Source organism: Panthera uncia (assembly GCF_023721935.1).
Source record: "Panthera uncia isolate 11264 chromosome C1 unlocalized genomic scaffold, Puncia_PCG_1.0 HiC_scaffold_3, whole genome shotgun sequence".
In the NCBI taxonomy this organism is placed as follows: Eukaryota; Metazoa; Chordata; class Mammalia; order Carnivora; family Felidae; genus Panthera; species Panthera uncia.
The window spans coordinates 35,638,899-35,710,987 of NW_026057584.1; the positions used below are offsets into that span (position 1 = coordinate 35,638,899).

General features: G+C 37.4%; 3 protein-coding genes across 6 annotated transcripts; 1 reads left to right on the top strand and 2 right to left on the bottom strand.

The window, feature by feature from the left end:
• Positions 1-5,312: 5,312 nt before the first annotated feature.
• Positions 5,313-15,346, bottom strand: MAIP1 (matrix AAA peptidase interacting protein 1). Of its 4 annotated transcripts, none has more exons than XR_007454311.1 (5): positions 14,704-15,333; positions 9,729-9,800; positions 8,984-9,110; positions 7,722-7,823; positions 5,313-5,617 (listed from the first exon to the last, which is right to left on the bottom strand). XR_007454311.1 is itself a non-coding variant. In XM_049615199.1 (5 exons), the coding sequence occupies exons 1-5, from the start codon at positions 15,142-15,144 to the stop codon at positions 5,539-5,541; spliced, it is 867 nt and encodes a 288-aa protein (XP_049471156.1). In that variant the 5' UTR covers positions 15,145-15,284; the 3' UTR covers positions 5,313-5,538. The 4 variants fall into 4 exon arrangements, 2 of the variants coding, with proteins under 2 accessions (XP_049471156.1, XP_049471157.1); XM_049615199.1 differs by having other exon boundaries at positions 7,722-7,869; positions 14,704-15,284; XR_007454312.1 differs by lacking the exon at positions 7,722-7,823 and adding an exon at positions 7,531-7,684 and having other exon boundaries at positions 5,454-5,617; positions 14,704-15,346.
• A 19-nt stretch (positions 15,347-15,365) lies between these two features.
• Positions 15,366-36,920, top strand: TYW5 (tRNA-yW synthesizing protein 5). The gene is made up of 8 exons (XM_049615198.1): positions 15,366-15,549; positions 20,246-20,400; positions 25,133-25,202; positions 28,065-28,109; positions 29,171-29,308; positions 31,500-31,587; positions 31,968-32,084; positions 34,401-36,920. The coding sequence occupies exons 1-8, from the start codon at positions 15,472-15,474 to the stop codon at positions 34,655-34,657; spliced, it is 948 nt and encodes a 315-aa protein (XP_049471155.1). The 5' UTR covers positions 15,366-15,471; the 3' UTR covers positions 34,658-36,920.
• Positions 36,921-38,860: 1,940 nt separating this feature from the next.
• Positions 38,861-52,813, bottom strand: CC1H2orf69 (chromosome C1 C2orf69 homolog). The gene is made up of 3 exons (XM_049615197.1): positions 52,222-52,813; positions 40,910-41,804; positions 38,861-39,912 (listed from the first exon to the last, which is right to left on the bottom strand). The coding sequence occupies exons 1-2, from the start codon at positions 52,558-52,560 to the stop codon at positions 40,977-40,979; spliced, it is 1,167 nt and encodes a 388-aa protein (XP_049471154.1). The 5' UTR covers positions 52,561-52,813; the 3' UTR covers positions 38,861-39,912; positions 40,910-40,976.
• Positions 52,814-72,089: the final 19,276 nt, after the last annotated feature.

Consider the following 72,089-nt stretch of genomic DNA (forward strand, 5'->3'; position numbering starts at 1 on the left):
ACGATAATAAGAATACTAGTTGGAGTAGAAAATAGATTAGAATCCCTTTCTTCAGAATTAAAAGAAGTAAAAAATAGAATGAAATTAAAAATGCTATAACTGAGCTCTAATCACGGATGGATGCAGCAGAGGCAAGGATGGATGAGGCAGAACAGAAAATCAGCGATATAGAGGACAAACTTATAGAGAATAATGAAGCAGAAAAAAAGAGGGAGATTAAGGCAAAAAAGCACGATTTAAGAATTAGAGAAATCAGTGACTTATTACAAAGGAACAACATCAGAATCATAGGGGTCCTAGAAGAGGAAGAGAGAGAAATAGGGTAGAAGGTTATGTGAGCAAATCATAGCAGAAAACTTTCCTAACCTGGGGAAAGACACAGATGTCAAAATCCAGGAAGCACAGAGGACTCCCATTAGATTCAGCAAAAACTGAGCATCAACAAGGTATATCATAGTCAAATTCACAAAATACTCAGGCAAGGAGAGAATCATGAAAGCAGCAAGGGAAAAAAGTCCTCAACCTACAAGGGAAGACAGACCAGGTTTGCAGCAGACCTATCCACAGAAACCTGGCAGGCCAGAAAGGAGTGGCAGGATATATTCAGTGTGCTGAATCAGAAAAATATGCAGCCAAGAATTCTTTATCCAGCAAGGCTGTCATTCAAAATAGAAGGGGAGATAAAAAGTTTCCCAGACAAACAAAAATTAAAGGAGTTTGTGACCACTAAACCAGCCCTGCAAAAATTTTAAGGGGGACTCTCTAAGGGGATAAAAGATGAAAAAAAAAAAAATATATGTATATACACACACACACACACATACATACCAAAAGCAACAAAGATTAGAAAGGACCAGAGAACACCACCAGAAACTCAAACTCTACAAGCATCATAATAGCAATAAATTCATATCTTCCAGTACTCACTCTAAACGTCAATGGACTCAATGCTCCAATCAAAAGATATAGGGTAACAGAATGGATAAGAAAACAAGATTCATCTATATGCTGTTTACAACTTTAGACCTAAAGACACCTTCAGATTGACAATAAGGGTATGGAGAACCATCTTTCATGCTAATGGTCAACAAAAGAAAACCGGAGTAGTCATACTTATATCAGACAATCTAGACTTTAAAATAAAGACTGTATCAAGAGATGCAGAAGGGCATTATATCATAATCAAGGGGTCTGTCCACCAAGAAGACCTAACAATTGTAAACATTTATGCGCCAAATGTGGCAGCACCCAAATATATAAATCAATTAATCACAAATATAAAGAAACTCATCGATTGTAATACCATAATAGTAGGGGACTTCAACACCCCACTCACAGCAATGGACAGATCATCTAATCAAAAAATCAACAAGGAAACAATGGCTTTGAATGACACACTGGACCAGATGGACTTAACAGATATATTCAGAACATTTCATCCTAAAGCAGCAGAATATACAGTCTTCTCCAGTGCACATGTAACCTTCTCCAGAATAGACCATATACTGGGACACAAATCAGCCCTAAGTAAGTACAAAAAGATTGAGATCATACCGTGCATATTTTCAGACCACAATGCTATGAAACTCAAAATCAACCAAAGGAAAAAATTTGGAAAGGTAACAAGTACTTGGAGACTGAAGAACATCCTACTAAAGAATGAATGGGCTAACCAAGCAGTTAAAGAGAAAATTAAAAAGTATATGGAAGTCAATGAAAATGATAACACCACAATTCAAAACCTCTGGTACGCAGCAAAGGCAGTCATAAGAGGAAAGTATATAGTAATCCAGGCCTTCCTAAAGAAGGAAGAAAGATCTCAGATACACAACCTAACCTTATACCTTAAGGAGCTGGAAAAAGAACAGCAAATAAAACCCAAAGCCAGCAGAAAACAGGAAATAATAAAGATTAGGCAGAAATTAATGCTATCAAAACCAAAACAAAAAACAAAAAACAGTAGAACAGATCAACGAAACCAGAAGCTGGTTCTTTGAAAGAATTAACAAAATTGAGAAACCACTAGCCAGTTTGATCAAGAAGAAAAAGGAAAGGACCCAAATAAATAAAATCAAGAATGAAAGAGGAGAGATCACAACCAACACAGCAGAAATAAAAACCATAATAAGAGAATATTATGAGCAATTATATACCAATAAAATGGGCAATCTGGAAGAAATGGACAAATTCCTAGAAACATATATACTACCAAAACTGAAACGGGAAGAAACAGAAAATTTGAACAGACCTATAACCAGTAAGGAAATCGAATTAGTAATAAAAAATCTGCCAAAAAACAAGAGTCCAGGGCCAGATGGCTTACCAGGGGAATTCTACCAAACATTTAAGGAAGAGTTAACACCTATTCTCTTGAAGCTGTTCCAAAAAATAGAAATGGAAGGAAAACTTCCAAACTCTTTCTATGAAGCCAGTATTACCTTGATTCCAAAACCAGACAGAGACCCCACTAAAAAGGAGAACTATAGACCAATTTCCCTGATGAACATGGATGCAAAAATCCTCAACAAGATATTAGCCAACTGGCCCCAACAATACATTAAAAAAATTATTCACCACGACCAAGTGGGATTTATACCTGGGATGCAAGTCTGGTTCAATATCCACAAAACAATTAACATGATCCATCACATCAATAAAAGAAAGGACAAGAACCATCTGATCCTCTCAATAGATGTAGAGAAAGCATTTGACAAAATACAGCATCCTTTCTTGATAAAAACCCTCAAGAAAGTAGGGATAGAACGAGCATACCTCAAGATCATAAAAGCCATATACAAGTGACCCAATGCTAATATCATCCTCAATGGGGAAAAACTGACAGCTTTCCCCCTAAGGTCAGGAACAAGATAGGGATGTCCACTCTCACCACTGTTATTCAACACAGTATTGGAAGTCTTAGACTCTGCAATCAGACAACACAAAGAAATAAAAGGCATCCACATCGGCCAGGAGGAGGTCAAACTTTCACTCTTCACAGATGACATGATACTCTATATGGAAAACCCAAAAGACTCCACCAAAAGCTGCTAGAACTGATTCACAAATTCAGCAAAGTTGCAGGATATAAAATCAATGCACAGAAATCGGTTGCATTCCTATTCACCAACAGTGTAGCAACAGAAAGAGAAATCAAGGAATAGATCCCATTTACAGTTGCACCAAAACACATAAAATACCTAGGAATAAATCTAACCAAAGAGGTGAAAAATCTATACACTGAAAACTATAGAAAGCTTATGAAAGAAATTGAAGAAGACACAAAAAAATGGAAAAAGATTCCATGCTCCTGGATAGGAAGAATAAATACTGTAAAATGTCAATACTACCCAAAGCAATCTTCATATTCAATGCAATCCTTACCAAAATAACATCAGCATTCTTCACAGAGCTAGAACAAATAATCCTAAAATTTGTATGGAACAAGAAAAGACCCCGACTAGCCAAAGCAATCTTGAAAAAGAAAACCAAAGCAGGAGGCATCACAACCCCGGACTTCAAGCTATACTCTACAAAGCTATAATCATCAAGACAGTATGGTACTGGCACAAGAACAGTCACTCAAATCAATGGAACAGAATAGAGAACCCAGAAATGGACCCACAAACATATGACCAACTAATCTTTGACAAAGCAGGAAAGAATATCCAATGGAATAAAACATTCCCTTCAGCAAGTGGTGTTGGGAAAACTGGACAGCGACATGCAGAAGAATGAACCTGGATCACTTTCTTACACCATACACCAAAATAAACTCAAAGTGGATGAAAGACCTCAATGTAAGACAGGAAGCCATCAAAATCCTCGAGAAGAAAGCAGGCAAAAACCTCTTTGATCTTGCCCACAGCAACTTCTTACTCAACACGTCTCTGGAAGCAAGAGAAACAAAAGCAAAAATGTGCACTACAGCGACCTCATCAAAATAAAAAGCTTCTGCACAGCGAAGGAAACAATCAGCAAAACTAAAAGGCAACCGACAGAATGGGAGAAGATATTTGCAAACAACATATCATATGAAGGGTTAGTATCCAAAATCTACAAAGACCTTATCAAACTCCACACCCCAAAAGCAAATAATCCCGTGAATAAATGGGTAAAAGACATGAATAGACACTTCTCCAAAGAAGACATCCAGATGGCCGACACATGAAAAAATGCTCAACATCACTTCTCATCAGGGAGATACAAATCAAAACCACAATGAGATTCCACCTCATACCTGTCAGAACCTGTCAGAATGGCTAACATGAACATCTCAGGCAACAACAGATGTTGGCGAGGATGCAGAGAAAGAGGATCTCTTGTACTGCTGGTGGGAATGAAAGCTGGTGCACCCACTCTGGAAAACAGTATGGAGCTTCCTCAAAGAACTAAAAATAGAACTACCCTACGACCCAGCAATTGCGCTACTAGGCATTTATTCAAGGGATACAGGTGTGCTGTTTCGAGGGGACACATACACCCCCATGTTTATAAAAGCACTATCAACAATAGCCATAGTATGGAAAGAGCCCAAATGTCCATCGATGGATAAATGGATAAAGAAGATGTGTTATAGATATACAATGGAGTATTACTTGTCAATCAAAAAGAATGAAATCTTGTCATTTAAAACTATGTGGAAGGAACTGGAGGGTATTATCCTTAAGTGAAATTCAGAGAAAGACAAAAATCATATGACCTCACTCATATGAAGACTTTAATAGACAAAACAGATGAACATAAAGGAAGGGAAACAAAAATAACATAAAAACATGGAGGGGGACAAAACAGAAGAGACTCATAAATATGGAGAACAAACTGAGGGTTGCTGGAAGGGTTGTAGCAGGGCAGGATGAGCTAAATGGGTAAGGGGCACTAAGGAATCTACTCCTGAAATCATTGTTGCACTATATGCTAATTTGGATGTAAATTTAAAAAAAAAGTAAATACAAAATAAAAATAAAAGACACACAAATATAACAAAGAAAAGAAAAGAAAAGAAAAGAAAAGAAAAGAAAAGAAAAGAAAAGAAAAAAGGAAAGAATAGAAAAGATACTAAAGGGGTGCCTGGGTGGCTCAGTCGGTTGGGCATCTGACTTCGGCTCAACTCATGATCTCGCGGCATGTGAATTCGAGCCCCAGGTCGGGCTCTGTGCTGACGGCTCCGAGCATGGAGCCTGCTTCAGATTCTCTGTCTCCCTCCATCAATCACACTCTGTCTCCCTCTGTCTCTCAAAAATGAATAAACATAAAAATTTTTTTTTTTTAATTTAAAACAAAAAAAGAAATGATACTGAATATGACACCAACAATGAGCTGTTGTAGTTTTTTTACTTTGATCTCTTTTATAGAAGGTGATAATAATCTGTGGAAAAGGCTTTACTGTACCATGCCAATATACTACAAGGAATATTTCAAAATAATACAAAAGTGATCCACAGACTTGACTATGTGAAGATCAACTGATCCAAAATGGTTTTTTCCTTAATTTTTCATAGTAATTGCCAAAAGTCCAACAAGCTGATTTTTCAAGAAAGATCATTCTAATAACTTTGAGTGTTCAATCCGTGCGATGGTCCAGTCAGGCTTTACTCCTTGTGTAAACTCCCTCTGAAATCTAGGGGAAAAATTACAAATAATATGAATCTTACATTAGTCCAAATACTTCTTGGATAACTATATCATTCCAAATGTACATTAGAGGCAATTTTTAGCAACAAGCTAATGGTTAATCATAAATAAAAATCAGGGCGCCTGGGTGGCGCAGTCGGTTAAGCGTCCGACTTCAGCCAGGTCACGATCTCGCGGTCCGTGAGTTCGAGCCCACGTCAGGCTCTGGGCTGACGGCTCGGAGCCTGGAGCCTGTTTCCGATTCTGTGTCTCCCTCTCTCTGCCCCTCCCCCGTTCATGCTCTGTCTCTCTCTGTACCAAAAATAAATTTTTAAAAAGTTGAAAAAAAAAAAATTAAAAAAAAAAAATAAATAAAAATCAAAACAAAAAAGTTTAATTTACCAATTCAATCAGGAAAAGTATCGTCACAAAATTAGAACATTTTCCACTAAAATGAGAGCATGCACAGAGGAGGGGCAGAGGGAGAAGGAGAGAGTATCTCAAGCAGGCTGCACGCCCAGTAGAGCCCAATGTGGGGTTCAGACTCATGATGGTGAGATCATAACCCGAGCTGAAATCAAGAGTCAGACGTTTAACCACCCGATCTATCTAGGTGCCCCTAAAATGAGTATTTTTAATGAACTGATATATACTCCAACATCTACCAGTCCTTGAGAGAAACTTGGGTATCATTCTGTTGTTAAATACTAGCTAGAACATATGCCTAATATGAGGAAAAATAAATTGGGCAATGGTGATGAAAAGGGTATTTTAGTGGAATTTGGTTTATATACATTAGATCAATCTTGAAAATAACAGTGTTTATGAGCTGCCCATGGCCTTAGTAGGGAATATCAGAGGAATCAAAGATGAGTATTGATTATATTGTTCTTTAATTACAAGTGATATCTTTAAAAGGAGATGATTCTGTAGATTGAAGTATTTAAATATATATTTTATATAATTACAAATAAAGCAAAATTTAAAAAAGAAAAAAAGCACATTTCTTTCAAATAAAGTGAAAAAATAAGGATACAATTCCCTTTTACCTTACTGAAACAGAATAGATTTTCTTAGGTCATTTTTGGGATTTGTTATTTTAAATTAGGTTTATATACTTTCGGCAACATAATAGTATTCTCTTTTAAATATTAAATTATGTCTCCAGTAACCTGCTTGACTGGTTCACTGTTCCAAATTTTATTAGCAAAAAATACACGATAGTGTCTCTTTTAAATACATTGCTAACTTACTAGATAGTACCTCTTTACAGGCAGGAACTCTTCATTTTTGTATCTGAAACCCTAACAGGCAGGGTACTTGATAAATAAGGAATGATCAGTAAATGTATAGTGAGTGAATCACCCATGTGCCACCTGTGGCATATTTTATTTCCCGAGTAAGGTTATAACCATACGCCCCATCCCACATGCTCTTCTGCAATGGGACCCTGCTATTGCCCGATAAAAGGTGGAATCTCTCCATGTCCTTTCAACTGTGTAGGTCCTATGACTGCTTTGACAGGTAGACTAAGGTGGAAACGATGTTCCAATCCTGGGATAGCCCTTTACCAGCCTAGCTGACCACCTGGTAAAACATGTGAACAGCTGGAGACTGCTACAGGCCCAAGCCATGAAGAGAGGCCCTGGGGAATGAGACATTATGTGCGGAAGCCAAGGAGCACCAAGTGGGGCACGTGTGAGTGAAGAAGCCATCGTGGAAATGATTTCTCCAGCCCTTGCCACCCTGGTTGATGGCAGGTGAAGCAACGAAAACCTCATGGCTGTGCCTTTCCAAAATTCCTGAGCAGTAAAGCAGCAGACAAAATAAATGGCTGCTTAAAGTTACTGAGTTCGGGAGTGGTTTATGACACATCGATAGACAGCTGAAACACCTTTTAATTACATTCAGCAGCATTACCTCTTTCTAATTTCTCAACACTTCTGTTTCATATCCAGTATGCCTTTATGACTTTCTCTCTTCTTAAATAACTTGTCAAATTTCAATGCTTTTCTTCCTAAAGCTCCCTTTAGCTTTCATACCTTCATACTTCCTTCATACTACCTTCCATTTTCTAGAGAAAGGAAACAATGAGATGGGATTAGACTTACTCATAGCTTGCACTAAGAAGTTGTTTAGTTTCCACGTTCTGATCCCCCAATTTAACCTGGAATACACTGGCTCCACTTAAAGTTTCACTGGGGATGTTGGCACTGGTTAGATACCAAAAGCACATCAGGATGTTAACAAACTTCCTTCCTTAGAGAAAAAACACACACACACACACATACAAATACAAATCACAATAATCTATCATCCATATATTCAAAATGAAATTAGAAAGTGGCAGTAGCTACACGAGTTTGTATAGATCCTATTTTGTACGTATTCTAGTCTAACTAGAATAACAAAGTAAGATACTTACATTGATTTCTTCTTATTTTTAGAAAATTCTCGTAGGGTTTATGACATATTTACCTTCTCTGTATCTCAGAAATAATAGTTATGATTTATTGAACATGTACTGTTTACCTTCATTCACTCTGCTATGTGCCTAGTGATTCTAACAAGGTCCTGGGTTAAAATCAAGTAGTGACCATGGTGCTGAGATTTAATTTGAAATGTTAGGGAGAAGAAAATATTTATCACTAAAAGTACCTATAGAAATGTTTCAAGTTAACATGCGTATGAAAAATGTTTAACTATTAAAGAGTCCTATATCAGAACTGCCTTGGAAAGTATGTAAGCAAAGGCTAGATTTCCTGTGTGCCTGGCACATAATACATTTGCAAATATTTGTAAAAGGAACAAATGAGTCAATAAATTTTGGGGAATATTATAGGGAAAAATGTTTGCATTGGATAAGGAGAAAAATGAGATAACCAGTAAAGTTCCTTTCAATCTTTTTCATTATCTCCAAATAAATCCAATTTGAGAGTTCCACAGTTAATCTTACTTTCAAAACAGTCTTTAACTGATATTTTTTACTTTTTACTCCTCACTCTTATTTAATCTACAGCTAGACATTTAAAATGTTCAATTGTTTCCTTCAAATTAGGAAATTTGAAACATATATTTTCTATTTGAGACATGATAGCAGCCTTAGACAATCGTCATCAACTTAAGTGACAATATCTTCTCTTGTGAATGAAATAATAGTAGAGGAAGGTGCTTAGATAGAAGGGCTTAAATAACTATTACCATATCTTAACTCTTTCGTAGGTAGGTCCTTAAAGAATGAACGTATTATTTTTCTTGAATTTCTAAACATATCCACTGTACCAACAAAACCCCACTATTTCATGATTATCCACTAGTTTAGCCTATCTGGGCAATTATTTATCATTTAAAGTTGACTATGTTCCAGCAGTACCTTTCTCATCATAGTAAATGGAGATGTCTCCTGTTGATGTGTATACAATTTCATCTATGTCAGCAGCAAGGGCATTTTTATGGTTATCAGGTAATGAAGTAACCTTTTCCTTCAATACATGTAGCACCTAAGTATGGAAAAAAGCAAACCATAGTTCACCTACTGAATTTTCAAAAGCCTTTCAGTAAGCAGATGAATTCTTTATGGAATGAATTTTTCTAAACCTACTTTTTTTAATGTTTATTTATTTTAGAGAGAGAGCATGAGGAGGAGAGGAGCAAAGAGAGAGGGAGACACAGAATCCAAAGCAAGCTCCAGGCTCTGAGCTGTCAGCACAGAGCCCGACGTGAGGCTCAAACCCACGAACCGCAAGATCATGACCTGAGCTGATGTCGGATGCTTTAACTGAGCCACCCCAGCACCCCTAAACCTATTTTTAAATTTACTACATTTACTCATATTCAAAAGCAATCCTGAAAGGCATCTAATTGTTCAACAGGTAATTCCTACAGAACATTCAGTACAAAAACAAATGTAAGACATCGTATTTACTTAGCTATACCTTAAGTAGCAAGCATTCTATGCTTTTATATGACCCAAAGTACCCAAAAGTAAAGATACAAGGACTCTACTTTGGCTGATGGCACACATACTACTTTTAAGCATAAATAAGGGTAATGCATATCATTCTATTGCAAGAGAGTAATACACTTATTTTTAAAGGAAAATTAAAAGTATACTTTACCTCTTTGGCCACAAGTTCTTCCAATAGATCAAATTTACATTGTGACAGCAACTTGGACACATGAGCAAAAGCCTTTTAAAAAAAAAAAGGTGAGGAGTGGTAATCATTATTTCAAAACATCATGCAAAATACCATACAACATACAATGCTCATACTTAATTAGCTTGATATCACAAAGACTATTTTATGATAAAGGATAAGCAATGTCAAATACTATGATATGCTTCAATGTTGCTTGGCTTGTCTCTTCTCATATGGCCTTCCCACATATACAGTAGTGAGCTGATTGCCAATTAGGTAACCACTCTTAGGACCCGGGAAAAGATGGTATATGTATAAGCATAACTCTTCACATAAGAATCCTCCTACAGAATTCCTTTTAAAATAATAATGAAGTAATCACTGTTATCATTGTAATGACTATTATATGACCCCTCCCCGTTCCTCAAGAACCCAAAGAATTTTGTAAGTAGTACATTCTAGATTGTAATGGGAGTCTGGAGATCTGGGCTGCAATCTGAACCTCATTAAGATAGGGAAGGCAGGTTTGGGAAAGTGGGAGAAAATATAATGAGTTTACACAGTCTAATACAGTGAGATGTATGAGATCCCATTTAAAAAAATATTTTATTTATTTTTGAGAGAGAGAGAGAGAGAGAGAGAGAGAGATTGATTATGAGCAGAGAAGGGGCAGAGAGAGACGCAGAGAATCCCAAGGAGGCTCCACTCTATCAGTGCAGAGACCAATGCAGGGCTTGAACTCATGAACTGCGAGATCATGACCTGAGCCAAAACCAAGAGTTGGATGTTTAACCAAATGAACTACCCAGGTGCCCCGATATCCCATTTTAAAGTAGGGAGGAACCGACTACAATCCTCCATATTTTTAGCCGTGAGAAATGAAACTGTGTATAAGACCTACCTGTTTTCAAGTAGCTTTCAGTCTACTTGAGAAGGGAGGCAAGTAAACGGACAAGTTCAAGAATTATGACAGGGGCAAGAACAGGATGACTTGAGCAGAAGCACCACTTAAGTCAATCTGGGAGGACCAGAGAGGGCCTCTTAAAGGAAGGAACATCTCAGATGAAATGCAAGGAACTGGCAAGACAAAGCAGATGCAAAGGCATGTCAGACAGACAATAATAGTTTGGGATGGAATGTTATGGGATGAACTGTTTCCCCCGAATTCATATGTTGAAACCCTAACTCCCAGTACCTCAGGACTGAATTTGGAGACAGGGTCTTTAAAGAAGTGATTAAGTAAGATGAGGGGGGGCCTTAGCCCAACCTGACTAGTGTCCTTATAAGAGGAAATACTGACACACAAAGCACCAGGGGCACATGCACAGGGGGGGGGGGGGGGGGGACAAGAGTGAGGACACAGAAGACAGCCATCTGCAAGCAAAGGAGAGAGACTTCAGAAGAAACCAAACCTATCAATACCTGGATCTTGGACTTCTATCCTCTAGAACTGTGAGGAAATAAAGTTCTGTGCCCCAGACTGTGGTATTTTGCTATGGCAGCCCTGGCAAACAGACATAATAAGAGTTGTTGAATTTTCAGAAAATGCATATATCCAAATGGATTCCAGGACCCCTTGCAAACATGTGAGAGGCCCTCAGGGTTCAAAGACACTATCTGTATTAATAAGCCTTCATGTGAGGAAGACGGGTGGTATTTAGGTAAGAAGAAAAAAGACCATAACAATCATGGTGAAACCAACCACTACATTCTAGTTTGTATGGCCAAGGTGTGATGTTTGTGTGGCCTAAGATCACACCTGAGCAAATTATCTTATCAGATAATATCGATCAGGAGGCTGCTCTGAGAAGGCTTAGATGATACATGAGTGTCTAACCTAAAGAGGCTAGGAAATAGCCTATACAACATGCAAGAAGATACAGGAAGATACAGGAAAATAAACACTATATGATTAATGTGGTTTGATGGCAGTAATAGGGAAGATGGATCATATGCACATATCAATAGTGTGACATTGTGATATAAGAAGAAAATATACACTTGTTCTCTGTTCCACCTCCCGGCACAGAGTTCCTAAAACAAGCCCCTTTCAACCATACCGGAGTTCAGGCTAATGAGGTGACTCTTGTCAGAAGAACCAACCACGTGATCGGAGGGTTGAAACTTTCAGCTCCACCCCTAGACTCAGGAAGGGAAGAGGGGCTGGGGATTGAATTAATCACCAATTGCCAATGATTTAATCATTCGTGGCTAAATAATGGAACCTCCATTAAAAACCCTAACGAAGGAATTAGAAGAGCTTCCAGGTTGGTGAACATGTGGAGATGCTGGGAAAGTGGTGCACCCAGAAAGCACGGGAGCTCCATACCCTTCCCACATGCCTTGCCCTATGCTTCTCTTCCATCTGGCTGCTCCTGAATTGTATTCTTTCTAAAAAACTGAAAATAGCAAGTAAAGTGCACTCCTTAGTTCTATGAGCTGTTTTGGCAAATCATGGAACTTGAGGAAGGAGAATGTGGGAACCCTCTATTTATAACTGGCCAGTTAAATGGAGGCCTAGACTTGTAATTAGCATCTGAAGTGGAGTCAGTCATGTGGGACTGAGCCCTTAACCTGTAGGATCTGTATTAACTCCAGGGAGTTAGTGTCAGAACTGTCGTAAGCTGCCCTGATGAGGCATTGATGACAAGGAGTATCTAACCTAGAGAGGCTTCTAAGAGATAGCCCTCTTTTTCATAGAAAAGGACAAAACTTAAGATATATAAGAAAACATACAGTATATGATTACTGCTGTTTGATGGCAGTAAGAGGGAAGATTCCATATTATATGTACATATTAATGGAAAGCAGGGTCTGTGGAGCTAATAAAGCTATAGCACTGGACCACATATTTCTCTGGCTCATGTGATGAATAAAAGCTTATTCAGACCATAATTAACCTTCTCAATTTCTAGTGACTGGAGACCAAGACTGCTTATAGACAGGGTCACAAGACATTGCTTACAATGCATCCTTGAGCCAACTGTTTTATCATCTGTAAAGGAGAATTAGACTAGAATGGTCCTGAAGATGCCTTTTTGTTTTCATGTCCGCTGATATAAAAAAAAAAAATCTGAATGAACGTGCTCTAATGATAACTTGATATTCACAACCCAAGATAACATTTTCTTGCTGAGAGGTTAGATTAAGGAGAAAGGGCAAGTGGAGCCCATGAGAGTAGATGAACTAGCTAATGCTTTTGCACCAGATTATTCCTAAGCCCTAGACTTTTAAACCCATGCAAAGAAGACACAGTTGCATTATTGCATAAAGAGATCTAGTAGGGTGGAGGTTTTTTGGCCATGTCCTCTTAAATCTTAGGTGTGAAATAACTGATTTGCTTGATACAAAAGGTATGTTATAAGTAAGCATTGGTTTAAAGGAATTGATAAATATTTGCCATGGATGACCCAACATTCCTTTTGGAAATCACAATGGTTAAATGCACAAAAACCGACTTAGATGAGGCAAAACGTGTATACAGACTGGCTGATGAAAGGATGGAGATACTACTTAATAGCAAGGATGAGGGCAAAAATAGCTAATAGCTGGAGACCAGAGAGTGGTCTGGATCAGAGAGTGGCTAAAAAGTGTCCCATACTCCTCTGTGTTCAGAGGAAATGGGGTGTAAAACCTGATTCCTGCCCAAGAAGGGGAGAGGGTTTCCATTCCTCACTGACACATAAATGAGCTGGTCCAGTCATTTAATATGTTATGAGGCACACAAGTTCATGCGTCCTCAGTGGGCATTGTGGAGGATAGTAGAATCACACCAATTTACCTCTACATGACAAAAGATTTTGAGAACTGATATGAGCAGAGGTTTACCACTTATAACGCTATTAATTAAAAGCTTTTGCTTTTTAACTTTTTTATAAACACATAAATCAGTCAAGAGTTGACTCAGGGAAGCAGGAGGCAGGAGTTAATATTGACACTGATTATATGAAGTTGGAAACATTTATTTATACAATCAGTACTGCGAAATAATTACAGTTATAGCATAAGTTTAAGGTATATGGCAGTATGAACTGGGAAATAAACTATGACTTCTATTTATCAACAGTTCTGAAATGTTTGGGAATGACAAACTCTCCGAGGGATTCGAAAGACATTTATAGATGGACTTTCATCCCAGAAAAATGCATGTACACAAAAAAATCCGTAAATAATCTCAGGACCCAAAGTGACTGTTATGGGACAAGGGTAAGGCAAGGTATTATCAGCCACTCAGAAAGAAAGAGAAAGAAAAGGGAAGGGGTCAGGGTTATGAATCACCAAAGGCTATTTCTCAGTGTGTAGGATGTTATGCACTTATTAGTGACCAGGTTGCTCAGCAAATTCTTTGAAAGGGTAAAACTCCTTATCTCTAAGTTAGTCTTTAAAGAGTATGATGGGGGAGAATTCGGGGTTAGGGAGATGGGCTGGGGAGTTCTGCCAAATGGCTAGCAGGAAGTTTTGTTTTTCTACCTAAAATTACATTATTGCATTTGAAAATGCTACCTTATTTACTCTTCAAAACGATCGCATCTACTCATTCATTTATTCAACTAACATTTGTGGAGGGTCTGCTATGTGCCAGGCATGGTCTTCTTAATTTTGCAGAAAGTGATGTTCAGAAAGATAAAACCATGTAGCTTTTAGGTGGCAGAAATGGGCTTTGAATCGAATTCATTTCTATCGGATTCAAAACCTGTAGAGCAGAAAAAGGAATTGGAGGACTTCAGCTGGTGGAACTGGTGTCTCAATCGAACCCCTCTTCCTCCTCGGCGACCGTGCAAACGTAAGAAGCAGCTGAATTTTAGTCAAGAAGTAGCGGAGGGCTGTGTCTGGGTCACTACCCACTTTGGATACCTTGGGACCCAGTGAGGAAACCTCATCGCTAAACACTTTTTGCATGGAACCGCTGAATGCAGGAGAGGCGAACAGGTCACCCCCAAGCAAATGAACAAACCTGCTTCGCTCCCTCAGAGAATTCTGCGATGCTGAACTCTTGGTCGAAATAGGCCCAGATCAGGAAGGCGTAAATTCGAGTCCGAACCCAGTTGATGGGGTTGGAGAATCCCAGAATGATCATCTTGGTTTTCTGGCGCGGCTGGGGCTGCTCCTCGGCGCTGTAGCTGCGCCGGGGGTAGGCAGGGAAAGCGGAGAGGGCTGCGGGTAGTCCCGGAGGGCTGAGCAGGGGACGCTGCGGGCCCCGAGCGGGCAGCGCCGAGGCCCAAGTGACTCGAGGAAGCGGGACCGGTCCGGAGCCGAGGCGGCGGCGGCAGAAGCGGCAGAGTTCAGCCAACGGCGGTCTCACCTCGGCTCCACGGGGAGTCCGGGGTCGGCCGGCCCCGCCGGGCAGCGGCGGAGCGAACAGCAAGCGGGGCAAAAGACGAACAGCCAGCGCCATCTTTATGGCTTTTCACCCCAGTCCCTGTCTGTGCCGTGTCGAATGAAAGTCGGTGGGAAACCAGCTTGGCCGCATCCGGAGGAGACTAGAGAGTGAATCTGGCCTGTTGCTGCCACCTCTGGTGAGTCGGCCTCACTCCGGCTCTCCGGCACGCAGCTCACACGGAGGCCCTGCGGCCCCGGGCCCGGATCTCCGACCAGCCGCTCTAGCGAGTCGAGCGGCCCCGCGGACCTTTTCTCTCCGGGTCGCGTTTCCGGGCGGATGGCGCGCTGACGGACGTGTCGGGCCGGGGTTCCTGGGACTTGAGCGGGACGGGCGTGAGCGACCATGGCCTGGCAGAGCATCCCGGTAGCCCGGCTGGAGGGCGTTTCGCAGGAACAGTTCACGCAGCAGCTCTACCCGCAGGTGAGGCCCTCGGGCAGGCCGAACCGCAGGGAGCCAGGGAATACCTGTCCCTGCCACTCGGGCGGCTCCGAACTGGTTTCTGGAGACCCAGGGTATGGGGAGGAGGCGGCAGGCGGCTGAAGATGGCTTGTTGGCTCTGTGGCCAGGGGAGAGAGCACATGGGGGATGTCGAATGGATCATCTGTCAAGTTTTCCAGGGAGAACAGCGCCACGTTTTCGGGGAGCAGGGTGATAGCGGAGCCAGGAGTGCGAGAAATAGCTTGCCTAATAAGCGCTGCTCGCTGCGAAGGGTGGCTCTGGACGGACTCTCTTATTTTGTCTTCCTCCGTTACCATGGCAACGAAGGGAGTTGCGTTGGGTTTCTTAAAGTTTAGAGGTTTCGTCGCCCCACTGGTTGCGTGAAAGGCGCGTGTTAGTCTACTCCACTGACTGGGTTCAAAAGAGCAATTTTTCACTGCATCGAGCCAAAAGGGAAAGCAATGGGAATCCCTCGGGAAACTGACTTCCCCCGGTCTTCGGTTCTAACTAACCTGAATTCCAGTTCAGACGTTGGAACCTCTTATATGTGTAATTCGAACCTCAGTTCCTTAAAAGAATACTCAAGAGGATAATATTAAAGGGAAGTATTTTGACTCGCGGTGCTTTGTAAGGGAATCCAGGCTTCAGAACAGACTAAAGAGTCCAAAAGGTACTTAAAAGAAAAATATAATCCACAAGCTTACAGTTAGTATGCTTATGGTAGAACTCTCCCTCAGCAATTTTACTTGATATTTAGAAGGGTGGTCACAGAGCTACAGTTCTCAGTATGAAAAAAGTCAGGAACGAAGTGTTTTGATTGTTTGTTTGTTTGTTTTTAGGAGTTAGCAATCTAGAGCGAAGATCTAAGCCTTCATTTATTTGTGGGTCTAGTGCTGGATGGGTTGTTGTTGCCCTCCCTACTCCCACCTCAGGGTGTGATCGTATAAGATGCTTGCAGGGCACGATTGTGGAGAAACAATGCATGTGAAAATGCTTCCTAAGATGCATGGCAAAGAGTATTTTGTAACGTAATCTTTACAGACAAGATACATATAATATGTCACAAAGTGGACATACTTAAGTTTCCTAAAGTGGAGTATTGCAAACAACACTCTGGCCACGATGTAATAAATTAGAAACTAATAAAACTTGAAACAAGACCTTTCTACTTGGAAACACTAAAGAAAATCGATGAGGGGGCATAGTCCTCAGATTTTTAACATGTTTTAATAATTAACAGTGTGATATAGGTGCATGAATAGATAGACCAGAGAAACAGAATAGAAAGTCTGGAGGTGTACGTCTAGAAATAAATTTCCATTCTTATGGGCATTTAGTATGTGATGACCATGATGTGTTAAAAATCACTGGGGCAGGGGCGCCTGGGTGGCTCAGTCGGTTAAGTGGCCGACTTCGGCTCAGGTCATGATCTCGCGGTCCGTGAGTTCGAGCCCCGTGTCGGGCTCTGTGCTGACAGCTCAGAGCCTGGAGCCTGTTTCAGATTCTGTGTCTCCCTCTCTCTGACCCTCCCCTGTTCATGCTCTGTCTCTCCCTGTCTCAAAATTAAATAAAACGTTAAAAAAATATTTAAAAAAAATCACTGGGGCAAAGGAACTTTTAAATAAATGATGCGGGGGCAACTAGGTAGTCATTTTAAAAAATGATAAAATTAGATTTATATCTGACATCATACACAAGAATAATCAAATCTCTAAATGGATCAGAGACATAAATGTAGAAAAATTAAACTACATGGGTGTTAGAAGAAAACATGGATAAATTCCTCCATAATCTAGGTCAGTGGACAGTCTTAACTGTGACTGAAAATTCAGGTGTGGTAACAGATTAAAATTTGAATACATAAAATACAAGCTGGGGAAGAAAGTATTTGCAACATGTTTCATAAAAGGGCAGAAAAGGCCATGTATATGAAGAACTTCTAAAAATTAAAGGGGTGGGGTGTGAAAGGCCAAAAATCTGCTAAAATGTGAGCAGTTGACAAAAAAAAAAAAAAAAAAAGATAAAAAATAGCCTCTACACATGAAAAGATGTTCAACTTTACTTATAAGAGAACTTAAAGCTACACTGATATACCATTTCTTATCTATGGCTTTAATAATACTCTTGGTGAGGCTGTGAAGAAACTGGAACTCTCACACTTTATGCCAAGTGGTACAACCCTTGTGGAGAGGAATTTGGCATATCTAACAAAACTATGTGTGTTTACTTTATAACCCAGCAATCCCTCTTTGAGGAGTTTACTTTGGGGATTATTGCAAATAATCTAAAAATACTATGCACAGGAGAGTGATTGGTTAAATTGTTCATTTACATTATGGTGTACAAAGCAGTAAAAAAGAATGAGGGAGATAATCTGAACTGATAGCAGTGATTTCCAGGATATATTTTTAAATTAAAAAAAAAATCAAATTACCAAAAAAACCCCCACAAAATATGCCACTTTTTCTTTTTTTTTGTAAAAAAGAAGGGGAAATAAGGAAGTATATGTGTTTCTGTTCTCTGCCAAACAAACAAACAAAACCAGGAACGATAAGCCAAAAATGAGACTGGTTATCTATAAGGGATGAGTGAGCAGGAAGTGGAAGAATATGGATGGGATGACCTCTTCGCATAGTTTTGACTCTGGGGATCACATTAATGTTTTACATTCTAAAGTAATACTGATAATAAAATTAATGATGAGTAGTGATTAAAAAAACCAAAACTCTAATGTAGAATTTAAAAAAATAACAAGTGAACTTAAGTAAGGGGGAGGGAGATAAGTAACCCAAATCACTTTTGAGCACAGTACTTGGTATGTCTTCAGTCTAAAGACAAAAAGAACTGTAAACAAATACTGAACTCTAGTTAATAGACTTGCTTTTTACAGTGATATGACTTAGCAATCGTGAAAGTATTTATTGTGAATTCTGGGATTATGCAATTGATTAAACATTGAAGATGATAGCAACAAGGTTTCTCACTGTTAACAGAAGAGAGTTACAAATATATAAACAATGAAATTTAAAATGAACCTTGTGGTGTAAGATCGGTATTGGGGTTTCAGTGTTGGTGGTATTTTGGTTCGTTCATACATACATCTATTAAGTGCATATGTGTATATAGTGTATATGTATGCTTGGAGAGAGAGAGAAATAGATATAGGTATATACATATGTGGGCTATGTGTGATTATGTGTGTGTCTTTGGGAAAAGGAGAAATGAATATACACAGACTTTCACACATTTCTTAGCTCTGTCCACTGAGAAGGCCTAGAAGTAATGACAGCCCAATAGCAATGAACACACCTAATACCAAGATCATGGTTTCTAAATATGAAATGACTGTAGGGCTGGGACAGAAAAAAGTATAAAAGGATTCTGGATTGTGGTTTTTTGCTATAAAGAAAGGAAGTGTTCAGGTAAAAATTCACAAGAGCCAGCTTGATTGGATCCTACTGGCCAAATGTGAGATATTTTGAGCATCAAATTAAATCAGTAGATTAAACCAAGTGAGTAAAATAAATAAATGGAGATGTTAGAGCTCATTTTGACATTAGAATGCTACCTAATGTAGAAGATGATGAAATTTTTTTAAAATCATGATTTTTGCATTCATCATAGTCATACTTGATTCAGAGAGGAATTACCAGTTGCTCAAAATTAACATCACAAATAATAGAGCAAAATATGTGCTACCTGATGTGTTGCACTGAGGAGGACACAGCATTGCTTCTGTGGTACATTTCTTCCAAAAATATATGACCTGAATCTAATCACGGAGAAACATGAGATAAACTGAAATAGAAGGGCATCCTACAAAATAATTGGCCTGTACTTTTCAAAAATGTCAAGGTAATGGAAGAAAAAGGCTGAGGAACTGTTCCAGATTAAAAGAGACATGGCAACTAAATGCAATGTGGGATTTCAGAAATAGACAAAAAAAAAAAAAAAAAAAAAAAAAGGCTATAAGAGATAATTGGACAATTAGCAAATTGGATATGGATTGTAAAGTAGTAGTATTTTTATCAGTGTTAAATCTAATTTTGATAATTATTCTGTGGCTATGTAAGAAAACATCTTTGTTCTCAGAAACTATACTCAAGTTTTTGGAGATAAAGAAGTGTGATGTCAGCAACTTACCTTGAAGTTAATTTATTTTTAATAATATGTTCCTCTCTATACACATAGTGAACATGAGAGCAAATGGTGAAATAAATGGGGCAAAATGTTATATTAACAGTTGGTGAATCAGAGTAAAGAGTATATGGGAGTTCTTTGTAATGTTCTTGCAACTTTTTCATAAGTTGGAATAGTATCAAAATAAAAAGTTACAAACAATATTGACTGTAAAGTACACATTTTAATTATTTATATTTTTGTTATAAATAGCACTTGTGAAAATGCTGTAAGTAATGTTCAGATTTGTTGTTCCTAGCTAGTGATGGCACTGCTGTTTTGTTTGGTTTGTTTTCCTAATGTTAAATTTTGTTCTAAGTATATTACATTGTTGCTCTTCCTGTTTCAGTTACAGCATGAATTGTCAAAAGGTCTGAGTCTGAGCATCTTAGGATCAAGAATCATTTCTTACTGTTTTTGTCCCTGTATTGCCAAATATAACTCCTCATATATTATTCATTTTCCCTAATTTTTTGTTGTATGTTTTTGCCACTTACAGAGAAAACCTCTAGTGTTGGAAGGAATCGATTTGGGGGCATGTACAAGCAAATGGACAGTGGATTACCTGAGCCAAGTTGGAGGGAAAAAAGAAGTAAAGATTCATGTTGCTGCAGTTGCCCAGATGGACTTCATTAGTAAGAACTTTGTATATAGGTATTTTCTTCTGAGGCTTACTCTGGGATTACAAATAGCTTTTAAACCTTTATAAAATAGTTTTGTATTATTATATAAAGACCATACTGCATTTCATCTTTTGGCTAGTTTGATACAGTCATGGAATAGCTTACTAATTTTTAAATTCTAAATTTGCATAATTATATAAAGACATTTTCAAAGACCATTTTTTAAATAGGGTATATGCCTGCTACCTTCTGGAACTCTGGAAGGAACCAGATTTCTATAACTTGAGTTAGATTAACCCCCAAATTGGGTCTGCTGTAGTCATTCAGTGCTTCATTAATTAATTGATCCTACCTCATTAGTAATTGTTATCTAGAGTAATGAATTCTAAAGTTTCCCTTCATAACCTAGCTTGATTTTTAATGCCCTTATTTTTAAAAGATTTTCTAATTCTTCATTGTTAGAAAAGCATAAGCCCATGTTTTCTTTTTTCTGCTCCCTCCAGAAATATAGGTCAGGTAGTTGCTATGTTTGCTATAGGTTTTCATCAACTTGGATAACTTAAAAAATCATAATTTTCTTTTTTGACACAATAACCTTAGATACTTTTAATTTCCCTTGTGTTTATCATTTTATGCTTGAGATGTCTTAAAAGTAAGTAAGATAGTTAAAAGCTGCTGAATGTCCAAACTTCAATGTTTTAAATGCTATAATCTTACATATTTAATATGCTATTTATTCCTATAAGTTTCATTAAAAATGTTTAAAAAAAACAAATTTTTATATTCTGTGCATATGCAGTTTCCAGCAAATTCAGTTGAAAAACCATGTAGTTCACAAAAGACTGATTTTTAAAGAAAGGTGGTTCTCACTGTTCCTTCCAGAGTTTAGAGATGAGTTAAACAGAGCTTCTAATGTCCAGAGCCATTCCTTTCTCATTAGAAATATCCAAGCTCATATAGCAGCTTGCCAAAGTATTTCTTAGTTTTTGAGCCTTTGAATATTCACCATTATAGTTTTGGTGTTTAGTAGGCCATGAATTGAATTTAATTGCCATAAGTTTTAATAAGTGCAAGAACTTTTCATTTTTTATTAAACCAGAAAAGTGGAAGAAAGTGCTGGAATGATGAACATTTTTAAGCCAGCAATTAATGATGTTTATTTTCCAGAGCGTCCAAAACCATAACAAATGGGCATTGAAACTTCATCTTGAATTGCTTTGATGTTTTGTCATGTTCCATAAACTTTTCAAAACTTGTTTTGAAGCACATACATTATGTAATAGTTCTTATCCCAGCTTTCTCCAAGCCTTTCACTAGCGCTACTAAAGAGTTGCAAGATTATTTTCTTAGTGCAAGAAAAAAATAGATGCAGTCATTTTTGGCAGTTACCAACCAGGGAGTAGGAAAGAAGGGAGGCATCTAGGTCAAAAGGAGTCTAGAAATCCTACACACATGTATCATTGTTACCACTTCAGTTTAGGGTTGCGTTTCTGCTTACTAAATATTTGAAAAGCAATACATTCCCAAGTCTTAGCTTTTACTTCTTCCTTCTTGGTGCCTCTCATTGTTCCTCTAGAATCAGGGTAGTATGAGGAGAGTCTTGTGTGGTGAAAGAATATTGTTGGTATTTTTCTGGGCGTTTAAAAAAATAAATAAGTCTGACTCTTACATAAGCTTTATTTAACTGCTTCTGTCTATCACGTCATCTAATTCCTGTCATCATCCTGCTCTTACTTATACTTTTATTAATCCTGATCTTGATTTTGCAAAGCAGCCTTTGCAAATGGGGACCAGGACAGTGAAGATTTCTTTTTCTTTTTTAAAACGTTGGTAACTACTTTCATGCTGCTAATGGGTACATTATCATTGTTGTTCACCCTACCATCTGTCCTTTCCTGAGCACTTACTATATATCAGGTGCTGTGCCAAGCATCCTAGATTATGTTAGTCATTTAATTTGGAAACTATCTGTGAGGTAGTTTTTGTTGTTTGTTGTTGTTGTTTATGATTATACAGTTGAGAAAACAGGCTTAAAAACATTAAGTAACTTACCCAAGATCATATACCTTGAAATAATGAACCAAATCTATACCCAAATTTGCCTGACTCCACAGAGCCCATGAGACTAACCCCTCTTTGATACTATCTCCCTTACTGGTCTGTCTACCAGTCCAGACAAATGGAATTTAAATAGCAGGTGTCCTTTTTTTTGAAACATGCATAGGATAGATAAAACCTCTAGACCAAGGAACTTCCTAATTCATACCTCATTTCCACCTCTCTCAGCTTTGCTTACATAGAAGCTCTGACAGGCACCACTACATGAGGGAAAAGATTGCTAATAGCACCCAAGTTCTGCTTTTCTTCATTGCCCTGTTCTCGTGCAGGTCTTAAAACCCTTCTGAGTTTTCCTAGTAAAAAGATAAGCCTGGGCTACTGTGCCAATTACAGGGGTAGCTCTGGACCAGAGAAGCTTCTACATTTTCCCCAAACTCTTCAAAGATGCTTTAGTAGGAAGGAATAAGGGTATGTGATGAGGTCAGAGAGGAAAACATTGCATAGGGGGATTCCAAGTAAATTTGTTGATATAATTAGCCAGAAACTGTAGTAGGAAATTGGTCTGAGCAAATGGCAGACTCCTTTCTTCTCTCTTGGCAGTGCTCACTCTTGTACATAATTATCAGCAATGTCCTCAAGTTCAGACTGACCTTCATAGCCACAGGACTCACTAGTTCGTAATCTGGCATCAGATTCACTTAGCTTTACAAAAGGATACAAGGCGGGAAACCACATTCTAGCAGTATAGGATCAGTGGGAGTCTTTATTCCAATACAGTAGCCATTTTTTGGCTCACCAAGTGACAGCTTAGTTGTAAGGGAACAAGACTATATAGGTGGGTACAGAAACACCTTAGTTTAGTCAAGCCACAGAATCCACAGAAACCAGTGACATGAAATGGCCCCGTGAATTTAGCTTCTAGGTTCCACCAAGGGACAAACTCAGTTACAAGAGTTACACTGCACACAGGGAAGCCAAATCTTTTGCTTCTTAACAAATATTTACAGTCCACTCATCAGCCTTTTAGTTCAGACATAGTTTATCAATCAAGGGTCATTTTTACAATAAACAGTGTTACCTGATATCACAGCTAACATTCCACATTTATCTTAAATCAGTAAGTTTTTATGAAAACATTGCTAGGAGAAGGTAGGCCCAAGGTCATCTTCTTATAGAGAAGGAGAAAGGGTTTTTGCTAACCCTTTCTCCCCACCTCCTTAGTACACATTTAAGTGGGAAGATATTAGGTAGGAAGAATGAAAAGATTACAACTCTTAATTGGACTTTTGGAGGTTGGAGTTCAGTGGAGGGGTGGAGGAGAGGCTTTTGACCCAGATGCTTTTGAAGACTTCATTGTCTTGATGTTACTGTTGTCATCTTCATGTGGGGGTCAGTACTTTTGATTCTAGAATGTTGAATAGATAGGATGGGACCCAGAGAAATGGTAGCCTTCCAGGCTCAAGAGTAAGACAAAAGGAAACAAACTGCTTCTGTGATGTTCATCTCTGTTTATAAGGGTGGAAGGAGATAGCCATTTAAACAGAAATATTGAAGAAGAATAAAATTTGGTCACTTCACTGAATTCTTCTTGAGGTATTCCTCAGGATCTTAAAAAAATTTTTTTAATGTTTATTTATTTTTGAGAGAGACAGACACAGAATGCAAATGGGTTGGGGCAGAGAAAGAGGGAGGCACAGAATCTGAATCAGGCTGCAGGCTCTGAGCTGTCAGCACAGAGCCCGACATGGGGCTCGAACTCACAAGCTGTGAAATCATGACCTAAGCTGAAGTCAGATGCTCAACTGACTGAGCCACCCAGGCGCCCCACCTCAGGATCTTTAAAATGACAGAGTGGTGGTGGGGCGCCTGGGTGGCTCAGTCAGTTGAGCATCTGACTTTGGCTTAGGTCGTGATCTCATGGATCATGGGTTCAAGCCCCGTGTTGGGTTCTGTACTGATAGCTCAGAGCCTGGAGCCTGCTTCAGATTCTGTGTCTCCCTCTCCCTCTCTCTCTCTCTCTCTCTCTCTCTCTGCCCCTCCACCATTCATGCTCTGTCTCTCTCTCCCTTTCAAAAATAAATAAACACTAAAAAAAATGTTTTTTTTTAAATGACATAGTAGTGAAGGAGACTGAGAGCAGTGTTATGGGCCTCTGTTTTCTGTGGTAGTGCCTAAAGGCAGGAAGATCAGTGAGAGAGGGAAGGACTTGATCTTCACTGGACCATTCGCTTACTATCTCTTCCAAAGTAGCACTAGTAGTTTGTTCCATTTGTCAGTCACAAGACTTGTTTTGCCATGACACTTGAAAATAAGTAGCAAGTTTGAAAGTTTGTGTATATGGAGAGATAACCAGATACCACAGAAACATTTTTCTAACAGTAACTTGGAATAGGAGGATACTGACATTAGAATGATTCATTTGCACCATAGATTTAAAAACCTTTAATGTTTGAAATCAAAATTTTAGACAATCTAGGTCAAATAAGCACACTGTTAAATGAATTTTGAAAAATTGCACATAATAGATATAATAAAAATTATGGATACTGTAAAACAGAAGATCATACAACTCCAACAAACCTATATATATACCCATAGAATATTACTGGTTGATTTATTATTAAGTCTAAGGCTACTTTTTGGTTTATTTCAGAACTTTACCTTTTGATTTATTAAGTCTAAGTCTTCTTTTGTGTTTATTTCAGAACTTTACCTTTTGATAAGTTGGTTCAAAGGGCAGCTGAAGAAAAGCATGAAGAATTCTTTATTTCAGAGGTAACTGCTTTGAACATTATTTTCTTTAGAAAGCATTAATATCTGTATACTAGGTGGATTTTCTTGTACAAGAACATTAGATATACCAGAGTTGTAGCCTTCTCTGATAGCTGTTTTTAAGGTTTGGTTATATATGCCATAGATCTAGTTTTGCTATTTATTAGATCTCAAACCTTGGCCATGTTATTTTTCTGTGCCTTGATATACTCATCTATAAAACAGGAACAATAATAGTACCTATTTGATAAAGTTTTTGATACAGTTAACTAAATAAAATCAATGCCTGACATGTAGAAACTACTCACTAAATGTTAGCTATTAATAATACTTTCTTAGAAAATGCTTTGGTGTGTGGGCACCTAGGTGGCTCAGTCAGTTAAGTGTCTAACTTCAGCTCAGGTTATGATCTCACGGTTTGTGAGTTCAAGCCCCACATCAGGCTCCATGCTGACAGTGTGGAGCCTGCTTGGAATCTCTCTCCCCGTCTCTGCCCCTCACCCACTCATGCTCTCTCTCTCAAAATAAACGAACTAAAAAAAAAAAAAAAAAAAAAAAATGCTTTAAGAAAATGCTTTGGTCTGATATGCAAAGTTCAAATGCTAAAAGAGAACTTTATTTTCGTATCTTATTGACTGTTAGACTGTTTCTGTATTTTATTATTGTTAGTTATTATCAATGTGACTGCTGTTGTATTTGCTGTAACATTTGTTCAGGATTAAATGCAGAAGAATTCTACTTATTTACATTATAATCCAGTTTTAAATAATTCAATTTAAATATCTTGAGATAAGACATTGCGGCTTATATAGAAATACATTTTTAACAAATTCACTGTTATCTCAAAAGCACATTTTAAAAATAAACTGCTTGTTAAGTTTTGAATAAAGCTGTTGTCTGCTTTTGAGCCAGCTGGGCTGGTGGCCAGTTTGGTTGTGATGGGTGCTGCCTGTTCACAGTTGTTTCAGCAGGTAGTGGTTACACTAGATTATCACCAGGATCCCTCCACAATCTGCAGGGCTGTGATTCTATGATATGATTAGATTGTCTACTAAAACTGAATCCATTAGCTTTACCTGAACTAACAGTATATATTCATCTTATTTACAACTTTCCATAATTTTTAGACATAAATCCATAATTTTTAGGTGTAAGATGAATATAGACTATCAACTCAGTCCTCCAGGAAGCAGGTGCACAGATGGGCTTAGGAGTGCAAAAAGGTTTATTGGGGAGTAATACCTCTGAAAAGAAAGGGGAGGGTTAGGTGGGGGAAGACAGCATCTCTGCCAGCTCAAGGTGGAACTCCTCAGCAAAGACTGCCTGTTAGAGGAGTCCTGTGTGGGTGGGTGACAGTGTCTAGTCCTTTTCCATCTTTCTCAGTCAGTGGTTGGGGCTACCCCAACAAGAGCGTGACCTTGAAAGGCTGAATTTATTTTTTTCAATCCTGAAGTATTAGAACGGACAGAAAACTTAGAATTCCGAAAACCATACTTTGAAACCTATTTACCCAGTAAGAAATTTATAGAAATTATATGAGGCTAGTTAAAAACATAAAAACACTGGATCTGAGGGGCGCCTGAGTGGCTCAGTCGGTTGGGCGGCCGACTTTGGCTCAGGTTATGATCTCACGGTCCGCGAGTTTGGGCCCCGCGGCGGGCTCCGTACTGACAGCTTGAAGCCTGGAGCCTGCTTTGGATTCTGTGTCTCCCTCTCTCTCTGCTCCTCCCCCATTTGTACCCTGTCTCTCTCTATCTTTCAAAAATTAATAAATGTTAAAAAAAAAAAATTGAAAACACTGGATCTGAGAGCTGAGTTAAATTTTTGGTCCTAGATTTATATGTTGTTAAGATAAATAATGTAGATTTTGAATTTTGTGTTATGATGGTAAGGTGTAGGTATAAAAGAGGCAGAATTCCTGAGTTGGATTGCCCCTGTACTTGACCCAGTATCTCAGTTCTTTAATTTTTAGAGGAAATGCAAGCAACAGTAGTGTTTTATAATTCAAACACTTCTCTACTCTAGCTACTCAGTGAAGGGTAGTTGACAGTTTTTTAAAGTATCAACATAAATTTACTACTCTGATGTGACATATTTCTAATTCATACATGAGCTGACTCTAAAGGATTTGGCTTGAGAATTTATATGATCAGTTATAAGGCTTACCTGGATAAAATGCAGTGTTCCAGATTTTTAAAATATTTATTACTGAAAATATAAATTGTTATATTTATCTCCTATTCTACATTTGCATTACATGAAAAAGTTTGTTGTTAGCTTCCACATTACCTTGAGATCATGTGTGTTATACAAATGAGAATTCTTTTCAGTCTTGTAAACTGTTAAGAGTCTAAGTAATTTAGAGCATAAAATCTAAACTAAGCATTGTAGGGACGCCTGGGTGGCTCAGTCAGTTAAACTTCCAGTTTCGGCTCAGGTCATGATCTTGTGGTCTGTGAGTTTGAGCCCTGTGTGGGTCTCTGCGCTGAGCACTCAGAGCCTGGAGCCTGCTTTGGATTCTGTGTCTCCCTCTCTCTCTGCTCCTTTCCTGCTCGTGCTCTCTCTCTCTCAAAAATAAATAAACATTAAAAAATAAATTAAGCATTGTGTTTTAGACATAGTAGGTATGTGTTGCCTTTCAAATTTATTTCATATAACATTTTGTGGATCTAGTCCTTCTAACAAGCGGCCTATAAAGCTATTTCTTCATATGGCCACCAGAGAGCATTAGTAGAAAGGGTAAGAGAACAGAACTGTTTCGAAAACAACTTAACTGGGTTAGATTTTAAGACTCATTTCCTTCTGTCTTTACTTTCTAATATTTTTAAGTGAATATTTATGTTATTTTTCTTTGCAATATTTAAGGATGAGAAGTACTACTTACGGTCACTTGGGGAAGACCCTAGAAAGGTAAGAATTCTGAATGTAAAACAAATGCTTAAAACCTAAATGGATATATATATTTTAATTGGCACTGTAGTTTTATACTTAGTGCCTGACACATGACTTGTTTCATCTTTTTCCATTATTTTCTCAATGATTTGTGCCCTTGAATAAGATAAAATTATTAAAAGTTGGTTACTTAGTTCTTAAGCAGGACCATAGTATCTTAGTGTTTAAAGTCATCTACTCTAATCTCTATATAATTAAGAAATCCTTTCAACAATATATTTTACAGATGGCCATTCAACTAATAAAATATAATCTAAAATAATTATAAACATTCTGAATAATTCATTATATAAGTTTTGACATGTATTCAGAGTCAAATTAATATGGCTGCCTAAAATGATCAAGTAAGGGGCGCTTGGGTGGCTCAATCGGTTAAGCATCCAACTTAAGCTCAAGTCATGATCTCATAGTTCATGGGTTGGAGCCCCACATCGGGCTCTGTGCTGACAGCTCAGAAGCCTGGAGCCTGCTTCAGATCCTGTGTCTTCCTCTCTCTCTGTCCTTCCCCTGCTTATGCTCACTCTCGCTCACTCTCTCTCAAAAATAAACATTAAAAAAGTTAAAAAATAAAACAATCAAATAAGATTCTGGTTTTTCCTTTTATTTCCCATTTCATTCTTTACTTTCTTTTAGTTTCCTCCCTTAGTAAAACCCACAGGTCTTACATAGTTGATAATGTTCAAATTGTTGACTCATAGATTTTAAATACTTAATATTGGAGTAGATGGCAATTGTATGATTGTTGTTTAAATAGGAAGAACCTCTCTATTAATTAAGCATATAAAGCTTAACAGTACTGATATTGTTGAATCTGCAGTCTTGTTACATAGTCTGTTATTACTTCATTTGAAAGAGCATGTGTTGGCTGTGGTCACCTACTAGTATTTTAAAGCAATGAACAGACTTTTGCCCCATTCCTTCTTGATATCTTGGGCTCTGATGGCAGACTGAAGTAAAACAAGCATTACACCAATATTGCATTTATCATTAAAATTTTTACCATGTTTCTCTCAATGCAGGATGTTGCAGATATCAGAAAGCAGTTTCCTTTACTGGAAGGAGATATTAAGTTTCCAAAATTTTTCAAAGAGGAGCAGTTCTTTTCCAGTGTTTTTCGAATTAGCTCACCAGGATTACAACTTTGGACCCACTATGATGTATGCTACGTAAATGAGAAATCTGAAGCTATAGTCAATCTTTCGCATTTATAGATATAACATTTACAGTTTTAACGTTCTGTAGACTGCCCTAAAGATCTTGGAGATATAATTTGCTGAAACATGAGCTTTGAAAACAGGTGCTCTGCAAGTTGGTGCCTAGTTTCTCATATTTGCATTTCTCTGTGGTCTTGTTATATTGTGTGTATGTAAGGTTTGTGCAGTTTTTTTGTGTGTGTGTGTGAAAAATGGCCACCAGATGAGGGGGGAAAGTTGCACAAATGGCAAAAGTCATAAGGTTATGATATGAGGATGTGAAGATGACACATGTGACTAGGTGGAACTGTTTTTCGAGAGAAAGGCAGAAGTTTGTGGAGAGCCATCTCCAGTTGTAAGAATTTGGGGATATCTGAAGTTCTTAGATTATATATCCCTTGAGAATGTGAAATGTCAACTGTATTGGTTGAGCAGCAAGATGTATAGAATATTGTCCCTGATCATATCATGGTATTATAATTTTACTTGCTTAAATATATGCATATAAATATTTTAAACACATTAATCCTACACATTAAAAGTGTAGGATTGTGTATGGTTTGTTGTTGTGTGGAGAAATTTAGGAAGCTAAAGCAATACCTAATAAGTTTCTAAACATAAAATAATTTTGGGGGTGCCTGGGTGGCTCAGTTGGTTAAGCGTCCGACTCTTGGTTTTGGCTCAGGTCATGATCTCATGGTTCGTGGGCTCTGGCCCCATGTCGGGCTCTGCGCTGGCACTGTGGAGCCTACTTGGAATTCTTTCTCCTCTCTCTCTGTCCCTCCCTCTGCTCTCACTCATGTGTCCACTTTCTCTCTCTCTCTCAGAATAAATAAACTTTAAAAATAAATAAGGATAAAATAATTTTTTTTAAGTTCTAAATCAAGCTATATTGTTTTATAAATGTATTATAATTCAGCTGAGGATCTCTTGGGAGGATTGTAACATAATAACTCTAATTAAATGAGGTAGACAAATTCTTAGCTTAGTTTTTAAATGTTTTACATAAATGATATGGTGAGAAAATGATATGGTAACTGAAATATATATATATATTTTTTAATTTTTTTTTTAACGTTTATTTATTTTTGAGACAGAGAGAGACAGAGCATGAACGGGGGAGGGTCAGAGAGAGGGAGACACAGAATCTGAAACAGGCTCCAGGCTCTGAGCTGTCAGCACAGAGCCCAACACGGGGCTTGAACTCACGGACCGAGAGATCATGACCTGAGCCGAAGTCGGCCGCTTTTACTGACTGAGCCACCCAGGCGCCCCTGAAATATATTTTTAATTGTATTATGTGACTATTTTAAATTTTAACTAGTATCACTTTTATCTGGATTTATAATGAAATTTGATAAATCTTTTCTTAAATTAAAAATAAGTCAAAGGAGTGCTTGTTATATAGTTAAGGTTTACATAAGAAAAGGGTTAGTGAAAGGAGAAATGCTTAGGTAGAAGCAAAATGTAAATAATTATGAATATATCTTGCTTAGTATATATTTTAATTCCTTGGCTAAGAATTATGTATCTCCACCTTTTGACATTTTCCACAATGTGTACCAATAAAGTATATCCTTGCATATGCAGAAATCAAGATTACTCCATTAGTAAGTACATAAAGAACATTTGCCAAGTTATAGTCCGGTAGAAATAATTTGGAAATCAGGATGCCTGTAACTAAATTATGGTTGGCTATATAAGAGTTTAGTAGTGGTTGATTACAGCAATACTTTGTGTTTTTCCAGCACCTAATTTTTCTAAGTGCTTTCAATCTGTTGTCCAATGTTCATTGCATAGCATCCCTTGACAGATAAGTAAAATAAGTACTAACCAAGGGGAGCCTCAAATGGATGTAACTACCTTCTCTGTCAGAATACTGGGGCAAGGGCAAATAGTCCTCAGATTTCCTAATGGCTTGCCAGTCCTTACCATTTTAAGGCAATGCTGCTGGAATACCTCTAATAAAGGCACAGTTGTATTTAGAATACAAATGTTTTCTTTGTTAGATTAGAATATTACTTTAAGAGTTTTAGATAATGTGAGGCAAGTCTTACTAAAGGATAGGGTTTACATTTAACTGTTTGGAATACCACTGGTTCTATTTATTTGAATTTTAGATATTGCTTATCCATAAGTTCTTATTGGCCTTCAGGTAATGGATAACTTCTTGATACAAGTGACAGGAAAAAAACGTGTTGTACTATTCAGTCCTCGAGATGCCCAGTATCTATATTTATCAGGTACTTTTTTTTAAGTTTATATTTCTAAGGTCTGGTCTATTCAGTTTCTCTTTTTAAGAATTCTATTTTCATAGAAAAATATCTTAGGGCTTCTTCCTAATTATGATGTATTTGTGTTCACTGTGCATGTGTATATAGGTAATAGGCTGTGTGAACAATGAAATTTTCAAATTTTCTTAATTATATTACATGGATGTCCATGGTCATAAAGGGTGGGTCACTGAAAACTGGCTTAGGTTTCAGAATAGTAATTGTTCTCACAGTGTGGATAAAATAAATAATTGTACAGAAAAGAATACACTTTCAAGTTTATACTTGCGATTACCTTTTAAGAAATGCTAACTTTGCTAACTTTATTATCCTTTTTTGCAACTTTTCAGGTACTAAATCAGAAGTACTGAATATAGATAATCCAGACTTAGCTAAATATCCACTGTTTTGCAAGGCTAGAAGGTATGAATGTTCCCTTAAAGCTGGAGATGTATTATTCATTCCTGGTAAGATTTCTAGACCTCATTAATTTGCTGTTTATAAACTCTGTACTCTGTCACTCATCCATTATATGATATTTTTTTTAGTACAAAAGTATATTTATTATATGTTCTGTCCTATACAAGTTGATTTTTATATACAACTGTGTATGTGTGTTTAAAGTATGCTTAAGCAAATTCTTATAAAATTAAGAATCTTGTTTTTCAAAGGCAACCTATAAATATATTATTAATATAATACTCTTAATTATTTAATGACATCAAGCAATAGATTTATATCTGGGAAAAGATTAGTTTGTTCTTTTTAATCACTTCATTTCTAAAATATTTATATATTTTAGAATTATGTCACTTAAGCATTTACAAAGAAATGGTAAATATATTTCAAAGCCAAAGGAGATTAGAAATTTTATTAAGTATCAAATTATTATAATCTTAACACCTATGATGTCTTTTTTGTGCATTATATTCTAAGGTCTGAATTAGTGTCGCTTAATTTCTTTGTACAATAAATAGGCATTAGTTGTTGTAGTTAGTGATGTAATTAATATCTGTAATTATTCAAAAGTGAATACCTGAAGATAAAAAAATCATAATTAAGATTAAAGGAGTCCATTAACAAATTCTGTTTATATAGTCCTATTTCTCATATTTAATATATTTTTAATCATTAATACCTCTTTTTCAGGGACAGAATTAAGTAAAAAAGTATTAGTAAAAATATGATGAGGGGTGTCTGGGTGGCTCAGTCGGTTAAGCGTCCAACTTCAGCTCAGGCCATGATCTCACAGTTCCTGAGTTTGAGCCCCGCATCCAGCTCTGTGCTGACAGTTCAGAGCCTGGAGCCTGCTTCAGATTCTGTCTCCCTCTCTCTGCCCACCCCCCACTCATATTCTGTCCTTCTCTCTCTCTCTCTCTCTCTCTCTCGCTCGCTCTCAAAAATAAACATTAAAAAAAATTTTTTTTAATATGATGATTTCATTTGGGGCTACATTATACACTGCTTGAGGATAAGTAACCATGTTTTGGTAATTTTTGTATTCTCTAAGGGGCCTGTTACCATGTCCTTAACATAATACTGATTTGATACATTGACTTATTTATCCTTATGTTCTCTGTAAACAACCAGCATACTAGTCTTTAAATCTATTGCCATTATTTAAATCTTGGGGTTTTATATCTTTAGACAATGGTTAGGAGCTATGCAGTTTTCCCTTATTCTATATACAAGTTAAAAAAAAAAAAAGCCAGAAATACTGAACATTTGCATATATTTTGAAATAAAAGCAAAACCCCCATCTTTGCATTCAAATTTAACAGAATGGTTAGCTTTTTTTTCCTGTTATACTGAATAAGGCAAAAAGATTCTTAAAGAAAGAATAATTAAGATTAAATCCATGTTTGAAACTAGTTTTGCAAATCAAAATATTTTAAGCTTTGTTTTTCCTAGAGCACTCTTAGAATGAGTTTGTTTGTAAAATTTAGCATCTTGTAAATCTTACTTTCTCCCATTCACAAGATTAAACATTTTTTGATGTGACTAGTATTTCATCTTTATTATATTGTGATGTTGCTTTCATATTCCTATAGCACCTGTAAGTTTGAAAATGTTTAGACTCAATGGAAAACAAAGAAATGTTCTAGAGGAAGTGAAAAATTAATTAGCTATATCATTTGACAAAGTTTCCTCATCATCTCCACCACCAGATATGTGCTTTAGTTTTATATATTGTAAAGGAGCTGAAAGAAATATAACAAAATTATAATTAATTTAATTAGAAATATGAAACTAAGGAGGCTACAATGAATGCAAATTTAAGCAAGTTAGAAAACCAAATATGCAGCTTGAATAGGAAGTCTTTGAGAACAAAAGTACTGTGCTGAGGCAGAAAAGGTCAAAGATACTCCTCAAATAATTGAAATGTTCTGTGTACAAAAAATAAACACTTTTGATGTGGTTGTAGGACTCAGGAAGTGTAAACAAGTAACACAAAACATAGCCCCAAATTACAGAACTACAAAACAAATACAACTTTATTATGTCTTTCAAGTTAAAAGGGAAAATTGCTATTTCCAAAGGTTTTAAACGTAGGGTTGTGTTATTGACACTTTAAATTGGTTGGCAGTTCATAAAAGTTAAAATGATTCTGTTAAAAGCTGGGAGTGTGCTAACGAAGGCATCTAGTTACAAGAATTTCTTACATTGGCTATATGCAATTTGTGATATTTCACTGACATTTTGGTGTTTTTTTTTTTTTTTACTCTAGGTTTTATTTTTAACTTGGTTGTTTTTTTTTTTTTTTTTTTTTTAACTTTCTCTAGCTTTATGGTTCCATAACGTAATCTCTGAAGAGTTTGGAGTGGGAGTGAATGTTTTTTGGAAGCACCTTCCGTCTGAATGCTATGATAAAACGGATACCTATGGAAACAAAGACCCTACGGCAGCATCAAGAGCTGCACAAATTCTGGACAGAGCTTTAAAAACACTGTCTGAATTACCAGAGGAATACAGGGACTTCTATGCACGGCGAATGGTCTTACACATTCAAGATAAAGCCTATAGTAAAAACTTTGAGTAAATAATGAAGTGAATGCAATGAATATTAACTTTGCAATACAGTTCAACTCAAATATTAGAAAAGTATAACATATAAAATATTTTTTAAAGATTGATTCTTTGTTAAAATAGGAAAGATAAATCAATCTCAGACTTATAGATTAAATATGAATTTGTATTTATATGGTTTCTACTTAATACAGTAGGTTGAAAGAATGTTGTACTGGGTGGGACCACTCTAGCTTTCAGATACAAATAATTAAAAATCCAACTTAAAATGACTTAATAAAATAGATTGGTTGGCTCAACCGGTTAAGTGGCTCAGGTCATGATCTGTTTGTGGGATTGAGCCCCATATCGGGCTCCATGCTGACAGTGGTGAGCCTGCTTGGAATGCTCTGTCCCTCTCTGTTCTTCTCCCCCGCTTGTGCTCTCTCTGTTCTTCTCCCCTGTTTGTGTGCTCTCTGTCTCCCTCTCAAACTTAAAAAAAAATAAAATGACTTAATAAAATATACTGAATCATTATACATGAAGTCAACTGATAAACGGGCTTCAGTATTTCTGATCCAGTGATTCAGTAGTGTCACCAAGAACCTAGGTTTGTTTCCCCCATTTTCAAATGCAGCATTGGCATCATCCTAAGGCTGGCTACCCTCGTGGTCACGGGATGATTGCCAATAGCAGTTGGAGCCATGTGCTTCTTCATTTACATGCAGAGGAGAAGTCAGGCTGGATTCCAAGGGCCTTCTCTTAATATGCAAAAGCTTTCCCAGGGTCTCATTGATCTAAAGTGGCTTAGACCTGTCTACCGCTGAGCCAGTCACTGGGAAACGGTATGGAATAACCCTTAGAACAACTGGGTCTCCTGGAGCTTATAAGTAGAATCCTCTTCCTCTGAGGTACATGAGGTATACATGCGGACAGCATGGATAATTTTTAAAATTAGGATTCAGGTTAGGAAAAGAAGATGAGCAACCAACGATGTCTACTACATTTTTCCTTTGAGCTTTTTAAAACATACAGTTGTCTAGGCACCAACTTTGTAGACTTTATTCGGTATGTTTAGGGTTTGGTATAGTATCTGTATCTGGTAGACCTCATAGGTTGTTTTGATGTATAATCAGGATTGAGAACAACTGGATTAAATGATAGTAATTTGGATTATTGGTTTTGTGATTTGTCCAAAAAGTTTAATCTGATCCTGGGGTTTTTTGGCACTCAATGTAAGTCAGATCTGCCCCTTTTTTCAGTTATTCAACGTCAGAAAATATTCAAATCTGTTTTAATTTATACTTACAGCTAAATCTCAGCCCAATTAGTTTTCCCCACTAAATGCTTTTCCACCTCTTTTTAAAGAGAAAAATTCTTTTTTTAAGAATACAGGAGAGATCCCAATAATGTTGTCATCATTGAAGACAATGAGCCATTGTATGTGGATCTGTGCCATTCTTTGTAATTATATTGCAATTTCATTGAAGAAAGACCAGATATATTTACAGAACACAAATGTGTTCATCTAAAGCAATCTGAGTGCATCAAGTTGGTGTGTTTTAATTATGGACAAAATTTTCTGTTAAAGTAATTCGTCTGTTCATATCCTGTGTTTGGAGTTTGATTAATTTCAGGTATAAAAAACATTATGATAAATAACGGAAAAGTATATAAAAAATCATTCTGAACTCCCTAGGTGCCTTTGGGAAGAGATATTGAAGTTACTCAGGTCAACAAAAGTAAAAAGACGGTCTGTTAGAAAAGCAATTGTCACATTAGCCTGATTTAATTACTAGTTGTTTTTTTTTAATTATCTTTAGTTCTTAGATTAAGCAAAGAAATTCTTTAATGATTCCTTTTCCTTTGGGAAGAAAAAAAAAAACCTCTGTTAGTTTGAACAGTATTTATGCTCAGCTCTTTAATAAACCTCCTGGGTTTTGCCTCTTTAAAAAAAACAACAACACAAAGAGAATCAGTGCAAAGTATATATCCAGAATCATGTAGAAAACTTGGAAGTAAAACAGATTATAATCTTCCCAATGAATATTCATTTTAATTCAGTTTATTTGGGAAGCACACTGCATGACCTTAGGCAAGTTAAATAATTTAATCTTTCTGAAGCTTATTTTCCTCATCTTTAAACTTGTACTTTATAGGGTTGCTACAAAATTACAGAGATAATTCCAGGGCAGGGACAGTGATGGCTGGTGCTAGCTTTGAGATTTGGGGTGGCTCTTGTGGCAGTATTAAATTATAATGCCTACAAAACTAGAAGTGAACCCTTAGGGAAACTTTAAAATGATTTCCTTGGTCATATTTTTTAATGTTAGAGTCTTAATTTTGCATTTATCTTTTTTGCTGACCTGATTGAGACCAAATGAGATATTTTTAACATATAACATATTAAACAGTATGTGTTAGCTGCAACGTCTCAGGAATTCCAAATCTTAGAACTTTATTGCTGAAAGGGATCTTAGAAATCATTTTATCAATCCACATCGCCTAAGTGATTGTCCAGGCTTGTGACAGAAACTGGAATTACAGCTGTGGTGACCAGGTCAGTAATTCTCCACGCTTTCTCCCTTAGGTGCAGCACATCTCTTGTTATTCTTTGACTACAGTTTGGGGGCTTGACCTGATACACAAAGGAATTTTTCTTCTCTGTCAGCAAAACTTGTCACTGTACCACTCACTGTACCACATAGACAAGGGATACAAAGTAAGACTAACAAGTAAACAACAGAGTGTAAGAGAAAATGGAATACTATGCAGTCAAACAATGAGACAGAGGTATTGTAGTATTGCCAAGAAAGTTTTCAAGGTAATTAAATGAGTAATTCAATGAGAAAAAGGTTGGAAACTATGGATATAGTATACTGCCGTTTGTGTAAAACAAAGGTTTGCTGTAAGTAAACATTTATATTTGTATATGTATAGAATTATCTCTGCTAGAATATACAAGAAACCAGTGATAGTGATTGTCTTTGGGAAGAAGTTAGACAATTTAGGTGGGCAGACTGGAATCTGCAGTTGTATATTTTGACTTTTTTTTTTTTTGGCCCCTCTATCATTCTTTCAAAACAACTTTTTTAAATACATGTGTTAGACTGTATTAGTTTTTCATGAACACTAACAGTATTTGCCTTGGCACATAATTACATTGGAATTCTACTTATTCAGTAATTGATTTAAAACTTGTCACTTACAGTTTTAAAAAGGGAAATAAATTCAACAAGGCTTATTTTGTATCTTTCCACCCTTTTGAAGAGCGGCTATGGGAACATTTGGAAAGAATCTTGGTAAGGAGGCTTTTCTCTCACCTATCTGAAGTTGCCAACAGACATCTAAGCTGAACCTGAGAAGTTGAAGGAAAGCAAAATGCAGGAAGCTGGAGTGCAGGTATGCGTGGGGTCAGAGCTGTGCTGCTGGGACTCCTTCCTCCAGGGCTGAGACCAGACGTGGTGAGGAGCCAGTCGACCGGCAGTCACTCACACATCCCTGCTGTTACCTCAGTCTTGTTGCGAGCACACATGCTGAGTGTTTGGTGTTTTAAGTACGCCTAAGTTGTATTCTATTTTTAAAGCTCCATTAAATGGGATCCTAAAATGACCACCCTAAGCAACTGCCTGTCTCTACCACTAAGAGCTACTAGACCAACCTGAACTTACAGATGAGGTCTACCTATGTGTCGATCGTATCCTCTGAGGCCCTTAAATGAAGTATAACAGAATAGCTCTTTTAAAAATACTACCTTTTGTTTCATATTTTCACTTTGAAGCCTTAGTCTATTACACATTTCCATACTCAAATGCTTGAGACTGGTTTGTCCGAGCCTAGATCTTTCTTGCCTGGGTGGGTGCTTATATATGTCATTACATGGGTGAAATGAAAAGCAGATCACACCATATTTTAACTAAGACTCTTAAGGAGAGCACAAGAAATACATATACCTGAAATTATTAGCACATGAAAGGAAAAACCTACTTACTTGAGTTTTTCTTCCACAAGAAATTCAGCAAAAATGGAAATAAAGCAAACTTTTGTGGGGCAACTTAAAGGAGAGAAGAAATGTATTTTTACAGGAAAGACTCAAAGTTGCTCATATGAAAAGACATGGAAGGTTAATGAAGACATATACAAACCTAAACTAGCAAAGTGGATAGAAATAGCTTCCTTCCAAGTAACAATCTGAAATTTTAACCAATCTCTTAACATAAAGCACATCCAAACAGACTTCTCTGGATTAAATTTAATACAATTGTACATTCATGCTGTGGCGGTAACAACTTTCACATTATCTGTATGACTTCTCAGTTGATTCTCATGACACAAACACAAAGGCACAATCCAAAAGGATACACTAACATTTACAATAGTTTTAAACAAATGTAGAGAAAGAACAAATTGGAAGTCATAAATATTTGAATATGGATCAGCTGGAATATATTTTCATTCAAGAAAATATTTCTACTTTCAACACTCTCATCCTGTTGCAATGGCAGTTCCAGGTGTCCAGTGAGTTATTCTTAACATCCATTGAACACATAACAATTATAATTAAGCAGTCATATGACTAGATAGCTAAAGAACCCAGATTTTTAAATATCTCAGATTTTTAAAATAAATCCTTCTACAAAAGTCTTTTTTCCATTTTACCTAACCCTGTGAAATAAGTGCTTTTCCTTCCCCCTCAGTAGTGCATTCAGTAACTTAGCTACTTAACATTAGATACACATGAATTTAACCAAGGATTATTAAACATTGAAAGAAGCCATCCGATCAATCATGATACTTTAAGATTAGGTAATAAAATGCTAGAATCAGGTTGCTGGTTTCCTTACTGGGAATTTTTGGTCTTAAAAGCCGGTAAAGAAATTGAACCAACATAAACTAACTTGTCCTTAAAAAAAATTGAGATACTATTCTGTACTTTATACAATTAAGGGATGTCATTTCTAAGCATTTGGTGAGCAAGAATTCTTATAAGTTTGAATATTTGGAATGTATTATAGAGTCATTAAAATATAAGTCTGGGAAGAAACCAAGAGATTAACATTTTAATTCTGTATTTTATAAATTTAGGTCCTCTGGGTTATTAAGATATTAAGCTTCAGTATCTTTTTTTATCAATTTGAAAGCGGCAATGCCTGCTTAATTATTTCATGACCTGCAAAAGCTAATTATTAATAAGCAATAAAAAAGTGACTGCTCACCTTTTATTGTGATCATACAGCTGTCAGTGTTAGTTGACACTCATTAGATCTTGGTTTCTCAAAATGTATTTATCTAGGTCAAGAAAAACAGGCAGAAGGAAACCTCACCCAAATTATGTAGCAGTGTTAAGCAAATTCAGTTTTTGAGCCAAAACTAAATCATTTGTGTCTTCAAACTTTCCCTTGTAACTTTTCTTATAGCAATATAATTTTGCATTTTGGCCAAAGAGAGCTGCTTTCTTTTGGCAGACAAAATCAAGCTTCTGGAGAAACACTGACTTAGATGTATAGAATCTGCCTCCTTTTCAATAGAGCAGTAACAAATCGAGTGTTATATATTTATTTCACCTAAGTTGATCTCTTTCAAAAGACTGATATGATGAAAAGATTTTAAATTTGTAGTCTATTTTTACGCAGTATACCTAATTATGTTCTAATTAAAACAATTTTGCCAAAGAGCTGGTTTTTGGCCAAGAGTCAAGTCCAAAATGTCTTATCTAAAAGCCACAGTGCTTAAGTGTAATGTTTTTAAAAACCAACTGTACATTACTACATGTTTTTGGAAATGTGGAAACAAATACATTTTGACTTTCAAGAAAAAAAACACTTGGTGGCACATTAAAGGATGACTATGAGTTTATAAAACAGGAGAGGCAGGATATAGTTATTCCAGAATTATGGAAAACATCAGTGTGCCTTTGCTTTATTTGAAGAAAAATGGGAGTTTTGAGTGCCAAATAGCTAATTACCGTTAGTGTCACCAAAATTAGTTCCAAACATTAGTACTCAGAAAATAAACTATTTCCAACAATAACAATTTTCATTACCTTTTAGAAGGACTATATCATAACTTTCATTCCTAAGGGTCTTGTATCTCCTTGTAAGGTTATCACAAATCACCTTTTACTTTTCAAATGAACTAATTCTAACCCAATCCAAATTAAAAACTGTTCACATTCACGAGCAAGGAATACTATTGCACATTACACTCTTTAGGAATGTGTGCTTCCTCCCCCCGCCCCCCCGCCCCCGAAAAACTGACAGTGCATCTATGAATTAGATCTCACTACCTGAATTTATAACACTCAAAGTGCTTCTGCTCTTCCACTGAACAAGGACATTAATGTTCTTGTAGTCTCAAAATACTTCATGAACCCTGAAGTGATTCTCTATGGAAGGAGCTTCCTTTGCAAAATGAATTTGGCTAGTCACCTGCATACCAAAATCTCCAAGTATTTGAACAAATTTCTTGTGCTCCTTCCCAATCCAAGATCTCATTGGATCACATACTTGGTATGGTGTTACATGGGTATGAACAATAATTCCTGTTTGTGCAAATTCTTTCAAGACTTCTGGATAAGTAACCCAAGTATTGCTTCCTCCGGAATGACCACCATCCAGCCAGTACATTGTTCTTATGCTTTTGATAAAAGCATCTATGTTCTTGTCTTTCTTGGCTTCTTTTAATTCAAAAAGCAATTGATTCAAAACAACACAACCTTTACTGAATCCGATCAAAGTAAAAGAAGCACCATTTAGTGATGGTGGATAAAAACTCATGGCGGACTCATCAAACTTTTCACAGGTCCTCTCTTTTTCTCCCTGGCAACCATTAGTAGTGTGAGAAGAACTGGATCTACAATTAGATGCTTTGGAGTCCTGATTCAAATCTTTCACATTCTTCTTTGATAACAAACTGTTCTGACTTAAGTTAAAAGCATTAACTAATAACATATAAAGGTGCTTAAAAGCTCCAAAGTCAGTATTGTGTTCTGGAGCACCAAACATATTACTTTTCACAAAATTATCATAGCAGCTGAATTTGTGCAAATGCATTCGAGAACACTTTATCACCCAAATGTAACTATTGGGGAACCGGTGGGCTAAAATGTTGGCCACATTTTCTAGACTCCAGTTTTCCCACTGATAATTCTCAGGATGACGAGTCATAATTTCATGGTAATTCTGAAAGGTAAGAAAGATGAAACAAGCATTAAATACACATTTACATAAAATTATTTCCACAAAATAGTTTCCCATTTTTATTGTGGAGAAAATTGGGATGTTATATGACCGACCCATGGTTAACATACCAGAAATGAAAACTATAAATATGTCATTACTTTCTGATAGAATTTTAAACAAATCATTTAATCAGTTTAAACCCCAAAACCATCAAAAGACAGGGTTATGAGATACAGCGAAATAGCACAGTAGAAATTTAAAAATAAAACTTACCTTAAAAGCATTATAATTTTAAATGTTATTTAGTATACATACAATCTCCTACTCCTAACATATTAACTGAAAATAAAAACTGGTTTATTAAGCAGACTTTTTGACCAAGACAGAACTTTAAAAATATTTTCCCTTTAAAGCTGTTACCCTGAACCCCACCCCTCTTTGGACTACTGGAATGAACTGAATGCTAAATTTGATTTCATTTTTGTATTACATACAGTTGACCCTTCAACAACATGCATTCAATCTGTGAAGGTCCACTTATAAGCAAGTTTTTTCCTATACATATACTGTAAATGTATTTTCTCTTATGATTTTTTAAATAACATTTTCTTTTTTAAAAAAAGATTTTATTTTTTATTTTTTATTTTTCAACGTTTTTTATTTATTTTTGGGACAGAGAGAGACAGAGCATGAACGGGGGAGGGACAGAGAGAGAGAGGGAGACACAGAATCGGAAACAGGCTCCAGGCTCCGAGCCATCAGCCCAGAGCCTGACGCGGGGCTCGAACTCACGGACCGCGAGATCGTGACCTGGCTGAAGTCGGACGCTCAACCGACTGCGCCACCCAGGCGCCCCAAAAAAGATTTTATTTTTAAGTAATGTCTACACCCAATGTGGGGCTCGAACCACAACCCCAAGATCAAGAGTTGCATGTTCCACCTACTGAGTAGCCAGATGCCACCTTAATAACATTTCCTTAAGAAAAATGTCACTTTATTGTAAGAATACAGCATATAATACATATACAAAATATTCATTAATTGACTATTTACATTATCAGTAAGGCTTCTGATTCTAATCAGTAGGCTATTAGTAGTTAAATTTGGGGGGAATCAAAAGTTATATGTAGATTTTCAACTATGTGGGGGTCAGTGCCCCTAACCCCTGCATTGTTCAAGGTTTCATCTGTACAAAGCTGCAATGGATGTTAATAGAAACATCTTTTTATATATCTGTGATTATCTCTTTAAAAATAAATTCCTGGATATGGAAAAACAGGGTAAAAAAATATCCATAATTTAAGATTAGTTATACAGACTACAATACTGTCTTCCAGAGAGATATGTATAATTTTTCTTCTATCTTTGTGCAATTTCTTAGGCAAAGGATAGCTTATTCCAATTTGAATTTGTTGAAAATTTGAATGAAGTTGAAACTTTGTTTATATATTTATTAACGACCTGGATTTCTACTTGTGTTTGTTCATAACTGTGGCCCTTTTTTATTTGGATCTTATTTATTTATAAGCATTCTATATATAGTAGTAACTTTTTGCTCAGGTTCTAGGATATGCACATAAATTTTGTTTTCCTTTTAATTTGTATTCATAGTAGCTTTTTTAAAAAAAGAGGAAATTCAGATTTATTCATTTATTTTATGAAATTTATTGGATACCTACTGATTGGGTATGGATCAGAACAGACTAAACCCCTGCCCACATGGAGCTCACATTCTAGTACAGAGATACACAATAAACTACTGTGTAAGTAAACAGAGCAACACTGTCCAACAGAAATATAACATGAGCCACACATTTCTAGTAGCTACATTTTAAAAAGTAAAAAGTTAACAGGTGAAACTATCTTTAATAATGTATTTTGAGCCCAAGATGTGTAAAATATTATAATTTCAACATGTAACCATTATAAAAAACTAATGAGAGATTACTACATTTCTTTTTCTTACAAAGTCTATGAAATCCAGTGTGTATTTTACACTTATAGCACATCTCAATTTGGATGCTGAATTTTCATTGGAAATACTAGATGTGAATTTAGATTTCGTAAAATTTACAGTCAAAAAAGTAGACTCATTTATCCAAGTTGTTCAAATATACTTAAAAGTTTTCTAGGAACTGAACTGAGTATCAGTTTTTAGATTTCAATTTAAAGTTAAATATAATTAAAAATTTCATTCCTTGATTAGACTAACATTTCAAGTGGTCAATAGCCATAAGCGGCTAGTAGTCGGCACAAAACATTAGATGGTAGTTAAGTGCAATGGAATAAAATTTTTAAAAAGCAGGGCAAAAAGAATACAAGGCTTTGGAGAGGGTGGAAGATTCTTATTTAAAACACAGGGTGGTCTCCAATAAGGCGGCTACTTGAGAAGCAACAGAAGGAACCAAGGGAGTGAATCATGACAATTCAGGCATAAGGAACTGCAACCACAAAAGGCCCTGAAGTGGAAGCATGTTTGGTAGAGCCAAGATACAGTAATGAGGCTAGCGTAGCTCCGTATCAGAAACAAATAGAAAAGTCAAAGTCAGAGAGATTGTTGGGGAGGAGGGGAGGTATGAGGGCTCTGGCTTTTGCTTGGTAGGGTTTGGAACAGAGGGCTGAAATAATTTATGTCTTGAAATGATTACTCTGGCTCCTATGTTGAAGGGTCGGGAGTTGAAGCAGGGAGACCAGTAGGGGGCTACTGAAGGATAATCCTGAGAAAAGAAGGTAGTTTGAATAAAAGTGGTAGTAGAAATGAAGGCAGTAAAAAGTGGTCAGACTCTGAACGTATTTCGAAAGTAGAGTCAATAGCATTTGCTGACTGACTGGATACACGATGTGAGAAAAAGAGAAACAGAGTTGTGATTTGCCTTTGTTTTCTAACAGCCATAAACCATAGATGTTGAACAATTTTAGAACTAAAAACATTTTTTTTAACGTTTATTCATTTTTGGAGACAGAGCATGCGTGGGGGAGGGGCAGAGAGGGAGACAGAATCCAAAGCAGGCTCCAGGCTCTGAGCTGGCAGCACAGAACCCCATGAGGGGCTCGAATTCACGAGCCATGAGCTCATGACCCGAGCCAAAGTTGGATGCTTAACTGACTGAGCCACCCAGGCACCCCTATGTGGAACAATTTTAAATGAACTTCTCTTTTGACCTAGTAACTCCACTTTTAGGAATTTATCTCAGTGGCATACTTGCATATATGCATGAATAATTAAGTATGTATAAGGTTATTTGTTTCAAAAGAATAGACATGTGTGAGTACTAACACGGGTTGTAAAATAAGAGCTAAAAATCCACTGTATGCTATGCTACCATTTGTGCTTTTTTTAAAAAGTTTGCATCAGCATAAAATGTCTCTGGAAGGACATATAAATCAGTAACAATGGTAGCCTTGGTGAAGAGAAATGGGAGATTGGAGAGACTGGGATGAAAAGGAGATTTACTTACCAATGTATAACCTTAAAGAAACTGAATTTTTAACAATATGCATATATTTTCTATTAAAAAACTAAAACTAATAAAATACTCACTATAAAAATTGTCTATATGCAAAGGCATAAGGAAGATAGAAAAATCCTCCATAAAATTATCAATTAGAAGTAATCATTATTAAACCTTTGGAGTCTAGCATTCCAGTTTTCTTTAGTATACATACACATATACAAATACATATATAAGAGAGCATTCTTGGGGCACCTAGGTACTTAGTTAAGCGTCCAACTCTTGATTTCGGCTCAAGTCATGATCGCAGTTGTTGAGACTGAGTGGAGAGTCAGGCTCTACACTGACAGCACGGAGCCTGCTTGGGATTCTCTCTCCCTCTCTCTCTGCCCCTCCCTCCCTCGCACGCTTGCACACATGCACACTCTCTCTCTCTCTCTCAAAATAAACATTTAAAAAAAAGAGCATTCTTTATTTCTCCCTCAACAAGCTTATGCATATAGTTTTCACTTAAAAATATATTACAGGCATGGTTCCATATCATAAATATAGATTTGCATCATAATTATTAGACTTTCCATAAAAAGATTAATATCAATTTACATTCCACTGGAAGTATATAAGAACTTACCCACATCCTTACCCACAGTGGCTATTAGCATCAATTTTTAAAAAATTTCTACTATGATAAAATATCTTACTTTTATCTTTTATTATATATATATATATATATATATTTTTTTTTTTTAACGTTTGTTTATTTTTGAGAGAGAGAGAGCATGAGCAGGAAAGGGGCAGAGAGAGAGGGAGACAGAATCTGAAGTGGGCTCCAGGCTCTGCGCTGTCAGCACAGAGCCTGACATGGGCTCGAACTCACAAACTGTGAGATCATGACCTGAGCCAAAGTCAGATGCTTAACCAACTGAGCTACCCAAGCACCCCAAAATAGCTTACTTTTAACTTGCATGTTTTGATTCCTAATCAGGTTGAATTTTTTTCTATGTTTATTGGCAATTTTCTTTCTCTTCTTCTGTTCTCGGTTTCATGTCCTTTGATAATTTTCCCAGATGCTCAAGTCCTTCTTAACAGTTTGTAATCTCATTAATGTTGACAATTTTGTCATACATGTAAAAACTTTTAATTCCCAGAAGGCTATCATTTAATTTTTTATGGATTCTACTACTGTACTCTGCATATTGATTTGTGACATATAATTAAAATAGGAGCTTAGATCTGAAAGGGCTTATCTAAATCCTTTATATAGCTAAGGAAATGGAGATCCTAGAAACTACAGCTATTATATTATATAGTTATTTAGTTAATGAGCCAAAATGAACTCAAGATTTTACAATTCTCACAATTTACCACATAGGAGGTGGTAAATCTAAAAACTTGGTATTTTCTTTGATTAGTCCCAGGTTACATGATCAGAGGGGGAAAATGCTTTTAATGCATAAAACTAAAACATAAAACATAAAAACAGGATGGTTACTGTTGTGTCAAAACCTTCGCAGCTCTCAAAATAATGGATAAGTACTCCCATATTCTAAAAAGAGACATCCCAATAGGACTTGCTAAAGGTAGCCAGAGCTGGTTCTGCAACTCAGGCTATTAAAACAAGGCCAATCTACAGAAAAGGCTAAAGACTGCAGGGAGAGAGCATTTTCTTTTGAGAATTTTCATCCCAGTTGGGAAGGCAATGCACTTATTTACCTTTTAAGGGGGAATGCTTCTAGTGGGGCATGCTTCTCTTCATCACCAGTGAGACAAGTGGCAAAAGAATGTCTTGGAGCAATTAAGAGGTGGTTATTTCACAGGTAGATTGACCTGCAAAAACTTACAGGCCCACCCCATACTGCTATTGAAGTAAAAGTACAAAAGATTTTTAGGAAAGCTTGACATGCATGTGTCTCCAATAGTTTGGAGACATTCAAGATAAAGTTTTAAGCTAGGCGAACTATTCTTACACCAGAGCAAGGATAACTATATGGGATACGAGCTGTACTTCCATCAAAAATGGGGGAAGGGGACATCTTTATTGAGCATAAAGTGGACATCCCAAGTAAGCAAGCTAGAAGGACCATAATAGCCTAAGAAGGCTGCCCAACAAGAAGCACAGGAAACCCCAGAGTATATGATCAAGTGCAAAATAATAGAATACACACACACACACACACACACACACACACACACACACCTGTCCCTGGCTCCTTGCACAGAGCTCCTAAAACCCTTGGAATTTCCTGGGTGACAGGAACATCTTTGCTCTAATGAGATGACTCTTGGTGGACTCCTGGATAGGAAGTGGTCAACCAGAAAGACCAAGGCGTGATTAGAAGTTTGAAACTTTCAGTCCCACTCTCCATTCTCAATTGAGAGACTGGAAAATGGAGTTAATGATTGATTATGACCATGCAATGAAGCCTCCATTAAAAAAAAAAAAAAAAAAAAAAATTCCCAAATATGGGGCTCCTGGGTAGCTCAGTTGGTTAAGCATCCGACTTCGGCTCAGGTCAGGATCTTGCAGTCTGTGAGTTCAAACCCCACATTGGGCTCTGTGCTGACAGCTCAGAGCCTGGAGCCTGCTTCAGATTCTGTTCTCCTCTTTCTGCCCCTCCCCTGCTCACACTTTGTCTATCTGTCTCTCAGAAATAAACGTTAAAAAAAATTTTTTTTTAAATCCCCAAATATGGGTTTGGGTAGCTTCTAGGCTGGTGAACACATGGAGGTCCTAGGGTAATGGTGCACTGAGAGAGGGAATGGAAGCTCCATACCCCTTTCCACATACCTTATCTTATGCATCTCTTCCATCTAGATATTCATCTGTATCCTTTATCACATCCTTTCATAATAAGTGGGTAAACAGTAAGTAAGCTGTTTCCATAAATTCTGTGAGCTGCTCCTGCAGATTAACTGAACCCATGGAGGGGGTCATGGGAAGCCCAATTTATAGCCAGTCGGTCAGCAGTACAGGTGACAACCTGGGACTTGGATGGGCATCTGAAGTGGAGGGAGCAGTCTTGTGGGACTCAGTCCTTAACTTATGAAATGTGACAATAACTCCAGGTAGATACTGTCAGAATTGAACTGTAGGATATCCAGCTAGTGTCAGAGAGGATCACCTGGTATGGGGAAAAACCCCACATATCAGGTTTCAGAAGTACTGTGAGTGTGGTAGTAGTGTAAATAGTAAAGGAGTGAGTCTTCTACTCACCAGGACATACGTAGGGCATACTATGTATCCTAGCCTTTAGGAAAACAAAATTTCTTTTAACAGTTGGAAATGACCAAATGTTCACCAAGTGCTGAATGAGTAAACAAACTGTATATCTATACCCAGAAAACGACTTGGAACATACTAATGATACAGGCAACAATAATAATGAATTTCAAAAGCATTATATATTAACTGAAAGAAGCCAGATACAAGACTACATACTATGCTTCCAAATTATTGAAAATCTAGAAAAGGCAAAACTATAGTGAAAGAAAGCAGATCACTAGTTGCCTGGGGCTGAGAAAAGAGACTGATAGAAGTAGGACACAAGGGTACTTTTTAGGGTGATGGAATGTTGTATAACATGATTGTGATGTTGGTTACATAATTGTAACATTTGTCAAAATTCATCAAATTGTAAGCTTATACTTAAAAGAGACAGATAAGTATAATTTTACACCCTGAGGCTTCACAAAGCAAGAGAACTCAAGAAAATTGGAAAGTGTCTACTAAAAAAAAAAATAGATTCCCCCTCCAAAATCAGAGCACCTAAAGAAATATGAATTACTATGTTCTCATCTCATCTGTTAATTCATATGAGAAAATAAAACATATAGAATAAAAAAGGACAAAATGATTGCAAAAGGAACATCAACAAAGTAATGATAATTAAAATTTTAAATTACATGGACCATCAGATCCAAATGATACCAAATCTGTGTTAACATAAGGTAAGCTCTTAATGGTACCCTACAAAGTTCTGTTGGCCCTATTCTGTTCAGTACTTATCCAAATTAAGAATAAAGATACAGAAAGAATGCTTATTTAATCTATGTATGATACAAAGCAAAATAATGGTTCTATAAAAGGATCAATAAAAAAAGCTGAGCTGTATTTAACAGCGTAAATTTCATAGAGATAAACATTAGGCTCAGAAGAATCAAGTACAAAGATACAGATGAGAAAATCTAGCCCAAAAGCATTTCATATAATAATAGCCAAGATTTATCAAGCACTTCATCATGCATTGCTCAAAGCAACTTACATATATTCATTCATTTATTTCATTCAAAAAATTATCTACTGAATATTTACAACATGCCAGTCAGTAAGCATCATAAAACATATTAGTGAAGAAAACAGACATGAAGCTTACATTGTAGTGTTTGAAGACAGGTAAAAAACAAAATGACTAACTAATACAGTAAATGAAATGGATAAAAATAAAAGAGAAAAACTGACAGGAATCCTGTGCATATATATGATTACTAAATAGGTTGGTCAGAAAACACCTCATTGTGAAGGCAACTTTTGAGCAGCCTTGAGACAGATGACGTAATGAATCCTACAGGTATCTGGAAGAATACTGTTGCAGGCAGTATGTGCAAAGCTTTTGGGGTGAAGTATGGCTACCATGAATGACATTTAGAATGCTGGTGTGGCTATGGCAGAGTAAAACAGAAAAAGGAGACAGGAAAGCAACAGAATGGGAAAACGTAAAGATAGTGAAGAGCCATACAAACCATCAAGAGTTCTCTGGCTTTTACTCTGAGTGACATGGAAAACTATTGGAGAGTTTTGAGCAGTGGTATGGCATGATTTGACTTACATTTCAAATTGATAATTCTGATCACTTCCAGATACATTTAGGAGGAGAAGCAACTTTGTTGATTGAGTGAGATATGAAGTGTGAAAGAGAGGTTACTAAAAAATAACTTCAAGGTTTCTAACTTGAGCAACTAAAAAAAGAAATTCTATTAACTGAGATGGGGAAGACTGCAAGAAGAACAGATTTAAAAGCAAAGATTCATGTTTGCTTTGAGATATGTTTGAGATATCTATTAAATATCCAAAAGGCAATATTGTGCAGGTGACTGGTAAGTCCAAAGTTCCAGGAATCTAGGCTACATACAAAAGTGTTGAAGGTCATCAGAGTACAGATAGTATGTAAAACCACAAGACTGAAAGATTACTAAAGGAATAAAGGTAGAGTAGAAAAGTTCACAAACTGAGCCCAAGGGTAGCCCAATAATAAAAAAGGTCATCAGAAAGATGAGAAGAAACTGTCAGTCATTAGGTATTCATATAGTTAGTCCTCACTGATACCTTCTAAATTATTACTCCTATTTTATAGTTGAGGTAGCTGCAATTGGCCAGAGATTTCATAGCTAAAAAGTGCAGAATCAGGGTTCAAACCTAGGCAATCTGGCCTCAAAGTCTTTTGATGCATTATCCTATTCTTCTCTAAAGGACCTGAGTTTTTAAAGCACTTCATATTCTGCATAAATCAACACTATATCACTGTCCAAAAAGCTAATGGAATCTCGGGCTACATTAGGAAGTGAATAATGTCAAAACGAAAGGAGGTATTACTCTAAGTGTATTTAGCACTTTTTAGACCTCATCTGAAGATACTGTATTCTGGCTGGTACACTTTATAAACATTTAATAGGTACTCAAGAAAGGTTAGTTACTATCCTTTACTATCTACTATCCATTACTATCATCACCATCATCATCATCATTATGATGCACACAGTAGCTGGTCCTCAAATCTCTGGAAGTCGCTGCTGTCAGCATTGCCATGCTATTTTCCCAAACTGAGCAACAGAGCATCAATTAAGTAAATTCAGTATCTTGTCTTAAATCTACTACTTTTTTCAGAGTTTTTATTAGAAGTCAATTAGACTACTCAATTGTTTTAAGAACGAGAGAAAAAACTACATATATCTTAACCATTACTCGACACAAGGCACAAAGTTTGTAACTATATCATTTAAAGCATCAATTTCAAAAACAATAAAGTAATATTGTTTCATGGTATAAGAAACCTATCTAGCCATGTTGCCCAGACAAGCCATGCTGTCTACATCAGCACTACCGAACAGAACTTTCTATGATGATGGAAACGTTCAGTGGAAATGCTTTGTATTTGTGCTGTCCATTAGGAAACACACAAACCTTAGGTGCTACTGAGCACTTGAAATGTAGCTAGTGTGACTGAGAACCTGGATTTTTTATTTAATTTAAACAGCCACATATACCTAATGGCTAGTGTATTAGACGACGCGGTTCTGAGTTAAGATCCAGATTAAGACCCGGCATTCCAAGACAAAATAGCCACAGATATTTGCCTGAAGCTATAAAAATAATAATTAAGATAAAATCACATACAAAAACAAAAGTAAAGAATTTAGGTGATCATCAAAATATTGACATGCTTAATTACTGTCCCTTTTCTTCCACCCACCCTCCCTTTCTAGGGTAACTGAAAGTGTCATACCCTTGTATTTATTTATTTATTTTTTTTTTTTACTTGCTTGCTTTTTAATTACTGTCAGCGTTTTCGGAACCCTAAAGTGCTAAGTTAATTTACAAGTCATTCCTGTCTCCTGTCTAACACACACACACACATACACTTCCGAGAAACCAAGTTATAGAATGGATATACATTATGTGTCTCATTCCTTCTGTCTCAAATTCCACCCCATCGAAGCCTAAACAGCTGGCTCTTTCGAGGTCGTAACCCTCCAAGGACACCTTCCCTCTGGGGCTCCAGAAGCACAGGGTCAGGGGTGTGGCAGGGGCGGTTTTGGATTTCGTGGAGTAACGGAAGAGCCACGCCGTGAGCGCATGTGTGGGTGTGTTCAGGACAGGCAAGGAACAGCGCACTAATACGAGGGGGAAATGGGGGCATTCGCATATGCACACGAGGAAGGAACAGGTGTCCAGGCAGGCCCCAGGTTACCTGCACATCCCCCGGGAAATAGAGAACGTGATGCTGGGGCGCTGGCTGCGGCTCCTCCTTCGCCCGGTCCCCAGGGAGGGCCCGCCGTTCCGGTCCCTCCCCGGCTGTCTCCGCCGCCAGCAGGAGCAACTCGTTGCTGCGCTGCGGGTCAGCTCCCGGCACCGTGGACAGCTGCAGGCACTGCGGCCGGCGCCCCTCCGCCGACGGGGAGAACGGCGCACCGCTGCCGCCGCCCAGGTTCATGGTTTCGGCCTGCGAGCGGGACGCGGCGATTCCGAGGCTGAGCTGCGGCAGGAGGAGCAGCAGCGGTGGCGACCGCAGGAGCCTGAACTCCCACATGGGTCGCTGCCGCGAGAGCAGTTCAGGGGTGGGGGGAGGTCCTGAGGGAGGGACATCGGCAGGCCGCCCAACGGTCGGCGGGAGCGGCCCGGGCGGGACTCGGCGCGGGGGCGACGACGGCGTCAGAGGCCGACGTCCGCGCGCAGCGTGCGTAAGGGAAGGAGGGGGGTGCACGAAATCCGACTCGGCTCCCAGAGGGGGCGATGGGGGCGTGGCCCTAGGAAAGACGTTTGTGATTGGTGGGTTCTGCTTTGCCCGGGAAGTTCGAACGGAAGTCTGGGAAAGAGTTGGGAGAGCAAAGGAAGAGGGAATGTAGTAAGGACTCTGAAAGAAGGGCAGCAGTTGTAGCGTACTCGCAGCAGCAGGAGTGGCTCGAAGGTCGTTGTCCAGTAACTGGGTAGAATTTTGAGTATGCTATACTCCCGTTTCAGTAGGCTCACCTTGCAGGTGAGGTGTTGTTTGTTTGTTTGTTTTGTAGTTCTTTGAATGTTAAATGAAGGGAATCTCCCTTTTCTCACCAGCTCGTTTTCTTTGTAGATAAACTAAGCTTTCTAGGTTGATGAGAATTTGTGGTTAGATACGAAATCTAATGCACCTTTGACTGGTACTGGGGAACAGGGCACATGAGTTGGAACAGGAAAAATGGGGCAAGGCATTAACTGTTACACAATTGTTGTCCCTGGGGTTTGCAGCCAACAAGATTTGCTATTTTAGGGTTTTCAAAAACCAGTTCGGACAGTAGGAAAATGATAGGTGTCCAACAACCATCTGTGTCCAGTTGTGTAAGAGGAAGATTTGGCCAAATGTATGCTAAAGGCAGGGAGGGGAAGGGGAAGGGTCCAGTATTCTAAACTTCAGGTGCCTGTGAGGCAAGGCACTGTAAAGAGCCCTATAGAAGACAATATTAGTGATGATTGTAAAAATTACAGCCAACATTTACTGGGGCTTTACTGTAGGTCAGGAGTTGATACAATAAAGGGAATCCTCAACTTTCAGTGTTTGTGTCCTGCTCACGGGCTCTCAGGGAAGCCATACATTTACCAGAGTCAGCAAAATCTCAAAGCATGGGCTCTGTTTCTGCCTTGAGTACACATTGTACATCTGCTTTGTTTACAAACAACCTAAAAAAGAGCATTTCAATCATAAAGAGTTTAAAAAAACAAAACAAAAACCTCCCTGGTTCCCATAAGATTAAGGTCATACAGCCCTGCATGTACCAAAAGCTTAAGATTAGGTAATTTTCTGGAATGTCTTTTATCTAATGATTTGTAACTTTTTATGTAGACCCTACACAAAATATTCCTTCCCTGGAGCACTCTCTATGATGATTGTGCATCCTGGGAAGCTGTCCTAACTTGGGATGAAATAAAACTTTCTTTCTTTTAGAAATTCTAAAAGATTGCTCATTTTGACAAACTAAGAACTTCATATTATTAACTGTTCTGAGTCTGTATATGATTGTGTTTATACATACTGTTTTCTTTTCTCCACATTTCAAATATTAACAAATAGTCTTGAAGTAAGAACACAAATGAATAAATGATAAAATATAATTTTCTTCTATATACTATAGTGACTTCATTGAAGTGTACTATGCTAACCTACTTTGGTTCAAATTATTGGGTTCTATCTGACATCATAATAGTGTAACCAATCAAGAATTAATTATTATTATTAAGTAGGTCTGTTTTTTTGTTTTTTTTTTTTTTACAGAGTACTGGTTAAAAAGAAACTGAGGCCAATTATATAATTATGAATATAGAGTCGTGTTTAGGAAACCAGCCTTCACTCTATTTTGTGAATCACATACATATTGCTACTTTCTCTTGTTAGGTAGAGGATTACTGAAGTGTAATCCAGTAACCCAAACATGTACATGTACTCCAAATGCAGTTTTTGATTTATGTAGTCTTGTTTTTAGGTTGACCTTTTAACTGAATTGGTCACTACTGAAGAGGATGGAGACGGTGCCTGGTGGGTGGCTCAATTGGTTAAGCATCTGATTCTTGATTTCAGCTGAGGTCATGATCTCACGGTCATGAGATTTAGCCCTGAGTTGGGCTCTGCGCAGCATGGAACCTGCTTAAGATTTTCTCTCTCCCTCTCTCTCTCTCTTTCTCTCTGCCCTTTCCCTTAAAAAAAACCAAGAGGGTGAGGAGTTCTTGTGCTTTAGAAAGATTAATTGTAGTAAATATTAAATACTATAAGTTGTCCCAGTTGTTCTAAGATAATTGAGGTCTTTAAGAAATACAAATAAAGATTTAAAGGGTCAAGTAAAGAAACAGACTGAAATAAGCACAAGGTGTTTTTTTTTCCCCACAGTTAAGGATTTACATAACCCTACAGGAACCACTTCCAGAGAAAATAACAGCTCTTAATTCATTAGTTGAGGTATGTATGTCATTTATGTTAAGTCATTGACATTATAATTCCTTTTCATTGGTCCTATTGATGTTACTGTAATATCTCTTTTCTTTCCCTATCTCCTCTTCCTTTTTCCAGGAAGACCCAATTTTGTAAATCTCTACTTAGCTAACAGCAGTAGGCACAGACTGCCCACCACTTTCCCCCTTTATTCTCTCTTGGAGATGGGCTTTTCTTCCCTGAAACAGGTCTTGCATATACAAAGTTAGTGTAACCAGTTGTTTGGATTTCCCCTTTGTTTTCATCAGATAGCGGTCTCCACAGGAATTTTAATATGTTTATAGGGCCCAAAAGGCCATAGCTTATCTCTGGACTCTAGACATTGCTCAGGGGATCCTGTGGGGCTTTCAGAACTTTTGTTATACTATTCAGTAAAATAAATAGAAAAAGTTGCAGAATTGGAAGGAATCTGAGAGAGCGTAGTTAATATATATTAAAAAGGATAGCATTAAAATGTCATAAATTCCAATATCTACAGAGGCTAAGCCTGTATCATAAATAGTAAAATTGGTGATGTGTAATACAATAGGGAATGGTAAAGACCGCAGCAAACTAGAAGAAAATAATCATATTTGAAGGAGGCAGTCACTATTCACTGCCAGCCAGTAGTAAAATGAAGGCAACATTTTACCAAACTCCAATTTTTCTTTTTTTTCGAACTCAAATTTTTCAAGAGAAATCAGATACATAGACTTTTATGTGTCATTTCCTAATTTATAAATCTTGCAAACTAATTAAATTTGTATTTAAAATGTTTTATCAAATTAAATGCACACATAGACCAAATTTGGCCTACGGGTCACAAATGTGCAGTTTCTCTACTAAAAGGTAAAATGAATGGATACAGAAAAGCAGAGAATGGGGGAAAAAAGAAGACCTCAAATATGGGTTCCTATGGGAGACTGAATGTGAAAGAAATGGAAAAAGGTTTCTAAAATTTTTTCTTATGGAACTTGAATCAGATCGCATTTGATATTCTTTGAGAGATTCCAATAATGTTTTAAATCTTTTCAGTTTTTCTCGATTTTGGACAGGTGTTTAGCGTGCTTTCATATGCCTCTGTACCAAAATTGGACACTGAAAGGAACGGGCTTCAGATGAGGTATGCAACTCTAGCATATAGTTTTGCCCCCAAATGCCTAACAAAACTAAATTAGAGAATAAAGGCATCTGGGGATTTGGAAGCTTACTTTTTGGCTAGTCTCACTAGCTAAGTGACACTCTTTACACTGGTCTTGTAGCATATGATTTAAATATATACTTCAGCAAAATCCATTGCTTCAGCAACACATAATCACTATGTGTCAAGACCTTATGGATTATCTTTAACACTCAGTGAATGCTAAAATGCAATGATTTAACTAATTGTACTTGCATACATTATACTTAATCCACTATTAAAAAGTTAGGAAATACCAACTAAAAACTTAATAAATCTTCAACAAAATACTAGCAAGCCAAATTTAGCAACACACAAAAAGAATTACACACAAAGTAGGATTTATCCCAGAAAGGCAAGGTTGGTTTCACATTTGAAAATTAATTAACATTATACACCATACCAATAGAAGAAAAAACAAAAGTGACATGATTATCGTAATGGACTCAGAAAAGGCATTTGATAAAAATCCAACACCCTTTCATGACTGAAAAAAAATTTTTTTTCAACAAACTATGAAATAGAAGGGACTTTTTTCAACCTAATAAAGGATATCTATGAAAAGCTCACAGCTAACATCATTCTTAATGGTGAAAGACTGATGGCTCCCTAAGAACCAGACACAAGATAAAGATGTCTACTCTTGCCACTTCCAATCAACACTGTACTGGAGGTTCTAGCCAGGGCAGTTAGGCAAGAAAAGGAAATAAAAACCATCAGATTGGAAAGGAAGAAGTAAAACCATGCAGATGACATGATCTCGTATACAGAAAATTCTAAGGAATCCACTGAAAACTATTAGGAATAATAAAAAAAGTTCCACAAAGATGTAGGATGCAAGATCAATATACAACTATCAATCATATTTCTGTACACTAGCATTGAACAATACAAAAGTGAAATTAAGAAAATTTCATTTACAAAATCATCAAAAAGAATAAATAGGCATAAGTTTAATGAAAGAGATGAAGAATTTATATACTGAAAGCTACAAAATGTTGTTGAAGGAAATTAAAGACTTAAATAAATGGAAAGACATCTCATGTTTGTGGATCAGAAAATACTAAGATGACAATACTCTTAAAGTTGATTTACAGATTCAGTGTAATCCCTATCAAAATCTGAGCTGCCTTCTTTGTATAAATGTACATGCTGATCCTAAAATGCAGATGAAAATGCAAGGGACACAAAATAGCCAAAATAGTCTTGAAACAAGATGATCAAAGTTGGAAGGCTCCTAATTCTCCCATTTCAAAACTTACTACAAAGGTACGATAATCAAAACAATGTTGTACTGGCATAAGGATAGATATATGGACCAATGGAATAGAATTGAGAATTCAGAAATAAACTTTAAATTTATGGTGAATTGATTTTCAACATGGGTGCGAAGAAAATTCAATGGCAAAAGAAGTCTTTTCAACAGGTGGTGCTAGGGCAACTGAATAGCCATATGCAAAAGAATGAAGCTGTTACCCCTTTCTTATACCATACATAAAGACTAACTCAAAATGGTTCATAGACGTAAATGTATGCACTGAGACTATAAAACTCTGAGGAAAAAAAAAAAGTAAATAATGACCTTGCATTAACTAAAATCTTTTTAGACATGACATCAAAAGCACAAGAGTCAAAAGAAAAACATAGTTAAGCTGGACTTCATCTAAATAAAAAACTTTCAGTGGCTCAAAGAACACCAGTAAAAAGTGAAAAAACAACCCACAGAATGTGAGAAAATATTTGAAAATCACATACTTGATAAGGAACTTGTATCTAAAGTATATAAAGAATACTTACCAATTAACAATAAAAAGAACCCAATTTTTAAAATGGGCAAAGGATCTGATATTTCAGAGAAGATCTGTAAATAGACAAAAAAAAACATGAAAAATACTCAACTCACCACTAGGGAAATGCAGATCAAAAGCACAAGAGATCCCACTTTATACCCACCAGGATGGCTATAATAGAAAAATATAGATAATAACTAGTCTTGGTCGTGATGTGGACAAGTTGGGGAACTGTCAGGCATTGGTAGAAATGCCTGTTGGTAGAAATGGGGAAGCTGCTGAGGAAACAGTTTAACAGTTTTCAAAATGTTAAACGTAGATTTGCCCTGTGGCCCAGAAATTTCACTCCTAGATCTATACTCAAGAAAAATGAAAACATATCCAGGTAGCAACTTGTTTGTAAATGTTCATAGTAGCATTACTCAAAACAGCCAAAAAGTGGAAACAATAAAATGTCCATTAACTGATGAATGAATAAATAACATGTGATATAGCCATATAATGAAATATTATTCAGTAATAAAAAAGAGTAAAGTGCTGATACATGCTATAACATCAATTAACCTTGAAAATATCATGCTAAGTGGCAAATACTAGTTACAAAAGACCAAATATTGTATGAGTCCATTTATATGAGGTGTCTGGAAATAGCACAGAAGTAGATTAGTAGTTGCATGGAGCTGGGGAGGAGGGAGACTAGTTAAAAACTACTCACTAAGTGCAGCCCACACTCAAGGGAAGAATTAGGCTCTACTTGAAGGGAAGAATGTCAAAACTTATGGATATATCTTAAAACAACCACACCCAGATTCTACTCTAGTGTATAGAATTCAGAGATCTTTGAACTTAAGCACAAGGGGAATAAAATAAGAAGGGAAGCAGACTTGGCTAAGCCATTATCTATAAAACAAACATAAGATGACTCTGAAAGGTAGAAAAAAGAAAGACAGGCCAGGGACCTTGAGACTCAAAGAATAATAAGATGGTAAATACACTGGGTTTTCTTTTTGCCTTGTATACTATAGAATTAAAGAATCCAGCAACTCAGAAACTCCATTAGGCACAGACAGCAAAAGTTTCAAGGAAAGGCTGCTGTCTGTAGGGACAGCAGGAGGGAAGGGGAAGCCTTGCAAGATAGCAAACTTTTAGAAAATCAGTGTTCTACTCCAGCAAAATGTCACAGGAAACACTGCGCCACCCAAGAGGCAAAGGCTGAATGGAGAGCCTAGACTTCTACCCTCATGTTGAACGAGGTATCTTGACACCCTTGCTAGGGTGGTGCCAGAGAGGCTCAAGTAGAGAGCCTGGACTTTTATCTCCATCTCCAGTACAGGCTTCTCCTACCACCACATTGTCAGTGGATACGATATGGAAATTCAGGACTTCTGCCATTGCCCAGCAATAATGAGGCCACCCCTACCACAGTGTCGTTATAGACTGTGTGGAGAACTGGAATATCTCTCTATACCCAGTAGTAATGAGAAGCTCTTCCCTCCCATCCACTGTCAAAGCAAGCCATGCAGGGAATCTGGATTTCTATCACTACTTGGCAGTAGCAAGCTAATAGCCCTTCTCCCCTGCTGGAATGGTATCAAAGTTTAAAACCAAAGGTTTAAATAAGATACAGAATCATATAATATGAAAAATTCCAGGTTTTGTTTGAAAACCACTTGTCATACCAAGAATGAGTTAAATCTCAAACTGAATGAAAAAGACAATAGATACCAACAGTGAAGTGTCAGAGGTATTATAATTCTCTGGTGAAGAATTTAAAGCAGCAATGATAAAAATGTTTCACCAAACAATTGCAAACACACTTGAAACAAAATTGAAAAAGAGAAAGTCTCAACAGTGCAATAGAAGACATAAAAAAGAACCTACATAGGCACCTGAGTGGCTCAGTTGGTTAAGCATCCAACTCTTGGTTTCGGCTCAGGTCGTGATCTCACAGTTTCATGAGTTTGAGCCCCACATCAAGCCCCACATGCTTGGGATTCTTTCTCTCCCTCCCCCACTCATGCTGTCTCTGTCTCTCTCAAAATAAACACATAAAAACTTAAAAAAAAAAAAAAAAAGAACCTACATAAGAACCATTGTGGATGGGCTCAAAAGCAGTGTAGGAAATAGAGGAAAGAATCAGTGAACCTGAGGTAGAGTAATAGAAATTACCTCACCTGAATAACAAAGAGAAAATAGACTGAAAAAAATTAAAAATAAACAGCCGTAGAGGGTAGTGAGACTATCACAAAAGGTCTAATATTCATGTCAGAGTTTGGGAGGAGAAGAGGAAGAGAGTAGGGTTGAAAAAGCACTTAAAGAAATAATGGCTAAAAATTTCCCAAATTTAGCGAGACATAACCTACAGATTCAAGAATCCGAATGAACCTCAAGCAGGATAAAGCAAAAGAGATCTATGCCACTGTACATTGTAGTTTAACTTGTGGAAACTGAAGACAAAGGAAAAATCTTGAAGGCATCCAGGAAAAGCTGACACCTGATAAAGGAAATTTTCAACTTTTAACGTTTGTGGGCTCTGCTACTGGGCTCCCAGGGAAGCTATACTTTAACACCAGCCAAGGACAAAGTGACTTGACAAAATTTCAAAGCATGGGCTCTATTTCTTCCCCAAGAACATATTGTACATCTGCTTTGTTAAAATAACCAAAAAGGAGCATTCTGAATAAAAGATAAGGAAAAGGAAGAAACTTCCCTGATTCCCATAGGAGTTAAATCATATAGCCCTACCTCTATTAGCAACTTAAGATAAGGTCTGCAACTTTCTGAAATGTTCTTTGTCTAATAATTTGTAACTTTTTATGTAAAAAAATGTATATAACCCTACACCAAATATTCATCTGTGGAGCACTCTCTTTGTGAAGTTTGTGTAACCCCCTCAGCTGTCCTAACTTGGACTTGAATAAAACTTTCTTTCCTTTAGAGATTCCTAGAGGTTTGTTCATTTTACTTCAACACACCTTACCTATAGGAAAAAAAAAAATTGAAATGACAGGAAATTTCTTATCAGACACATGGAGGTCAGAAGGAAATAATGTTTTTCAAGTGCTGAAAGAAAAGAACTGTCAATTCAGAATCCTATACCTGGTGAAAATATCATTCAGGAATGAAGACACATGAATCTACAATTTGAAAATACGTTCAGTTTTTAAAACTTTCATTAGACTCATTTTTCATCTTCTTATTGTAGGCAACAGTTTTGCCAGTTGTTTGCTATCATGTAACATAGGGCATCATTTTTCAAGGCTTCAATATAATTTCCTAGTTGACTTAGTATCCCAGACTCCTTACACTGTCACCAGCCTCAGATATCAATCTAGGTCTTTCTTGGTGGAGGCAGTGGGGAATACCACTATTCCTGACATATGAAGAAAACAGGTTTTCAGAAAACCTGCTTACTTATCAGAAAACAAACAAAAAGACAGAAATCAAATTCTCAGTTTTAGGGAGGTAGGTGGGGGGATGGGCTAAATGGGTAATGGGCATTAAGGAGAGCATTTGTGGTGAGCACTGGGTGTTATACGTAAGTGATGAATCCCTGAATTCTCCTCCTGAAACCAGTACTACATTATATGTTAACTAACTTGAATTTAAATAAAATCCTGGAAAAAAAATTCTCAGTTTCAGTCCCTAAAGCCCTGGGCTGTCTGTTTCTGGGAATCACCTCAGTAGCATTTTTTTTTTTTTAAAGCACAACCTTTTCATTTATATTCAATTACATGAATTTTATATATACTGCTTAGAAAAATTTTAAATTTATAACTTTATTTTTAGAACAGTTTCGGGTTTACAGAGAAATTGAATAGAAAGTACAAAGAGTTCCCATATTTCCCCTATCTCCCCACCTTAGTTTCCCTGTATTAACATCTTCTATTAGTGTGGTAACTTTGTTACCATTGATGAGCCAATATTGTTACATAATTATTAACTAAAGTTTATAGTTTGTTTACATTAAGGCTCACTTTTTGTGTTTTACATTTTATGGATTTTGTCAACTATATAATGCCATGTACTGACCATTACAGTATCATACTGAACAAATTCCTTGCCCTAAACGTCTCCTGTGCTCCAACATATTCATCCCTCATCACTCCCCACCCCAAACCCCTGGCAATCTCTGATCTTTTTACTGTCTCAAGTTTTGCCCTTTTCAGAACATCCTATAGTTGAAATACTATAGTATGTGGGCTTTTCAGATTGACCTCTTTCACTTAGCAATATGCTCTTGAGTTTCCTTCATGTCTTTTCATGGTGTAGTAGCTCATTTCTTTTCACTGCTGAATAATGTTCCATTGTATGGACTTGTATGGATGTACCACAGTTTGTTTATCCATTCACCTATTGAAGGACATCTTGGTTGCTTCCACATTTTGGCAATAATAAATAAAGCTACCATAAACACTTGTGTGCCGTTTTTATGTGTGTGTGTGAACATAAGTTTTCAAGTCATTTAGGTAAATACCAAGAAGTGTGATTGCTGGATCATATGGTAAGGGTATGTTCAGTTTGGTAAGAAACTCAAACTGTCTTCCAAAGTGGCTGCACCATTCTGCATCCCCACCAGCAGTGAGTGCGAGTTCTTGTTCCATGTCCTCACCAGCATTTGTTGTCAGTGTTTTGGCTTTCAGCCATTCTAATAGATGTGTAGTGGTATCTCATTTTATTTTATACTTTTCTGCTGACATGTAATGTTGAGTATGTCTTCATAAGTTTATTTGTCATCTCTATATGTTTTCTGGTGAGATGTCTGCTTAAATCTCTTGTCCTTTTTAAATTGGACTGTTTGTTGTCTTATTGCTAAGTTTTAAGAGTTCTCAATAGATTTCAGATATCAATCCTTTACCAGATATGTGCTTTGCAAAGATTTTCTCCCAGCCTGTGGATTGTCATTCCATTCTCTTCAGTTTTTTTCACAAAGCTATATATTTTTTTAATATTTATAAAGTCCCACTAACCAGTTTTTTCTTTCATGGATTGTGTTTTGGGTGTTGTATCTAAAAAGTCATCACCAAGCCCAAGGTCACCTAGATTTTCTTGTATGTTATCTTTAGGAGTTTTTTAGTTTTGCATTTTACATTATTTTTAAGTTTATTTATTTATTTTGAGAGAGAGTTGAGGAGAGGCAGAGAGAGAGGGAGAGAGAGAATCCCAAGCAGCTCTGCACTGTCAGCGTGGAACCCAATATGGAACTTGATGCCACAAACTGTTAGATCATGACCTGAGCCAAAAATCAAGAGTCAGACACTTAACTGACTCAGTCATCTAGGTGTCCCAGGTCTACGATACATTTTGAGTTAATTTTTGTGTAGGGTGTAAAATTATGTCTAGATTTTTTTTTTTTTTTTTTTTTTTTTGCATATGGATGTGCACTTGTTCTAGCACCATTTGTTAAAAAGACTCTTTGGTCCATTGTATTGCCTTTGCTCCTTTGTCAAAGATCATTTGATTATCTATGTGTGGTTCTATTTCTGAGCTCTCTATTCTGTTCCATTGATCTTGTCAGTAGCCTTTTAATAATTTCCCTTATTTGCTTATGATGATTTGAGTTGAATTTTTATCAGTTGCAGCTGAAATATCACTGATTAATTCAAGCACTTAGTACATGCCAAGTACTGTGCTAATCTCTTTACATAAATTTAATCACAACAGTCTTTTGAAATAAATGAGGAAATTTGGGGTTTGTGAATTTAAATAACATGTTCAAGATCATATCGCCAGTAAGTGACCCAGGTCTGTCTGCCTGTCTATATTATACCGCCTGTTAAAGATGACCTTTTAACTCCTCACTCAGACTATTATGATTGCTCTAATAGTTGTCTTCTGCTAATTACTGCCTTTAATTACACTATAGTTGCCTTCTAAATTAAATACTGACTCCTTAGCTAGCATTTGAAGCCGAAACTACTTCTCCAGCTTTTTCCCTATATTCTCTTACGTGTTCAGTGAGACTACTCTGTGATCTTGTATTATACCTTCTGCTTTACTATATCAGTATGTGACCTAACATATTCCTTATACTTGCTGCATCTCCAAATATCACAATTCCTCTTGTCAGAATCCGTCTCAAATGCCATCTTCTCCCTTGACCCTTCTTAATTTTGTACCCCCACCTCACCCCAAAATTGGAACTAGGAGCTCTCTCCTTAAAGTCATCACAGCTTTTTATTTAAACTTCACTTGTGGCATATTTGATGCCTTATGTTTTAGTTATATGAATTTGACTCACTCTTACTACCAGACAGCCACCACCTTTGCAGCTTGTATACTGTGTAGAGCCTGGCATGTATTTTTAAAAAATTTTATTGAGTATATATCTATACCAAAAACTTCACTGAATGCTGGGATGGCCAAGATAAAAGACATAGCCAGCACTTTAAAAACAAACAAACAAACAAACAAACAAACAAAAACCCTACTAGTCTAGTAGGAGAAGCCAGACCAGAATACAATTGTTTTTCTGTGATTTACATTCTAACATGAAAGTAAACCTCCAGCACTGTAGGATGGAGCACAGAGTATGGAGTACTTAATGTAGTGTGAGTCTGGGAAAGAGAAGACTTATCAGAGGTCAACAAATAGGAGGTAGACTGCTGAATGGACGGAATATTCAAAAGCAGAGAGGCCTAGGAGAGCATCACATTTGGAGTGCAAGTAGTTCAGATTAGCTATACTGAAATGTTTGAGTTAAAGAATGTCTAAGGATGAAACCATACAAGTAGGGAACAGCTACATCTTAAAGAACTTTCTGAGTCTTGCAAAGGAATTTGCATGGCATCTCCTGAAGGACATGAAAGTCATTGTAAGGTTTTAAGCAAGGAATTTCATGACCTTACTCATACTTAGATGGATCACTCCAACAGATATGTGCATAAAAGATTAGAATTAGCTGAAACTAATGACAGGAAGGAAGAGCAGGTAGCAGAATGCTACAGTAGTCTAGATAAAATAGGATCTGAATAGGCCAAGGTGAAGAGAGAACTTATTTGCGAGATATTTAGGAGATAGAATTTATAAGACTTGGTGATAGGGTAAAGGAATTCTTTACGATCTCATATTCTGTACACCCGGGGATTCATTTAAACAGTGTCTTTCTCATGCCAACTTAAAGAAGTACTGCTTCCGGGGCACCTTGGTGGCTCAGTCGGTTAAACATCTGACTTTGGCTCAGGTCATGATCTGGTAGTTTGTGAGTTTGAGCCCCACGTCGGGGTCTGTGCTAATAGCTCCGAGCCTGCTTCAGATTCTGTGTCACTACCCCTCCCCCGCTTTCTCTCTCTCTCTCTCTCTCTCTCTCTCTCAAAAACAAATAAACATTAAAAAACCTAAGAGAAAAAGAAGAAGAAGTACTGCTTCCTCTTCCACTGTATAAATTACTGGCATCCATCTCCTTTCTTATCACCAAGAACCACTTTGCCAAGACAGTTTCTGCTACCAAAGGGACTCTCCAAGAAGGTTCTGCCTTATCAGAGCCTCTGGTGCTACCAGAAGGTAAAGGAGCCTCTGCTCACACTGCCACACTTGGGAGAAATATACTTCTAAAATTAAAATTAGAATTCATTTTGTCTTAGGAATAATATTAAAAGATAGGTACTCAGGTACATCACATGTTAAATGGCCCCTTTATGGTCTATTCCAGGAACATATAACTGTTCATGGCACTTCAATGACAATTGCTAAACAACCTTCATTTTAAAAAACCTTGAAAATTAAGTTGAAGGCATCTGGGGTGCCGGGTGGCTCAGTCAGTTGAGCATCTGACTTTGGCTCAGGTCGTGATCTCAGGGTTCGTGAGCTCAAGCCCCACATTGGGCTTGCTGCTGTCAGCCTGTCAGCACAGAGCCCTCTTTGGATCCTCTGTCCTCCTCTTTCTCTGCCCCTCCCCTGCTCAATGCTCTCTCTCTCTCAGAAAATAAATAAAACATTAAAAAAAAAATAAGTTGAAGGCTCCTTATAGATACTGGTGTACCTAGGAGTAGGGAACATTTCACCTCAGCAAGAAGGAATGTTTTATTGGTGACATTCTTTGGAATTGCTGTCACATGATATTAATGATGATAAAGTTGACCTATTTTTAGTCTGCTTGATTATTATCTTTAAATTTTCTTGCAGCCAATGCAGCCCTTGTTGCCTGCTCTTAAAGCTGCTGCTTCTAGTCTTCCTTCCACCTCACTACTTGGTCCAGTGCTGCTTATATATGAATTAGAAGTTGGGAAATGGAAATTCAAGGTACGTTGTAAGACAAAAATTCTGAAGGAAAAAAGCCTAAACATGAATCTGTGTTCTCCATTTTACCCACAAAATGATCTGGGGCTACTAACAACTTCTTTGAGCATCAATGTTCCCATCATTAAAACAGGGTCAAAACATTTATTTTGTTGAAGATTAAATAGTGTCATCTATTTAAAGCACTTGGCTCTTAGCATACACTCTCAAAATACTAATTCTTTCCTGTAGAAAACATTTTCATATTCTCTGGGTGCCCAGGTTGTTTTAAATATTTACTTGTTATGCTTAGGGAATTCCTAGTCTTAATGTAAGTGCTGCTTCCCCAAGGTAAGCTCTGAAAATGAAATTTCCAGACTCTCGCAGCTAGAGCGCAGACATATGACCTGGGCTTCAACATCCAGCACACCTGCATAAGACTTTGACTGGAAGTTAGTAGCTTGAGGAAGGAAAGATTCTGCTTGTAAACCAATTTGTTGGCAAAGGCATCAGACATTTGGGAGTGGGAGTGTTCGCAAGGTTAAATTCCTAGTGCAGAAGTGGCCCTAGTGGGCAGTAGAAATGGTAGCAGTTGCTTTTAGTGTTTGTTGGAGTAGTTAGTAGTGGCTGTGACCTCACTGGGCCAGTTCCATGGAGCAGTTGTGGGCATTGTTTTTGGGAGCTCAGTTCCACACTGTCCCTCCAGCCTCCCAGCCATTCTTTAAATCCTTCTCCTCTTAAACTTCTTTTCTGCTCTGTCAGCCAGAATTAGCTTATGTTTCTTACAACTGGGAGCCCTGGCTAATCTATGTGTCTTCACTGGTATTTCTACCTGTAAGTAACAGGCCAAGAAGAATGTCAAGATAGAGCAGTGATGATGTAATGTATAGCCACCTTAAACAAAAGTACATGGTTCTAGAAAGCAAATCTTAGAAAAGTGTAATGAGCTATAATTGAGTGGAGATTGAAGAATAGCTTTTGAGGAAATTATAATATTAGAATACTTCTACCAAGTTTTTCTTTCTCTGTTATGTTGGAAATAGTTAAGAGACCTAGATTTTCATGCTCCCCCAAAGAAATTATTTCAGAACCAGTTTATTAAACAAACAAACAAACAAACAAACAAACCCATTTAATCCCTGGATGTCGATTCTGCAGAGCAGTCCCAAGTGAGTTTATCAATTCGAATCAAAGCCAGAATCAAAATAAATCAGGCATTATATGGCATATTAAATTTCTGGAGCTCAACTCAGTTCCCTTAATCTCTTAGCAGCAGTAACAGAGTGGCAGCTCTCACTCATTGCAGTGGGGAAATAACAAAGCAAGAGTAAAATTGCTGTTGCAAAATGAAGCACATCACCACATTTCCATCTAATGCATTATAGTTCATGAATCTCCCAGGAGCCAGAAAAACACAGTGAAGTCTTTAAAAGTGAATCCAGATGTCAGCCATCACCATAGCAGTGCTTTAATTATCAAAAAAACAAAGAAATAACTCCTTAGGTACATTCTAAGCAGGTGTTCCTTCACAAAAAAACAGAATAGCTGAAGAAACAGCTGTGGTATTATATCTGCTTCAGACTAAAGAAGAAAACTACAACCTAAATAACAGACTACCCAGAGGGAGCACAGAAAAATCACAATTATTAGGATTTTGCAAGTATTAATCTATACAACATGATTGATTAATGTTAATTACTCCATTTTACAGATGGGAAAACAGTGCCTCCTATAGCAGCCATTTCTTTTTTTTTTTTTAATATTTTTATTTATTTTTGAGAGAGAGAGAGAGAGAGAAACAGAGTGCAAGCAAGGGAGGGGCAGAGAGAAAGGGAGACACAGAATCCGAAGCAGTCTCCAAGCTCCGGGCTGTCAGCATAGAGCCCAACATGGGGCTCGAACCCAAACTGTGAGACCATGACCCGAGATGAAGTCAGAAGCCTAACCAACTGAGCCACCCAGGCACCCCTATGGCAACCATTTCTAATTCAAAGTCTGTCAGTCTGGGACAAGTTCGCTACTTAATAAATTTATTTTGCAAGATTTTTTTAAGTATACTGATAGTATGGGATTTTTTTTTTTTTAGAAAACATATCTCAACAGAAAATATCTTCATTTTGGGAAAATTAGAACATAAAGAACACAAAGGAAACCTTTAAACCATCTCTAATAACTGCTATTTTAAACTGGAATTTTAAAACTAGGTCCATGCTTGGGCTTCAGAAAATCTGTGAACCTCTGAAACTAAGCAAAAAATGACAATGTGCATTTTTCTTGGGTAGGGATCTATGTACCTTTTATCAGGTTCTCAAAGTGTCATCATTCAAAGATTAAGAACTGTCTATCCTTCTGGGCTTTATCTATGTGACTCTGAGCAACAAAGATACCAAGTCATGGCCTGAAAAAGAAGGTAGCCTTTATCTAAAATATTAAATGGGCCAAAACGAATAGTTATTTCTAAAATTTGGCTTCACTTTTGTGCATTAGTCTTGCTAAATTATGGAATATTAGGAAAATATTTACTTTCTTAAGTGTTTTATTTTTTGTTTTTGTGGGGTTTTGTGTGTGTGTGTGTGTGTGCGCGCGCGTGTGCAATCTTGACAGCTGCTGCTGTTTAAGCAGAAAAAGAGATACTTTTGCAACTCACATTAGTGGGAAGATGTGACAATAAAGTGTCTACAAGGAGTAGCATAGCCAAGGTGGTGATATTGGGGATGAATAATTAAAACCTGAATATACTTGATGGCAGAGGGGAAAAAAGCCAGTTCAAAAAGAGTGAGGAGATAAATGAGGGAATGAAAGAACTGATAGCATCTTTTGGATGCCTAAAAGAGCTGGGAGTAGGGCTTTGTGACTGAACATGAGAGGAAAGTGGGGGACCACGTTCCTTTGATGTTAATGAAAGAAGAAAAAGGAAAAATATCGAGAGATACCCTGTGGTGTAAAACATAGTAGATGGATGGGTTATTTGATGAATTATATCATCCATGCAACAAACTTTTAGTGACAACTTACTATGTGTGAAGCACTATGGATAGAAATAGATATAAGAAATAACTCTTGGCCCAAGGAATTTACAGCATAACTGGGGAGACAAATAGAAATGAGTCCTGCAAGGTATCAGAGTCACAAATCGGGAATAGTAATGTCTGTGAGATCATAGTGGGGGTGGTCAGGAAAGGCATTAAAAAATAGTACTTGGGGCACCTGGGTGGCTCAGTCGGTTAAGTATCCGACTTCAGCTCAGGTCATGATATCACAGTCTGTGAGTTCGAGCCCTGCATCAGGCTGGGTGCTGACAGCTCAGAGCCTGGAGCCTGCTTCAGATTCTGTGTCTCCCTCTCTCTCTGACACTCTCCCATTCATGCTCTGTCTCTCTCTGTCTCAAAAATAAATAAACATTACAAAAAATTAAAAGAATGGTACTCAAAATGGGTCTCAAAATATGAATAACCATAGAGGAGAGAAAAGACAATGCAGGAGAAGAGAGCAAATACAAAGGGATGAGAAAGCATAGCATGGGTAGAAAAATGCCATATGCATTGACATGGTGGGGAAACACAGGACTCCATAGGGGCAGGGCTGACAATGATGCTGGTTTCTGCAAAAACCCAGGGAAAAGGAAAAGATCCTCAGCTAAGGCAGTGACAAGTGGGGAGAGGGAAAAGAGGATTAACTTGAGAAATATTTAGAAAGTAAGAGTATCAGGATTTAGTACCTTTTGGGAAAGCCATTATGAGCCCTTGCCAAAGCTGCATTACCAACAAAGACATTGATAACTTAAAGTTAGAATCAAAATCCCACCCTTCTTAACAGACTGCAAGAAATAGTTCTCTGTTTACCTCTGTTTATCTCTATTGGGGCCAAGCTTCCCCCAAACGCCCACCCTTATACTTCTTCAGTTACTAGCCCCAGGGCCCTCATGATGCAGGACTCAGGGAGTACTATTTACGTTGTATTCTATGTGAATAGGACGCAGGGTACAAGATGAATGATGACCTGCTTGTCCCTTCCTTAACTCCCAAATCCTTTCACTGTGATCTTCAAAATGCCCTCCAGAGTGTCTTACTCTGTGATCAGCAAACTGTCCTACAACCTCAACTTCTTGTTTGGATGCTTCCTTGCACAACTGAAAGCTGCCTCAATTCTGAAGTCCTTGCTGTTATTGCAGCCTGCCCATGTGGAAGCTGTCTTATCTTGCACACCCAAAGCATCTCGGGCCAAGAGGTGGAGTAGATGGCTTTGTATCCATGGCCTCTTTCGAACCATTTCACACCCTTCTTTTCTTTCTTCAAAACTCATTCCCACTTCTTCCCCTCATCACCAATATTTAATGTTCTCCCTCCCATCTTAACCACTGAAGACTTCAGCTGTTGATTCAGTTTTTCTCTTCATCTCCTTCTTTGCCATCCCTAGAACTGTGTCATTCGTGTGGATAATTCATTATCCACCTGCTTTCTCAGTTTTTGGATCTTCTCACCTCCAACAACTATTCCTCCATTACATCATAGCCATACTACCACAGTCATTTTTTTGAATCGATCAGAACCAAAGTTTGGTACCACTGAAATCTGGGCTGTTGACATCTGGCTTTGGGCCATTATCCTTTTATCCTTTTATACTCTTTTCCTGTAGAACTCCCCCAGCCACAATCTGTCTATTTAATTGAGATTCCCAGGACCCTGATCCCACCCATTTTCATTATCAATCAATCCCCCTTTCCCTTTACCTTTTGTGTCTGGCTTAAATTATATGGGCAATTATTATGATGACTCCTTTGAGAATACCTATCTTTGCTTCTTTATTCATTCTGCCTGGAGAGGTAGAGAAACTTGTCTGATTGGAAAATTTAGGAAGAGTATACTGGCTGTGCTCAGCTCAACTTTTCCTTTGTCCCTTTGGTGATAAGGCTGCCTAAAAAGAGGCTCTAAAGGCAGGCTTTTTCCCTGGGCAAAGATGGGAAGAGGCCTGTTCTGGACCAGTGCTGCACAGTTCTGGGTGAGCAGGTTCAGCATTAGGAAACTCATTTCTGTTTTCTCTTTTGCCCCTGGTGTTTCAGCCATACCGGTCTTTAATTTCCTAGAAAAACCAACTCTTTGAACCTTACTGATTGTGGCCTTTCTCTACCTGGTTTACTCTTTTTTCTGCCTTTTTTTTTTTTTTTTTTTTTTTTGGCTAGCTCTTAATTTTTTCAAGTTTCAACTTACACTTCTCTAAAGAAGTCTACCCTGACTTCACTATTTAAGGTAGGTGGTTGTCCTCTCATTATTCTCACCTCAGCCTCTTGTGGAGTTTGACGTGAATATATTGATCTGGATCTCAAAGGAGAAGGTATATGCCAATTAGGATTTAGACATATGGAGGCATATAAGATGGCCCAAGGAAACAGTGTTGGATAAGTGGAAACAGTGTTGGCCAAGATCAAAACTCTGAAGAATCTGTAAGAATTATCTCCAGGAAGAGAAATTCAGTGATGGAACTTGAAAATGAATGGTCAGAGAGATAGGAATTCCTTAAGACAGGTGAAGAGGGGAGATCTTTAAGGAAGGTTTAGTTTACAGTGTCAAAAGCAGTGTTGAAAACTGTCAAAAGGAATCCAAAGTTGGGGCCTGGGCCTTTGTTACCTTTGCAAGAGAAATTTTAGCATTAAGTATGGGAGTCAGAGCCAGATTATACAGTGCCTTGGAGACTAAACTAGAGATGTGGAATAATTTAGAATAAATATTTTTGGAAAGTTGGCAATGAAAAAAAGGTAAAGCAGAATGACTAGAAGGGAACTTAGGACCAAACAATTAGTATGAAGACTGCTAAAGATTTCACCAGTTTTGGGGCGCCTGGGTGGCTCAGTAGGTTAAGTGTCCAACTTCGGCTCAAGTCATGATCTTATGGTTTGTGGGTTCAAGCCCTGCATCAGGCTCTGTGCTGACAGCTCAGAGCCT

Excerpts from the sequence above, each read along its gene's own strand:
- CC1H2orf69 (XM_049615197.1), bottom strand. The coding sequence starts at position 52,560 with ATGTGGGAGTTCAGGCTCCTGCGGTCGCCACCGCTGCTGCTCCTCCTG. Across the intron at positions 41,805-52,221 it reads ATTTCCCGGGGGATGTGCAG|AATTACCATGAAATTATGAC; the intron begins GTAACCTGGGGC and ends CTTACCTTTCAG.
- TYW5 (XM_049615198.1), top strand. The coding sequence starts at position 15,472 with ATGGCCTGGCAGAGCATCCCGGTAGCCCGGCTGGAGGGCGTTTCGCAG. Across the intron at positions 15,550-20,245 it reads CGCAGCAGCTCTACCCGCAG|AGAAAACCTCTAGTGTTGGA; the intron begins GTGAGGCCCTCG and ends TGCCACTTACAG. Across the intron at positions 25,203-28,064 it reads AAGAATTCTTTATTTCAGAG|GATGAGAAGTACTACTTACG; the intron begins GTAACTGCTTTG and ends GCAATATTTAAG.
- MAIP1 (XM_049615199.1), bottom strand. The coding sequence starts at position 15,144 with ATGGCGCTGGCTGTTCGTCTTTTGCCCCGCTTGCTGTTCGCTCCGCCG. Across the intron at positions 9,801-14,703 it reads TCTCTGAGGGAGCGAAGCAG|GCTTTTGCTCATGTGTCCAA; the intron begins GTTTGTTCATTT and ends TTTTTTTAAAAG. Across the intron at positions 9,111-9,728 it reads AAGAACTTGTGGCCAAAGAG|GTGCTACATGTATTGAAGGA; the intron begins GTAAAGTATACT and ends TTCCATACTTAG.